A 72,089-nucleotide genomic window follows, 5' to 3' on the forward strand; every position below is an offset into this window, starting at 1 on the left:
CTCTAATGTGATTTCTTTAGGATGTGCTTGGTAAACTGGATAGAAAATGAAAAAGAAGAATATATGGATGCGAAAGAGGAAGAAATGTTTTTTAATTTCATCTGGTGTTTAGGTAGAGAAGGTGGAGAATGGGGTGTTAGAAATAATTTTGTTGGACCTTATTTTTCTGTTTCCATCTCATTTAATATTGATAGATTTTTGAAGATGGAAAGAAACATGTGGTTATTTGCATATAACTTGCTGTTTTAGCAACCCAGTTGACACATTATTGAAACTGGAATCTTGGAGTTCTGCCAAATTAGCAATTATTTAGCATATCTATTTACTTTAGCACTGTAAAGTAGAATTTTGTTCTTGATATAAGTTTCATGAAAGCATGCCCGAAGTTGTTTATTTTTGAATCTATTTTTAAACTAATTTGTTTATTTCAGTGCTATGTAGCACAGTGGAATAATATCTGAATTCGCAATAATATTTTCTTGTTCAGAATTCCTATTTCTATCAAAGTCGAGCAGTTTTGAACAAAGCACGGGATCTGGCTGCAAAGAAAGATATCAATGCTCTTGATGAAGTTTCACAGACAGAGGTTTGTCCTCATAATATTGGTTCATACTAACTATTCAATATTTAGTGATGCATTGCACACTTTTTTCCTGCTTTTTTCACTGATGGTTATGATATTGAATCTTACATTTCCCCCCTGATTCCAGGTTGAGAAATTTATGGCACTCTGGAACAGTGACAAAGCATTCAGGAATGATTATGAAAAAAGAATTTTGGCCTCATTGGATATGCGTCAGTTAAGTCGGGATGGACGGATGAGGAACCCGGATGAAAAGCCCTTACTGGAAGAACCAAAACTTGCTGAAGCTGAAGCAATAGCAAAAACTGTTCCAAAACAGCCAAAGGAGGAGCCTAAGCCTTCTCCACAAGAAACTTTGCCTGCTCAGAAAGAATCCAAAAGCAAAGGGAAAGATTTGAAATCCAAACCAGACATTAAGGATTCAGCAGTAACTGATGAATATGAATTTGAAAATCCCAAAAAGGTGACCCCTGCCAAGGAGCCTGAAATTGATCCTGCAAAGCTGAAAGAGATGAAGCGTGAGGAGGAAATTTTGAAAGCAAAGCAGGCCCTGGAAAGAAAGAAGAAGTTAGCTGACAAAGCTGCAGCCAAAGCAGCAATCAGAGCACAAAAGGAAGCTGAGAAGAAGCTTAAGGTGATTTGATTCTTCATTTCTATTTGACATTCTGTAGTTATACCTTGTCGAAAACCTGAAACCAGTTTTTATAGGACCGTGAGAAGAAAGCAAAGAAGAAGGCTTCAGGTGCTGCTGGAGTTGTTGCTAACCCTGAGGATGAACCAAAAGATGAAGTTGCTGAGACTACTGAAGCAGAAAAGGTTGACGATGACATTCAAGCCCCTGCTCCTGTGAAGGAGAAGGTCCAAAAGGAGATTGGTATCAGGTCCAGGAACCGAGCAAGAGGCCCAGATTCTGTTCCAAAAGTCATTCTTAAGCGTAAGAAGTCTAACAATTACTGGGTGTGGGGTGCAGCTGCAGTTGCTGCTTTGTTAGTCCTCCTTTTGGCAGTGCTTGGATACATCTATCTTTTCTGAGATGTTTAGATGTAGAAGGCGGGGTGGCTAGGTTTGTGAAGTAGCATAAGTTATATTCATGTTCTATACACCCTCTTGAGAGAAATAGATCAAACACTTTGTTGTGCTTAGCTCCTGCGTTGGGGAGAAGTTGCATGAATACTACTTTTTAGCTTGACTTTGTACTTTTCAAATTTTGTTCAGTTTTCATGAGATGTTACCGGAAGCTTTAATTTGTTTTTATAGTTAATTGTTCACAAGAACGTAGTGTGATATACTGAACTTTATGATCAAAGATTTTACATATTGGTTGAACATGACTTGACATGTGATGGTACAATGAGCATGAATGTCTTTATTAAGGTACAAAAGGTACCAATATGAAATAATCATTGGCTTAAGAACACCCAAGTAGAAGTTCAAAAGTGTAGGCACAAATAGCAAAGTGTTAAAGGCTAAAAGTTTTAGGTAAATTACACTTTGTCCACTGGTGCGTTTCTTGAAATTGCATAAATTTGTCAGCAAAGTGCATGTTTGAAATTGCATAACTTTGTCAGCAAAGTGCATGTTTAGATAAGAGTTGAAATATACTTAGTGCTAAAAGTACTTTAGGGTAAAAATAATCTTTGTATCTTTTAGTAGGGAAGTACTTTTGAAAATGAGATTAGTCGATGTCCAAACATGCTCAAAGTAGTCTTTTTCAACCTTTAGTCAGGGTTGGAGGTTTTTCTCAAATTAAAGTTAGTTTTCTCCAATCATAGTCAATTATTGAACACTTGGGAATTTCTTTGGACATCTCTAGAAGAATCATTATAGATACGTTTGCACAAATTTATCTCAAACTTTAGTTTTTATACAAATTTTATGGTAAAAACTTAACATATAATTTCTTTAATTTTTTTATTTTATTTGTCAATATAATTTTTCTATTTTTTTTATCTCAATATATACATAAACGAAGTTATAAATAAATTTCTTCATAGCATCTATGCTTAACATGAACTTCTAATTACTCAGAAGTTATAAATAAATTTAATTTGATTAGTTATTTTCTTTTACAGAAACTTTTAAACTTAAAAGAAATAGGTTTTGAATTAAGAAAATAAGTTCAACATATGAATGTAGGAGTTTTTTCACTGCCATTTGATAAATTTGTATTTCTTTGATTATTTCACCTTAGAGATACAAACAAGTTTTCAAGTATATTCCAATTTCATTTTCATGTTTCTGTCTCTTTGTCTATTGTGTCTACAAAAGACATTATGATATGATATTTAAGTTAGTGTTATAGTTTAAATAGTAATAATTATTCTAATAATAAAACATTCTTATGTAATGTGTTATTTGTATTGTATTAATGAACTTTTATATGAATGGATTTAATTCATATGATTAGTTATCTTAATTTATTTGTGCAATATTTTGTTAATGTGTTTTATCAGTAATTTTAATTTAATTGAGTGTTTCTCCCTCCACCACCACTAAAGGCTTTCTACACTACCACATACCTAATTTGTCCTTCCAATAAAACGAATGTCAATATAAATAGATGTTGATATCTGTCAATAAATATGACCACATCCGTAAAGTAAAAAGAAAGAAAATCTTAACAAATATTGTCATATCCGTTAATGGATGTAACACATCCATTTAACTATTAATATATAATATATTATAATAATTAATTAAATAATAACATATAAATTAATTTAATAATAATTATTTTATTAAATAAAATAATTTATATATAATTATATAAATAAATTTTAAAAAATTAAATAATGTTTATATACTAATTTAAATTATAATATATTAATAAACTTAAAAAAAAAACTTAACGGATGTGATGTGACACATCCGTTTAACTATTAATATATAATATATTATAATAATTAATTAAATAATAATATATAAATTAATTTAATAATAATTATTTTATTAAATAAAATAAATTTAATTTATATATAATTATATAATAAATTTAAAATAAAATTAAATATTCTTATAAATTAATTTAAATTATACTATATTAATAAACTTAAAAACAAAAAACTTAACGGATGTCGCCACATCCGTTAAGACGTGGCACATCCGTTTAACTATTAATATATAATATATTATAATAATTAATTAAATAATAATATATAAATTAATTTAATAATAATTATTTTATCAAATAAAATAAAAATTAATTTATATATAATTATGTAATAAATTTAAAATAATTAAATAATATTTATATATTAATTTTTATAATATATTAATAAACTAAAAACTAAAATGAAAAGAAAAACTATAACGGATGTGGTACATCAGTTTAACTAATTATATTAAATTAATAAACTAAAAATGGCTTAAACGGATGCAATCACATCCGTTAACGGATGTGACATATCTGTTGAAGTATGTTTTCTTCAACGGATGTTGATGTTCGTTGAAGAAAAAATGTGGACGTGTATGATATTTTAAAATATAAAAGATAATTTTGAAATTTAAAAAAAATATGGTGGTGTAGGAAACAATGTGGGGTGGTGTAGAGAGTAACCCTCTAATTTTGATACTGTTATGTTTTAAGCACATGGTATCGTGTTATTCGAACATATGTAGGTTAAGATCTCTTAGGTCGGTTGATTGAGATGATGTTTGGTTTAGGGTTTATATAATATATACTCTATAATATAAATTAAAATATTAAGAATTGTATAAAGTTAAGTTCGATAAATTTATTGGAAAGATAAAAAAAAATGTATATAATTGTAAGATTAAATTTTGTATAATTAAAATTTTTACAATTAAATTTTGTACGAAATTCATTTTGTATAATCACATAATTATTTCTATAACTTGTGAAACCCTTAGTAATCATAAAATTATAGAAGGTTTAATAAAATGATATATGTATATTTTATTAATAAAATGCTAAACTATAAATAGGTTTTATTACAACGAGTTCATATAAAATTCTTTGTTATTTTTTTCTAAAAACTTTTATCGCAATCTCCTTTACTTCTCTTTAAACTTTTTCACTCATCTCTTGTCTATTTTTTAATTTGAGACCACCATGATGGAGAATTTTATTCATCCACCTGATTTGGATACTTTTTATGGTAAGTTCTCTCTTTATCCTTTTTTAGAAATGTGATTTGTTCTGTCCATGATTTAAGCTAGGCAAGCCGTGTAACATCCCAAAAATTTACCCTTTAAAATTCAAAAATTGAATATTGTAATAATACAATTACGGTAACACCCCGTAACCTCATACTTAAATCTATACATAAATTTTAAGCTGAGAGTTAACTGTAAAGATAACATTGAATCCTTCTAATTTGTTCTTCCATCTCTTCCTTCCTTTGCACAGAATCACCCGACAATCCTTCATCTGCTCCCGTATAACAATTACGTTATACGATTATCGCAAAAATTAAGATTTTCCGGCACAAACAAACAAGTAAGGGTGAGCTAACATGCAACACAACAATTATAAAACATGCAAAAATGCTTTGATATAAACATCATATAAAATTTATGTCAGACATCTTCATATACCATCATACCACAATTCTTACTAGACACTCATCCGGATGATACGTTGATGAGCGGTCACGGGAGGTTATGCACTTGTGATGACTTCTACTTTTTCTTACAAATACACTTCCAAAATAATTCATACCACTCACAAGGTTAGTCCCCTCACTATGTCCAAAACCGGCACATACACCAGGACCTCCTGCTCCTCTCACCAGATAATTCATTCTTCTCTACATGAGACTGGATGATTATTAGAGTATTAGGATAACCTCCAACTACGGGACCCTTAACATCAACATACACACTAATACCATAATTTTATAGAATCTCTCCATGAGATTCATATCATACTCATATTCCTCAACTCACATTACACCTCTACAAAAATCTCCCCGTAATAATCATTTCGTGATCAAATGCACAATTTCATATCAACATAATAAAATACATTTATCACAGTAATTTTATCGCATCTCATGCATTCACATATTTTTGTTTCACATGAATTTACCTCAGAGTATATATATATATATATATATATATATATATATATATACAAAACACATTGTACACTTAAAATAAGAGCAAAAATAACCATGGAACCGAACCCTGTTTACCGAGCACTATTTGGACGAACACTATTTGGACGAACACTATTTGAACGAACACCATCTGACCGAACGCTAACTGACCGAACGCTATTTGGTTGAATACTATACGAACGCTACTGGACGAACGCTACTGGATACCGCTATTCACCAATATAAGACCGACACCTCTTGGACGAACGCTATGAGATCTAACCCAATCTGGCCGAACGTTCTATACTGATCACTATTTGAACGAACGCCATCTGATCGGACGCTATCTGTCGAACGCTACTATGCTAATTGGACGGAAGCTATGAGATTCAATAGGCCGAACGCTAAAACCGAGTACCCACAATTCGGCCGAACGCTACAACCGAACGTCTCACTTGATCAAACACTATTCAACCGAACGCTATAATCGAGTACTTAGACCGAACGCTAAACCATCGAACACCATATTACATTGCACACTGTTTGGACGAGCGCTCAAAGATCAAACAACATCAAGACCGAACGCTGCCTAAGGCGTGTACTACAACCCATCGAGAATGACTGTTCCATATGAACGATCACCAGAAAACATCACCAAGATTGGACGTTCACTAAGGACGATCACTAATTGCAAAACACTAACACGACCGAACTTTCACTAACACATAATATGACTGAACACATTAAATTGAAGCCTGAGACTATCAGATTAAGACCGAATGCTTAAAATCACTGATCACATAATACTGTCGAACACTCAAGATCCAAACTTAAGACTTGTCAAATTAAGACCGAACGCTCAACAATGTTACCCGAGGATACTAAGTTAAACGAACGCTCAACAATGCTACCCGAGGATACTAAGTTAAGAACGAACGCTCACACTCACTAATATCCAAGAACGAACGCTTATGATCCAAACTTAAGAATCCAAAACTTAAGAATAAGCAACTTATGACCGAACGCTATTTAATCCACCAAAACCGAACGCTCAATTGGCCGACCACTAATTGGTCAAGCCAGAATTTGGACGAACGCTTATTAAACCATCAACTGACCGAACACTACTAAACCAGCGAATGAACGAACGCTACTAACCAACACCTGAGCGATCGCTACTAAACCACAACTTGAGCGATCGTTATTTAGACCAATGACTGGACGCTATTAATATCATCCCCTAAAATCGAACGCTCTCCAGACAAGGACGAACGCTGTGTAGACGAGTAAACATCATCAAGAACGACTGTCCCATGTGAACGATCATTAACCAGAAAACATTACCCAGATCGAACGCTTACTATTGATGATCACTAACTGGAACTTTATCAAGACCGAACGTTCACTAACACATCGAACGCTTTAGATTGAAGCCTGAGACTAACTGGTCAATATCTACACCAAAATCAAACGCTTACAATCTAAACTTCAGAATACCTGATCCAGGTCGAACGCTATAAATCAATAATATGACCGAACACTCAAGATTCCAAACGAACGCTTATACTCACTAATACACGATAGCCGAACGTTAATGTAGAACAATTACCGGACGCTAAAGATCACTCTCTTAGAATACCAATTAAAAGGCGAACGCCTACGGTCACTATTTCACAAGATCAAACGTTCAAGATTGAAACCTAAGTATATCGATTTAACAACGAACGCTCAAAATCAATAATACACCCAGACGATCGCTCTAGATGGACATTAGAAACTACCGAATTAAAACGAACGCTACAGATTTATTCATGAGTATATCAAAATTAAGGACGAACGTCTATTATATTACTAACTTTTTATCCAAGGACGAACGCGAACGCTCGTTACAAAATCGAACGCTCGTTACAAAATCGAACGCTCTTATATTTGGGCCGACCAGCAAATTGGACGAATGTCCAATTTTGACTCACCAAAATTGGACGTACGCGCGTTCTGCAGAAATCTGCAGAATCGCAGAAAACCCAGAAAACCCCATTCTTTCACCCCTTTTTCCCAGATTTGCAACAGGATAGTTCTACAATTACCCATACAGATTTATAGCAAAGAAGGATACTCTAAACATAAAATTATTCATAAAAAAATCAAATAATCATAATATGATATCAAACCTATTATTCCTACGATTCATTTACCCAATTCTAGCTCCCCCTTACCTGGTTTTCTCCAAGCACCGCCATCCTACAGTCAAGATCTCTATCCCGATCGGAAAGACGAAAACGTTCGGTTGAAGTGAAGCCCTCTACTCCGCGAAGGCCATGGTAGCATCAGAATAAAATTCCTACGGTTCAAGGTGTAGGAATCTTAGAGAGAAGCGAGAGAATATTGGAATGAAGTTTTAGAGAGAGAAAGAATGTGTTTGGAAAATGAATGTCGGCCCTCCCTTTGCTAAGCTTCCAGTAAGTAATAATGCACCTCCAATAATGCACTCCAATAATGCAAGGAGTGGGTCCCCATCATTGCTCCTAAACATACGGTCCTCACATTCTCCCCAACAACAAAAATTTTCGTCCTCGAAAATTAAGCCTACCGGAACAAGCCTAGGTAGGTTTCTCCCATATCATCCTTTAACTTCGAGATAGAGTTGCCTTTTATACCATCTTAGATGACCTTGACTCGTTTGACAGTTCGTCCTCAATTCTTAGTGGTTGCACTTGAATTGACAAATCCTTTCTGGCTTGCACACTCTCAATCTCAAGCACTGACCTTAGGTGATCTTCATGCTCACGTGAAGGAGGTAAACCAGAAACTTCTTCAGGAAAACATCTAAGAAGTCACTCACAACCGCGAGGTTTACACTCCTATTCTCCTGCGCTGCAAGATTCGAAACATGAGTCACTTCCATAGGTGATAACACTAAGAAACAACTATCATCTTCCAGGAGGTCTTGCCTCAAGACACGGATCGATAGAGACATACCTTTGTCTTCCTCATTCGAAACCTTTCATCTTAGCCTATGCTCAAACCTTTCTTCTGCGTGAACTACTAATCTTGATACATTCAACTAAACTTGACTCTGAATCATCCTCTTGCTGATAAAACTTGATCATCTCCTTCAAATTTTTCACTTAATCTAAGATCCTAACAATACTTCATTCTTCTTCAAAGACCTCATGTTCTGTCTTATCTGACTGCCTCTCGAAATCTTTTCATTCTACTTCCTTTCTTGATACTTATTCCCTTAATTCACTATAAAATTTCCTATTCCTTTCTTAACTTAAACTTTAGGCCATCGACCACTTTCTCATTCAGATTCCAACCATCACTGATACCTAGATTCATGTTACCAAACTCTCACAGCGTCATTCCGTTTCTCACCAACACTTCCCTTTCTTCTGACTGCTGACGTTACTAATATACTAAACCCAACACATTTCTCAAACCTTGTTACAACCATGCTTATCCAAAGCTTCCGTTAATCTAACCTCTGAACTTCTTGCGTACGATATAAGATCTTCTGACTTTGTTTTTTTTTTTTTTTTGAAGATTTCTTCACCCAAAACATTACTCCTAAACTCCAATATCTTCACTCGCCCTCCGAAACTTAACTTTTAGTCTTCTAACTCCTATCTTCGAGGCAAGAACTTGTCTTAAAGGCTTAAACCAATTCCAGTAAAGGTATACAACTCAAGTTGTCCTTGAATATGCATTCCCCTACTACTATAGAGCATATTACACCACCACAAAAGCCAGAACAAAATAGGAATTACTACAAAAAACTACACTGAAACTCTAACTCTTTCTTACCTTAAACCTTCAGAATTAAGAAAGGAAAATCATCTATGGTAAAAGTCATGAGTGTGCACCCTCATTACTTTTATCAAGACATTTTCTGTTCTCAAAACTTCTAGTTAGATACACACCTTACTATATAGACTCGGAGGAATTGGTAAATCATACCATTTACACTCAATTCTTCACAGAGAAGACATGGCAAACCCACAACACAAAGGTCATCCTAAGGATGAACTGCTCTGATACCATTAATGTAACATCCCAAAAATTCACCCTTTAAAATTCAAAAATTGAATATTGTAATAATACAATTACGGTAACACCCCGTAACCTCATACTTAAATCTATACATAAATTTTAAGCTGAGAGTTAACTGCAAAGATAACATTGAATCCTTCTAATTTGTTCTTCCATCTCTTCCTTCCTTTACACAGAATCACGCGACAATCCTTCATCTGCTCCCGTATAACAATTACGTTATACGATCACCGCAAAAATTAAGATTTTCCGGCACAAACAAACAAGTAAGGGTGAGCTAACATGCAACACAACAATTATAAAACATGCAAAAATGCTTTGATATAAACATCATATAAAATTTGTGTCAGACATCTTCATATACCATCATACCACAATTCTTACTAGACACTCATCCGGATGATACGTTGATGAGCGGTCACGGGAGGTTATGCATTTGTGATGACTTCTACTTTTTCTTACAAATACACTTCCAAAATAATTCATACCACTCACAAGGTTAGTCCCCTCACTATGTCCAAAACCGGCACATACACCAGGACCTCCTACTCCTCTCACCACATAATTCATTCTTCTCTACATGAGACTGGATGATTATTAGAGTATTAGGATAACCTCCAACTACGGGACCCTCAACATCAACATACACACTAATACCATAATTTTATAGAATCTCTCCATGAGATTCATATCATACTCATATTCCTCAACTCACATTACACCTCTACAAAAATCTCCCCGTAATAATCATTTCGTGATCAAATGCACAATTTCATATCAACATAATAAAATACATTTATCACAGTAATTTTATCGCATCTCATGCATTCACATATTTTTGTTTCACATGAATTTACCTCAGAGTATATATATATATATATATATATATATATATATATATATATATATATATATATATATATATATATATATATACAAAACACATTGTACACTTAAAATAAGAGCAAAAATAACCATGGAACCGAACCCTGTTTACCGAGCACTATTTGGACGAACACTATTTGGACGAACACTATTTGGACGAACACTATTTGAACGAACACCATCTGACCGAACGCTAACTGACCGAACGCTATTTGGTTGAATACTATACGAACGCTACTGGACGAACGCTACTGGATACCGCTATTCACCAATATAAGACCGACACCTCTTGGACGAACGCTATGAGATCTAACCCAATCTGGCCGAACGTTCTATACTGATCACTATTTGAACGAACGCTTTAGATTGAACGCTTACAATCTAAACTGGTCAATATCTACACCAAAATCGAACGCTTACAATCTAAACTTCAGAATACCTGATCCAGGTCGAACGCTATAAATCAATAATATGACCGAACACTCAAGATTCCAAACGAACGCTTATACTCACTAATACACGATAGCCGAACGTTAATGTAGAACCAATACCGGACGCTAAAGATCACTCTCTTAGAATACCAATTAAAAGCGGAACGCCTACGGTCACTATTTCACAAGATCAAACGTTCAAGATTGAAACCTAAGTATATCGATTTAACAACGAACGCTCAAAATCAATAATACACCCAGACGATCGCTCTAGATGGACATTAGAAACTACCGAATTAAAACGAACGCTACAGATTTATTCATGAGTATATCAAAATTAAGGACGAACGTCTATTATATTACTAACTTTTTATCCAAAGACGAACGCGAACGCTCGTTACAAAATCGAACGCTCGTTACAAAACCAAACGCTCTTATATTTGGGCCGACCAGCAAATTGGACGAACGTCCAATTTTGACTCACCAAAATTGGACGTACGCGCGTTCTGCAGAAATCTGCAGAATCGCAGAAAACCCAGAAAACCCCATTCTTTCACCCCTTTTTCCCAGATTTGCAACAAGATAGAATTATAGTCTTCCGTCTTCCAAATTAGCAATAGTTTTTCAAATTATAAACCACATATTTTAATATGTGGTTTATAATTTGAAAAACTATTGCTAATTTGGAAGACGGAAGACTATAATTCTATCTGATATTTTAATACTAAAGTAATGAACCAAAGTTTAAGTTATATATATATATATATATATATATATATAAGAAAATGAATGGTTACATTCAGCTTAATAAAAAAAATTGAAAAAAACCTATAAGTTGGATTACATCTTATTATTTATTGTTTTTCTTAACTCAATCTAACAATTAAATTTAGTTAATCAATTATAACTACTAATTTTGAAAAAAAAATGTCGTTAAATTTTTTAATTTTTTAAATTGTTTCTGTAAAATATTCTAAAACACTTTTTTAGAAATAATAAATATAATGGGTATAAGTAAAGTTAAAAAGTTACAAATATTAAAACTAAAACAAATCTAAAATAAAAAAAAAATGTAATTATAGGTTGGATTTCAAGTTAAACCTACATAATCCAAATCATAAATAAATCTCATATATTTATATTGAATTATATCTAATACGCAAAAATATATATATATATATATATATATATATATATATATATATATATATATATATATATATAATTTGATATTTAGGAAAACTTTAAAAGTGGACTAATGATAATAGTATAATGGTAAAACAAAGAATAAAAGTCATGATGAAAATATAATTACAAGTTATTTTCAATCTTAATCACAAAATGGAAAAATAAAAAGAAAAATAAGAGACAACATAACTCTTCGGTGGTGTTGGTGAGTTCGAGGTAATCCCAACAAAGGTGGAACCACCATGGCTGCAGCCACAAGCTTTGGAACTGCATGTATTCTAAGAAGAGCAGCTCAGGCATTTGCAGTATCACATTCTCATATCATCAACAGCAATGCCACCTTCTCTTTTCAAAGGAAACTTTCCTCTCATATTCTATCCGTTTCTACTAGTTCAGGTTTATACTTACTTCTTCCAGTTTGAATTTTCCTTTATTTATTGATGCTACCTGTATGTAATCTGATCCTTTTTTACCTTCGCTTGCGCATTATGTTTACCCTCTTAAAAGCTGCAATCTTTATGATATAAGAAATTGTGGGTGTGTGGTTTGACAGAGTGGAGAATTCTAATAATACCCCTTCATGAAGATAAAGATAAAAGAAAGGGGTTTATCGATTGCAGCCACAACAAAGTTAATAACTGTCGTGTTCTGAAAATTTGAAATACCAAATTCTAACAATAAGAAACAATAACTTTTTATTCAATCATTCAAGACACATACTAACTGCCATCTTATTGTGTCTGAAATTGGTAAACCTCGTAATCTTATCTTAATCTTCATTACCTGTTGTTTTAATTTTGTGGTACATTATGTTTATAACTCACGTGTATATGAATTTATATTGCTTAATGGACAAAGGGGTTTCATGAATTTTGTATGCATGCCGTTTGTAATTTGGCAAGGGTGTTCCTCTTGTTTCACTGATTATATTGAACTTGATATACTGTACGCCTGCTATAGTGGAGGGGCTTTGGTATTGTGTTATAATAGTAGCCAGGGAGCGTTTTAGAGGGGGGAGTTTTTTTGGCTAGAGACAAGGGGAACCTCTTTGGTGTTTCTAGAGGAGCCTAGCTCTGAGTTGTAGGATTTGTTATCCTTCTGTTTTTCCTTTAACTTGCAAATCATACAGAATGTCAGTGTTTACTTATATTTTCTGCTTTCTTCTTAATTTTGAGGTGTGGATCTGTAACAGGAACTAAGAGAAACATTATCAATGTTGTTGAGGACTGATGTGTTATAAATGAAACTCATAGAATAATATTGATTAAAGTGCTTGACAGGTCAGTTAACCAAATCAACTAGAGCTGTGATCGGCATTTTGAAGAAGTGACCTAAAATGTTTTAGCTGTGATGTTTTTGGCTATCTGGGGGAATATGTACTTGGATGAAAGTTGACGGTTTTGATCGGGCTCAACCTAGTGACGAGTGATAAAAGATTTCAGGAAATGAGTGCTAACGTACATGACTTTGTTGGCTTTTAAAAGTAGGTTTTTTCTTGGTGATGAGAAAACAGTGTAGTGTAGGTTGGTTTGGTGAAGACTGAAGAATGCCAAAATGTGGGTAGGCATGTTGATCTTAGAAAAATACGCTTTCTGTGCTCATGAAAATATTAACTATTGATTACCAGGGAAAGGCTTCGGGACAAGGAGTGTTAAGTACTTGCGTTTAGTTTAAGGGGAAATTGTTGAGAATTAAATTGTCACAGGAATGTGGGTTTGAGTGGACTAGTGAAGTAGTTCTTGTGTGGATAATAATGAACCAGGTAAGGAGTGTATAATCTGGAAGGACTTTTGAACATAATGCCTAAAACTTTTGAATTGAGACAAAGTGATGGTCCATGGCAGTGTTTTCAATGTTATGTCCACTGAAATATATATCCCACTTGTTTTCGATTCCAACTTCTGGCTCAACATTGTAGCAATCTCCATATGTTGCTACCGATGATCTGATTCTTTTCTTGAGAAACTGGGGCAATTTGGTATAAGGTTGTTCTAACTAATGTCATCTAGAGTACTTATTGGTGTCAGTGGTAATGTACATGTCAGATATTCTAGTAATGGTTTTGACTAGATAACTTTCATTATTAAATCCTGTAAATGCCCCTACTCTTAAGTACTAACCAATTTTAAGGTATGATTATTGATTGATTAGTGCTTAGAAAATAGGTGTACCGGGTGAGAACAAAGAAATATTCATGACTTTTGTTGGAAGTCCCACGTCGACTAGAGATAAGGTCAATTTAGAATATATAAGTGGGTGCAAACCTTACCTTACAAGCCGGTTTTGTGGGGTTGAGTTAAGCTTAAAGTCCACTTCTTAACATGGTATCAGAGCTAGGTTAGAACCTATCCTAGCGATATTTTGTTGTTTGTTGGGCATATTGTTCCGCCTGTTATCGGGCCATTATCAGACCATCAATGTCTAGTCTCACGCTCGAGATGTATATACCTCGCGTGAGAGGGTGTGTTGGAAGTTCCACATCGACTAGAGATAAGACCAATTTAAAATATATAAGTTGATGCAAACCTCATTTTACAACTTCTTTTGCTACTTTTGAGCTGCTGGTTTAGTAAAGTATGCATTATGTGGGCTCTCAATCTTGATCCAGTTTCCATTTTTAATGTTTTTTGAATTGCAGCTTCAGGTGTAAGTCAAGCAGTTCAAGCTTTAAAGGGAGAAGTTGACGTGCTAATCAAGGGAGTAGGAGAAAGAAATGTAGCAAAAGAAGTAAAACATATTCTTGAGATGGTACTTTCTTGTTTTTTCCTGGTCTCTAGTCCATAAGCATCATTACGTCACACAATGACTTTGGTACTCCTTTTTACCAGCATGGAAGGTTGATGCTGATTGTCTGTAAAAAATACATGCCCTTGGACTATGGCATGTCTAAAAATCCTACCCTATATATCATTATTTAACCCCTGACTTGGTTGTTATGCATTTGTTGTAGGCTAGACGAGCATCATCGAAGCGGGAAACTCTCCATACAGATTTTCTAACACCTCCAGTGCTAAAGGAATCTATGCAAATTTTGGAAAAATTAGCAGACGTGAAAGCAATTGCTCAAGGAGGTTATCCTCAGGTAAATATTCAGATAAATGCTTTCCAGTCCCTCCATACTAAAGTTATTTGAATTTGTGTGTAGATGTAACACTTGTATTCTCTATAGGCTGAACGCTGTCGGATATCAGTTGGACATCCAGAAGAACTGACTAGTGATCCAGATGTTATTTCAGCATTAAGGTAAATCTTCTAATTTCATTACTAAAAATTTTCAAGCTCATTAGATCCAATAATGTTTCTAGAAGTGTGCTAATAGTTACATAAAATTACTTCAGCATTAAAGGGAACTTCCAGTTTGAACCTTGCTCACATGGTGACTTCCTTGGCTCAATTCTTGGTACAGGAATTGTCAGGGAGAAACTTGGGGATATTATATTGCAGGTATTTCTTCAATTAAATTTATTTCAGGAAGGTTCTGTTTAAAACCTTGCTATGTTCACATGAGTGCTAAGGTTGTTGAGTAGACATTTTTAGCTTCTAATGGACTTGCTGTTCATAGTACGTCATAATCTGGAATTTGTTACGTTACTTTTTCATCTTATGGGTTTTTATACTTGCTGATTTTGTTCTAATTTCCCTGTCTTCTCTTGTCCTGTACATACTAAAAGATTTTTTGTCTAATCTGCTCTTATCTCTAAGTTGATGACTTCTCTTTGTTGTTTGATGAGTCAATATTTTTATTATCTTTCTACTTGTATCAATAGAGTGCATTTAATAGGAAGATTATTCTTACGATGGATCCAAACTGAATCAAATCAGTGTCAAAAAAGAAAAGAGTCAAATCTGTCAAGAAAACAATATTAAGAAGTGTGACATTTGTAGCTCTTGTTTGCTTTCATTTTGAGTTTTATTTTACCATTTTGTTCTGTTTGACTTTACAGTGTGCATGTACAGCAGCCTACACATATTTTAGGAAACTTAGACTTTGTTATCTTTGTTATCCAGGGAGAACAGGGTGCGCAAATTATTGTTGTGCCAGAACTGGTTGAATTTCTTATGTCAACCTTGGTTAAGGTAGCTTTTTACAGTTTACTTTTCTAGTTAAAAATCTAATTCTCAGAAGGAATAGTTGTGATTGTAATAGTTAATATTTGATTGCCATTGATGTGGATATGAACGTTGTTTCCAAAAATCTATGATAGTAGTATGGCAGAATGTTAAAAAATGAAATATTACAGAATTATTTATATTCATATAGATAATATTTCTTAAGTTCATTTATAAGAATAATATATATCCATTCCAAAAATATCTAGGCTAACAAGTTGAAATATTTTGGTGTGTTTCAGGGCCAATTTTTATGTTTGTTTTTGTTTTAGGTTCTAATCCAATACAACTTAGAAATAATAACTAAAAAGATATTAGAGAAATCTTAAATAGCATTCTGACTGCTTTCTTGTTATTCAGGTTCGTAATGTTCCTGTAACTTGCACCAAGATACCATTAATTTCTCTTGATTATGAACCACCAAGGTGCAGTATTAAACTGAGCTCAACTTCACTTGACATTTGTGTCAGTTAGACTTTTACTGAATTTGTTTATTGTGCAGAACAAAATCATTCAAAACTATAGAAGCATCGCTAAGAGTTGATGCACTTGCTAGTGCCGGATTTAAGATTTCACGCTCAAAGCTAGTTGAGATGATAAGGTTGGTAATCTCGGACTTAACTTAAGTAATATCTCATCTGTCAATTATCTGTAATTTGTTGGTTGCCTACAATACACTTATGAACATTGCAAAGATTTATGCATGGCTTCCTCTTCCCCTTTCTTTCAATGTTGCCATTATCCACAAATGTACTCATGTTCTTGCAACTAAAACTGCTTGAACTTTAGCAGCTATTTTGGCATATAATCTGATGAGAAAACAATAAAGACCATTCTGATATTTTTTTTTTGGGAAAGGATATTGACATCACACTAAGAAAGAGAGAATATGAGTGATAAGTCATGAAATTAATCATTACAGGTTACCCTCATAAGATTAAATTTGACTTCTTATAACTTAGAATTCCAAAAAGCTTATCATAAAGAGAAATCTCATTTTCTGTCAAAAAGGATAGTATCAGAACCTATGTGTATAGTCTATATAGTTTAGCACTCCACTTGAAACAAATCATATTAATCAAATATGGACATTTTGAGAAATGAACATTTAGCATGGCTTGCTCTTGATGACAAGACCTTGGTTAGATACAATAACTGTGTTCTACATATGCTTGTAGCAATGGTGATGTGCGTGTCAACTGGATCCCTGTTACTACCAAAGGAAACACACTGAAGAGTGGAGATATTGTATCAGTCAGTGGAAAGGGAAGATTAAAGGTAACTTGCCAAAACTTAAAATAATTATTGGATTATCTGAATGATTTTGGCTACATTAGTTGGTAATGTTTCACTTCATCTGGGACCAGATAGGAGAAATAAACTCTACAAAGAAAGGAAAATTTGCAGTGGAGCTCATTCGGTATTTGTAGAAGTTCTGAAGACATTTCTGTAGGAAGCTTTAGCCTCATGTAAGTAAAACTGGAGAGAGGCAAAAGTTGTACAGAGTAATATTATTATTCCCTCCATTTCAAGATTATTGATGTTCATCTTAAACCAAGAGCTGTGATTTGTATCTGATAGTGATCTTATTCAGTAATATCAGCCCAAACGATTTCTTGTTCTGAATTGAGACCATTTAGCATAGAGAGATATGCCATTTGCTGATAAACTACAATATTTTATAGAGAAATTAAAATCATTTATGACAAAATATTTTATTTGGATAAGTTTTAAGTCAAATATAAATTTTAGAATTTTATACTAGTAATTGTATTATTTAATATTAATATTTGGACAACAATCTTTGACTGAAAAAATAACATAACAAAGATAATTAATATTAATTTTTTTAATTATTGTAACATCCCAAAAATACAGTAATAAAACCATATAATAGAATTGATTACAGTTAATAATAAATCAGTTCAGTCTTAAACTAAGCAACGAACGGTTATGGCCGAACGGCTTTACACAAGTTACAAACTTAATTTGTTCCAGATAAAAGGAAACATGACCGAACGGTTTACAAAAACTAAACACCGAACGGTCACATAGAACAAAAGAGAGGAGGTGACCGAGCGATCACCTCACTACAAAAATTACTATAAACTAGCCGAACGCTCCAATGGCTCGGTCTTCACCTCCACTTCTATCAAATTTTCCTCTTCCAGCGCATCCTCCAACAGCGCGTCTCCATCTGCTCACATCCACACGGATGATCATTGCATTGACAAGACGGACGTACAAGGACGAGACAACACAATAAAACATAGGGTAAGCTTATTTAATTTAATTCAAGTAATCACATACATTTCTCATATTCAAACACATCAAATACATTCCAATATACGATTCAATCAGGGCCTACTACTAGACTGACTGTCCGGACTGTATGAATTCTGTGTAGCTACGACGTTCGTGCACCTGGGTGATGTAGTAACTGGAATTCTCTCATCAGCTGCCACCCGAGGTTAGTCCGTTCCGTCCAAAGTACCCCTAAGGACTAGGACCTCCTGCCATTCCCACACATGACCTACCCTCCTCTACGTGAGGACGAGTACTCACGGAACATCAGGATGAATCGCCAGCCAAGCATTACCACATTCATACTTTACCAATTTCAATATCATCCAAGAGTCGTTCCTCCCCGGAACGCTCGTTCCAAATTCACAACCTTTAATTTATCTCATATACTCTTCATCCTTTATAATCTTTCACTTTAATGTCATTTTCATCATCATTTCTAAGAACATAAAATACCGAACGTTCAGCCCTCTTCATAACGAGGACGAACGATAAAAACGAGACCGATAAAATCTCTCGTTCCAGAATAGAATAAGACCAAGAGAATTACTTTTAGATTTAAGAATATCTTGAGTACAATAATATACCATATATGACGAACGTTATTTACATCGTGAATCAGTTAAATGAACTGACTCTCGGGAGTTCAAACCAACACTCAAATTATAAATCAAGCATGGAGGCTCTAGGTCGGATCCAACGAATGCAGACACATCACAACGTTAAAGAAACATATTTGGAATAATTCAAATACAGAAATCTAATGCCAATCAATGACCGAACACGATAAAAGAGATTCTACTGAAATTGGACGAACGCTGTTTCATCAAGATTGATAAGTTAAAACGAGTACGAGCGTTCGGTATAAGACCGAGCGCCACTCATTACAAGAGCTTGGGTTGAGACCTATCACTAATTTTTAAACTTATAATAGAAACATTTAAGGATAATAAATATGATAAGACCCGTTGGAAACCAGGTTGAAGAATAACTGACTATATCACTACATATTTACAAGATTTTCAGTTTCTCACATAACACTCAGGTACATCTACGTTTGAACGAACGCTCAAACATAGCACTAGTATAAAAAGACGCTCGCCTCAACTAGAATTCTTCCCAAATGAAATAATTCCATTTCAAACAAATTTAACAGAACCACCGAACGGTCAAGGACCGTTCAATGACGAACGTACACTATCATGGGGAATACATATTCAGATTTCATTTATTTTCAATTCATTTCTCAGTACATAGTTTCATAACTTTATAAAATTCTAATCATAATCAATTTGATTACTTTATACAATCCATATCATACCAAGAAATCACATTCCACATCAACCACCATATCAGTATTCATACTTAATACATACATTCAACCATTCATCAACAAGCATTCATTATCAACGAACATACAACAACATACAATTAAATTAGATAAGCTTCCCTTACCTGGATACGTGATTGGACGTCCTAAGAGTAGGTTTTTGGTTCGTCCGACTACAATCTTCTACCCTCAACGATCACTTAACTCTTCCAACTAAACCAAACAACATGAAAATCAAACATCACTTAGACCACACCCCTGCATGCAACCAGAACTAGGTTTTGCATGTAACAAAAGACGAACGACCAAGGACAGATACACTTACCCGCTCAAACTTGAAACTTGTTCGGTTCAAGAGGAAGCTTGGGACGCCGGGAATGCTCCTACGGTGCCTGATCGGTGATCGGAGCAGAGAAAAGGTGAGTTACTGTAGAGAGAAGGGAGAGTTTTCTAGAGAGAAGAAGGAGAAATGAAAGATCAGATTTTTGAGAGAAAGGGTGCATGCAGAGTGAGTGAAACGGGGTTTTCAAAAATTCCAGTTTTGCTTCCTACGTTAAAACGAACGTCCGCTCACTCGCTGACACCTGCCTTCCACTATCTGATTTTCGAATCTACGCTGCTTGACACCTGGCGTCCGCGCAGAGGGTTTTGGGTGTGTTTTAAATGACTGACAGGAGGGTTTGGGTGCGTTTTTTCGAGGTCTGACAATTATTAACAATAGTTTAATACTTAAATATTTTTACACGTACCTGGAATACTTTGTTTAAATAAGGAAATTAAAATTCAATAAATTTGAATTATTTCACCAAACTAAATATTTTAAAAATAAATAATTCCAAATAAAATATTTAAAAAATCCAACGATATGAAAAACTGAAAACAGTGTAAGGTTGAAAATGTAAACCTTTTGTCAGAACCATTAAAACGCACCCACAAACCTCTCAGTGTCAGAACCATTAAAATGCACCAAAAAACCCCTCTGAGCGGACGCTAGGTGTCAAGCAACGAGGATTCGAAAATCACATAGTGGAATGCAGGTGTCAGCAGATGAGCGGACGTCCGTTTTAGGCAAAACTGAGTCTTGGAAAATCACGTCACACTCTATCTGCATGCACCTTCTTCTCCAAAAATATGACCTTTCATTTCTCCTTCTTCTCTCTAAAAAGCTCTCCCTTCTCTCTATCGAAACTCACCATTTTTCTACTCCAATCTTTGTTCAGGCACCGTAGAAGCCCCCCCGGCGTCCTAAGCTTCAGTTTGATCCGATCAGTTTCGAGTTCTGATCTGGTAAGTCTTCTTCTCCGTTAGTCGTTCGTTCCCTGGCACATGCAAACCAACTTCTGGTTGCATGGATTCATAGCCTTCTTCTGAACTAGTTGGTTTGTTGTTTGTTTTGATTTGAAGAGTGGATTGAACGTTGAGGGTAGAAGGATTTTAGTCAGACAAACCGCGTTCTATTTCTAATACGCTCGTTCACGCTAGAGGTAAGGGAAGCTTATTTAATTTAATTTGTATGCTGTTGAAATGTTTGAACGTTCGTTATTTGATTGAATGAATTGAATGTATGATGGTTGATATGATTGTAGTACATGAACGTTAGTTTATTTAATGAGTGAAAATGAAATGTGACTAAGTTATGTATAATGTATGAAATCTCTATGTTTGGGTGGTATGAAATATGAATGTATAAAGTTGTGAAACTATATGATTATAATGAGTTGGAATAGGAATAATCCTGATATGATTTCCCTAAGAAAGTGTACGTTCGTTACTGAACGGTCTTCGACCGCTCGGTAATTCTAGGAAACCTGGTTAGAAGTGGATTCTTTCATTTGGGAATAATCCTAATGTAGGACGAGCGTCTGCATTTCGAATTACTATGCTTGAGCGTTCGGCCAAGTATAGCTGTGTCTTGGTGTTCCGTTATAAATCTAAGTATCTTAATATATATATATATATATATATATATATATATATATATATATATATATATATATATATATATATATATATGTATTTGTATATTTTCGTTTATTGTTAAAAACACTACTCCAATAGTATCTTATTATATTTATTAAGCTTTCTAATATAAGTTTAGTAGTGCTCGGTCTTACACCAAGCGCTCGTACTGAGTAGTGCTCGGTCTTACACCAAGCGCTCATTCTCTTTCCTATAATTTATATGATGAAAATAGCGTTCGTCCAAATTCAATAGAGTTTTCTCTCTACCATGCTCGGTCATTGACTGCCATTCGGTTTTCTTGATGCTAATTTCAAATAAGCTAAGTATTTACAAGTGTTCGGTTTCTTCACGTGAATCATTATAAGCATTAATTTCGAAGGTCTTGAAATATACTTATTCATTGGTTTCATTTTGGAGTCTTCGTTCTTGATTTGGTCTTTTTGATGTTCAATTGAAATTCTCAAGAGTCAGTTCATCTAATTGGCTCAATGTTGTAATTGCCGTTCGTTCCATTTGTTTATGGCGATTTATGATTGTACTCGTTATTTTTCCTCAATCCGATATCAACCCTTAAATCTTAAATCCATTATGGAATTGGAGACCTCTCGGTCTCGTCCTATTATTCGGTCTCATTCTGAGTTCAGGTTGAACGTCCGTTATTTGGAATACTTATAAATCTTTGTACGCGTTGGTTCAAGGAGATGTTTATTAATGAAAGATGAAGAAAATGGGTTATGGTTAATGTTGTGAATTATGGACGAGCGTTCCGGAGAGGAACGACTCATGCGTGAATATTAGAATTTGTAAAGTATGATTGTGGGTAAGCTAAGTTGGCTGTTCATCCTGATGTTCCGTGAGTACTCGTCTTCACGTAGAGGAGGGTAGGTCATGTGTGGGAACGGCAGGAGGTCCTAGTCCTTAGGGTCACTTTGGACAGATAGGGCTAACCTCGGGTGGCAGCTGTTGAAGGCATCCCAGTTACTACATCACCCGGGTGCACGAACGCTTGTAACTACATAGATTTCATACAGTCTGGACAGTCAGTCTATTAATAGGTTTTGTATGATACGTATGTTGAATTTATATTGTGTGTGGATGGTTTGAAAATGTATGTTATACGTGAATTAAATTATATAAGCTTACCCTGTGTTTTCTGTCATGTCTCGTTATGTACGTCCGTCTTGTCGTTGCAATGATCATCCGTGTGGATGTGAGCAGAAGGGGACGCACTGTTGGAAGAGGCGCAAGAAGAAGAAAATTTGGTTGAAGTTGAAGTTAAGACCAAACAGTAGGGCGTTCGGTCAGTAGTTTAAGTTTTTGTATCGTTTGATCACTTTAACTTTTGGTTATGTTCGACGATCGGTTTATATTTTTGTAAAACCGTTCGGATAGTTGCACCGATGTACAGTTTAACTTTGTCATTTTTTTCTTTCTGTAATGCTGTTCGGCCAGTAGCATTCGTTTCTTAGTGTAAGACTGAACTAAAATATTATTAAATATAATTATTCTATCATATAGTTTATTGCTATATTTATGGGATGTTACACCTTTCCTTGCATGTCTAGTAGCTTAAATGATGGCACTCAAATCATGTCCCCTCTTCAGAGTCATTTTCTATTACTTCTTCATTATCATCAACACGTTCATAAGAAAACCAATTATAAAAGTAGAGAAGAAAAAAAATTAGTAAATTCAGTAGAAAACAAATTGTTGTAAATTAAAAATTAAACCATTAAAAAACTTCGTTGATCTTTGTATTTGTTGAAAAAGTCTTAACTTTTCCCATATTTTGATTAGTCTCAATTAAATTTATATTTTTTAAAATGTGTAATAATTAAATCATTTTCATTAATATTATATTAACAGTCAAAAATATGTGTCACTTCATAAGTTTTTTTTTTAATTTTACTTTGTTTTAATCTTTTTAATTATTATTATTACGTTATTTTAAAAAAATTATTTTATCACAAATCAATATTAAGTCACGTGTCAAGTCAATCAAAATAGTTTATATATTTATTATTTTAATTTTATTCATAATGGTTTATATATTTGTTATTTTGATTTTATTCATTCTCATTTTTTTTTAATTTTCAATTTCATCTCTTTTCAAATTAAGTAAAATTGGACTTTTATGTAAATGTTATAAAGATAATTTTATTAAATATTTTTAATAATATTAAATTTATTTAAATTTATATTTCACATTAAATTTTATTTAAAATTTGTTAAAAAATTTAAATATATTTATTTCAAATTGTTATAAAATTATTTTAAAATTTTACATTTAAATTTATAAAATTATTACTTTTAAACTATTTATAACATTTGTATAGAAATTATTAATATGTAATATTATACAAATATTTAAAATATAAATTTAAATAAACTTAATTTTATTTAAAATATTTAATAAAAATATCTTCATAATATTTATACAAAAGTTAAATTTGATCTTTTAAAGGTAAAATTGTTCAACATAAAACCATAAATGAAATTGAATTGAATCAAAATAATAATTATAATACTAATTTGAAATGTGAAAAAAAAATGAAGTAAATTAAAAATTAAAAATTAAAAAGAAAAGAAAAGAATCACAACTGACACATAACCCATATTTAATAGCACCTACATTTACCATTGATAGTATAATACTAGCAGAAAAACTTAATTATTACATATTTTCAAAAATAGAAATTCAATTAAGACAATAAAAATATAAAGACTTAAAAATTTTCAAAACAACTATAACTAACAGACTATTTAACCCAAGAAAATCTTAAACGTGAGATAATTTCATAATTCTCCAAATTCTAACTAGGCCCATGATATAAATTTTATACAATAGATTGTACAAAGTGCATTCTATGATCACCTATAAACTCTGGGCTCTTAGGTACATTCAATCTTTTCATCGAATGTATTGATCATGGAGCTAGGAGAAAATGGGTAGGGAATTTACCTACCATCAAGTAGACTACATTTAAATCTAGAAAAACGGAAAAGGAAACGATTCAATTAGAATAAATGGTATGATACATTAATTCCAAAACTCCACACTTATTTGTAGCATTGCCGTAAAAGAGAGGTAAAAAGGTTCCTCAAAAATCTCATTTTACCATCTATACTCAGAAAACATGAAAACCAGCTCTTTTTAATCAGTAACGATAAATGGATCCACATCCCCTAGCTCCGCAACCAATGGTTTCAAATTATCAGTATCTTCGTCTTCTGGGCCAAAGTAAGTTGGGAAAGGAAGCAGAGATATGTCAGGTTTTTTGTATACAGCATCTTTTATAAAAACAAAGTTCCCTGTAGCTCCTGGGACCTGTTGTGCACATCATACAAAGAGAAATAAGTCATCGCTAATGAAGCCAAAATCCAATTTTTTTAGTGACTTAATAGACAACTGTGAACCATAAAGCTGCAAATCACCACAAAATTTGCGCAAGTAATATGCATAAACATCAAATTAAAATTTCTGTATCAGTATTGCTATGTGAATTGATTCTATTTGAATTTTCAGGAAAACATTTATAGCATCAACGCCATGTCTGATGTTCAGATATTTTTTACCCTTAGGCTCTAATATGAATGTCATAAATATAGAAAAAAGAATTTACCTGGCCTTTCACCCACATCAAATTCCTTGCTGGATCAACTTTATAGACCCATACACTTTTAACAGTTCTTTGTTCTCCACCCATTCGCCCAGCCATCTTTTTACCTTTAAAAACCTGAAGGGTAATATAAAGCGTGTTTAAATCAATCATCGAGCAAAAATTATTGTAACCGAATTACTAACTTACTTAAGATTAAAAACAAAGAAATATATTTTCAAGGGCTTTAAGAGATTCCTCTCATAATCTTCTATTTATAATGAAAAACTGATTCAATAGTACATGAAAGATTAAGGGACTGTAATAGACACTTAGGTACAGAACTAGGTACGGCTATTATAAGTACAATTAAAAACTAGGTTTAAAAACCTGAAGGGTAATATAAAGCATGTTTAAATCAATCTTCGAGCAAAAATTATTGTAACCGAATTACTAACTCAAGATTAAAAACAGAGAAATATATTTTCAAGGATTTTAAGAGATTCCTCTCATAATCTTCTGTTTATAATGAAAAACTGATCAATAGTACATAGAAGATTAAGGAACTGTACTAGACACTTAAGTGTAGAATTAGGTACGACTATAAGTACAATTAATAGATTGTCTAACACACTACACCCTACTTAGGCTTAATGATGATAATTATTCTAACAAATTTATTCAAGGAACTAAACAAACATATCGATCTAAAAGAGCACAACTTACCCTTCCCGGACCAGTTATATGACCAACAGAACCAGCGCTTCGATGGGACAATGAAGCACCATGGGATGCTGGACCTCCCTTAAATCCATGCCGCTTCATCACACCCTGGAAACAAAAATGATATTTAAAATTGACACTTACGATTTGAAGAGATCCACAAAACTGGAGGACCATTTTAGTGCCTTTTTTACTCACATTGAAGGATTCTCCGCAAGTACAAAGAAAATATAAATAAAAGGAAAACAGCATGATAATATACAGAAACACAGCGCAGATACATCTATAAACTTCCATACATGCACAAAGTAATATACTTCTAAAGAAAAAAAGATACAAACAATATTTAACATGAAGGAAAGGGAAAAACACCTGAAAACCTTTTCCTTTGGTTATTCCGGTGACATCAACATACTGGCCGGGAACAAAATGGCGAACATTAAGTGATGTTCCAACAGGAAGAAGTGCATCCTCTGTCACTGGAAACTCCTTAAGCTTTCTCTTCATTGGAACTCCTTGCGCCCTAAAATGACCAACTTCAGGCTTAGTCAAATGTTTTTCCTTCTTATGTCCACAACCAATCTAACTAGAAACAAAACAGCAAAAAAAGTCTATAATTAGATACATTCAAACGCTTAAAAACATCACTGTAAAAACCATGGCATAGCTAAATGGACCACACCACAAAATATTCAAACTGTTTAAACAGTTTAATAACCCAAACCCGTTTTCTTAAACCAGTTCATTATATTGAGCCAGCTTTCAATCCAATTTGTTTATTTGGTTCTAAGCTGCAAACAGACCCTAAACAATCTAACGATCTTTAATGAACAGTAGCACAACTGTCAGTAATGACTGCACCAACTTGAATATTGGCTTATTTTAATTATCATTTCTGTCCTTCCTAGTGCATTAAACTGCAGTTGTTCATGTATATTGAGCCAGCTTTCAATCCAATTTGTTTATTTGGTTCTAAGCTGCAAACAGACCCAAAACAATCTAACGATCTTTAATGAACAGTAGCACAACTGTCAGCAATGACTGCACCAACTTGAATATTGGCTTATTTTAATTATCATTTCTGTCCTTCCTAGTGCATTAAACTGCAGTTGTTCATGTACATCTATTCATAGAACTCCACCAATAATGTACACTATCTAAAAAATTGAGACTTAGACTGGCTATTAATTTTCCTATCATTTCTTTGAGATTATAAGGCACCACAAGTCCATAAAGTTGTTGCTTATGTAAATCCGGGGAAAAGTGAACCACAGACATATGGTTGTTACCATTCTGTACAAACTTAATGTTACGCAGGTGAACCTTAAATTCCAGATACAGACAACAAATACACTAGAAGAAAAAAACAGGTTTTAGAATGAATAACTAGAAGGGAAGAGAGGTGTACCTGGAGAGAACAAAAACCTTCTTTCTCTGGGGTCTTAACCTGAGACACAATGTTATCATCCACCCAAAGCACAGTGATTGGGATTCTAGCACCCCATTTATCCCAAAGCGCACTCATTCCACATTTCACCGCTATAAGCCCAGTTCGCTTGGAATCAGGGGTCATCAAACCAGGTTTTGGATCAATAATCCGAGTCTGAATCTCTGCATCAGAACTAAGAAATCGGAGCGGTGAGGGTGAATTGACGGCAAAGCGCTGCAAACGGGAAACAAAGCCTCTCGAAAATGCAAGCATGGCAGAGCTACAGAAACAGAAAGAGAAACAGATCTGCGTAAAACAAAGTGAATCAAGATGCTAAGAACACATGTTATTAATCTTGTCACCACCACTTGTTGATGTATAGAAATTACAAGTACATTCAATCATCGCAAACATATCCATGGATAGAAATTACACTGAGGAAAACAGAAGTAAAAGGAGATAATTTACTCTCTTTACCCCTGCACTGTTTAACATAACTGTATCACTTCTGCGTGTAGTAAAGAAAATATTTGGTCAAGGAAACTGTATATGACATTATACAACTCAAAATGTATCCAGGGGGTGTAGGAAATGACTCTGATCAGATACACCAAAAACTGAAGTCTAAACAGGACACTACTTCCCTTTCAAAGTTACCAAACCACTCCCAACTTACAACATAGTGTTATCTTACATATTCGATGAACAAACTTTGTCAAGTAGAAGGTCAGGTGTTCACTTATGCACATATAAACCCCAAAGCAAGATGCATCAATTCTCAGCTTAATGGAAACTTCATAACGTGGGACTGTATTGGGTGGTTTATTGTCCAAGTCCTAGAATAGCCCGACCCTATTTAACTTCTCGTTTGAATTCAATTTCTGATTTTTACCCCATTTTGATCAAAATTATAATATCTCAAGCCATCGTATATAGCCCGCACTGATGAACGAAGCTCCCAGAAGAGGACCGAACGAAACAATGCGAACGCGAATAAGGCTCCTTGAAGCTTCCTCGACGAGTAAGAACGCAGCAGAAAGAACTAAAACTTGAAATTGAGAGAGAAATCGAAGACGAAGAAGAAACAGACCGCGGACCTTATGAGAATCCCTAAGTTCAAAGGAAGTGCGAAATCGAGAATGAAAGCACCAAAACAGAGACCGGACTCTCAGAAATCCTAGGAAAGGGGAGAAACTCAAAATGAACTGATTAATCAGTTCAAACGCAAGATTAAACGATGGAAAAAGGTTTAATCGGTGCAAATGAGGCTTTCATCAGTCATATTTGAAGAACAAAGGATGGAAAGGTGTTTAAACAGAAGAAATCGAAGATTGAACAATGTAAATGGTGGAAGAAAATACCTAAAGGATGAAGGAACCCTAGAATGAAGATTTCGGTGGAAAATCTTGAATGAAGAGGAATGAGGTGCAGTTTGCAGAGATGCTAGGGTTTGGAGATGTGGATGACTCGTGAAGCAGAGGAAATGAGATATGTGGCTTGCATTGAAGATGGGTATTTATAGTGACCCCTACTTCATCCAAGCTAAAATAAACGTACACAATAAAGCATAAAAATACAACTAGAGGACATTGAGCATGCATCTTCGTAAGTTGCATTACATGTATCAATCTGATTACATTTTCTGCACTTTCATTTCTTAATCCTCCATTGCCATTTCGATTCAACCTTCTGCTCCGGAATTGCATGCATGCAACATAGATAAACACAACAACAACTTACAATGGATCAATCACCATGCACGACTTCGAGAGGATCTAGCATTGGGGACGCTTCAGAGCTTGAGGCCAATCTCACACTCAGTGATAGGCTCAAGGTTTTCAAAAGCTCCTCCTTTGATCCCAATAGCCATGTCGCCTCCAAATCCCACACCATGAACGAAAAGGAGAAAAGACACTTGTGCTCTTATCTTATTGACCTGAAGAAGGCTTCAGCGGAAGAAATGCGTAAAAGTGTTCTTGCTAACAACTTAGCCTTCATACGTACGTCCAAAGGGATATCTGATCTTGAGGGAGAGTTGGTTTCCATGAGAAATCTTCTATCCACCCAGGCTGCTTTGGTTCATGGTTTAGCAGATGGGTGCGAACTTAGTCCCATGATTAGTGGAAATGAAGATTTAGACATGGATGATATACTAGATGAAAAAACCGAACTATCCAACACAGAAAAATGGCTAATAGGATATTTAGAAACCCTTGAGGTTCTATTAGCGGAGAAAAGGGTGGATGAAGCAATGACTGCTTTGGAAGAAGGAGAAAAAATGGTACAAGAAATTACTGAAGTGGGAACTTTAAGTCCAAATTTATTTGAGGCATTGCAAGATGCTATTGCTGAATACAGAAAAAAACTAGCAGATCAACTAGCAGAGACTATCTGCCAGCCATCAACTAGCAGTGCAGAGACTCGATCAACAGCGTTGTCATTGAAAAAACTTGGGGATGGTTCTCGTGCTCACACATTACTACTAAGTTCTCGCCAAGGAACATTACAACGTTCCATGAAAATCCTTCAATCCAGCAATTATGGTGGGGTTGGGCCATTTACTGCTGCCCTTTCACAGCTTGTTTGTTCCACCATTTCACAAGTAGCATCAGATTCTCTGTCAGTGTTTTCTGAAGAACCTGGCTCTGCTCGGACAGTATTCCATCAAGCACGTATCTTCTACTGAGAAGGAGTGCTAAGAAATCCTGAACATTTTGAAAGGGTTCTCTGTTCTTTTATAAATAAAATAGCTTTTAAAAGTAACCATCGAGTCCAATGATGTTTCATTGAACATGAAAGAGTAATGGAGCACCCAACCGGTCAAAGCGGGAGAAGTAGAATTAGGTTGGGGAGGGAAGGGGTTAAAAAGAGAGAGAGCAGCGAAGGTGACGGTGCAGTGAGGAAGTGTATGGTTGGGGCATTTCGTCGAACAGTTACTTGGCGAAATAGGAGGGCCTTTAAGAACAGTCCTCCTAATTCTCCTAATAAAACACATTCAACACAATAATATTGGCTTAAAACAAACAACACAACACCTTAGAAAATACGAACAAACCTCACGACACCTACCAAAAAGAAAAAGAAAACAAGTGATTTCATACAACCATAACAACAATTCATACAAAAGTTAACTCCTCTTACCTTACAACCAAGCAAAAGAATCCTTGTTTTACTCTGCCTTCACCCACAAACCTTAGCTTTGGCAAACCTTGAATCTCTTCCTCTCAAACCACTCTTCACAGCAGCGAACCTATTGTTTATACCCTTAGAAGAGGCTAAAACCCCTCTGCATCACGAAAATAAAAATTGCATTCACTCACCATTTTGGGCTTTTAATAAAATTAGAAAAAAGAGAAAGAAAGAAAAAAAAAACTTATTTTTTATGGTTTTGGACCACTGCCTCACCAGACTACCCAAACTGGGTCACAACTAGCCCATCCCAAGTCACGAACAACATAAGGCCCAATAACGTTAATTAAGGGTGTTTCACCCTGCACCTTCTTTCACCATTGGGCCAGGACGCCTAAATTAACGGTGTTTCACCCTGCACCTCCTCACACCTTCAAAAATTCTATTTTTAAATTTTATTAATATTTCTTTAATTTTTTTTATTAAAGTTACTCTATACATTTTAATAGATTTTGAAATATGTACAAATTTTAAACTTCCATTCATAATTTTTTTTAATTTCATTTTTAAACTTAAAATTTAATAATAATCAAATTCAATTTAATTTTTTTTAATTTATTTAATATACATTTATATCTTAATAATTATTAAAATATAATTTCTACTACTATAATAGTTATATTAAAAAAATTAAAATAAAAATAATTAAAATAAAAATAACAATAATAAAAATAAAAAAAGAATTGTTTAAAAATATTATAAATAATATTAGAATTTTAAATTAAATTAAATAATTATTACATTTTAAATAAAAAACAAAATTTAAAAAAAAATTGTCACCTCTCCTTTACTGTTTTGTCCTTCAATAAAATTTTATTTTTAGGATTATTATTTTTGAATTTTTACCCACTTCCAACTCATTCTACTAATGACCTATTACTAGTCCCAATAAGAAACTTTTCTTTCATTTTAACGTTGGACTTCTCCCTCTCTTTCTTTCGCTATGAGAATATACGTTTGTTCCGTGGTATACTTAGTGAGAAGTTGCAAAGGTTGGTGGTGGTGGAAAGAAATGACCAAGCGGTGTCGTCTCTTAGTGGTGCAGTGGTGCTTCCTCTAGGTGCGTAATCGAATAAACCCTAAAATAAAAAAAAGGTAAACTTTAAAGGGAGGTGAGCATCCTTCAGCGGATGTCAAGATCCGTTTAGGTGAAATGGATGGATGTTCACATCTGTTTAAAGTTTATATTTTTTTTATTTTAGGTTTTGTTTTATTAGTTTATTCTTTTATATTAATTTTGGAGATATTTTAATAATTTAATTTAAATATTTTGATTTATTATTTTTGAATATATTTTTGATGTATTTTAATAATGTATATTTATATTAGTTTATATTTATATTTTTGTATTTTAGACGTTATATATAATTAGTTTTTAAATGTAATGATTTTTTAAAATATATATTTTTTATATATGATTTTTGTATCTTTAATTCTTTAACAATTTTATAATTATATAATAAATTACTTATTACTTTATTTATATGAAATATATAATTTAATTATATTAATATTTTTATATTTGTTTGATTAATTATTAATTATGTTAATAAGGCTCATTATAATTTTATAGGTGATTATTATTTAAAATGGATGAATATCTTCATATGGATTCTCAAATTGGTTGTAGTTTGAAATCCGATTTCTCTTCATCAATTATCAAAGTTGTAGAGGGAGATTTAACAAATAAATTTATCACAAATGAAATATTTGGTTCACGGGAGCACTTAATTCAATAGGTAAGAGGGATGGCTTATGCTTTAGGATTTGTTGTGGTAATAGTAAGATCTGACATAGCTACTGGTGTACGGGGAAGAAAAACGTTCGTCATACTTGGATGTGAAAGAGGGGGAAAATATCAGAAATACAAAGCCGATGCGGTGGCTAGTGTATACGACACTCGTAAATGTGAGTGTTCGTTTAGATTAAAGGGTAAACCATGTTCAGATGGGGCCGGATAGGTGTTGAAGGTGATGTGTGGACATCACAACCATGAGTTGGCTGAAACTTTAGTTGGTTACCCTTATACTGGCAAGTTAAATACGAGTGAGCAGTCATTACTGGTTGATATGACAAAGAGTAAAGTTACACCTGCAAATATTTTATTAACACTCAAACAAAATAATGATCGAAATGTCACAACGATTAAACAAATCTACAACGCAAGGCAAGCGTATAAACGATCATTAAGAGGGTCCATAACTGAACTACAACAGCTTATGATGTTGTTGGATCGGGATAAGTACATTCACTGGAGTAGGTATGCTGATGATTCAGAGGATGTTACTGACCTATTTTGGACACATCCTGATGCGGTTAAATTGTTAAACTCATTTAATGTTGTATTTTTTTATGGATTCCACATATAAAACAAATAGATATAGACTTCCGTTGCTTAAGATTGTGGGTATGACGTCTATAGGGTTAACCTTCTCAGCATCATTTTCTTTCTTGTATACTGAAAGGCAGAGTAATTTCACATGGGCTTTGAAAAAGCTGAAAGGTTTATTTTTAACATCTGAGGGTGGTCCTAAAGTCATTGTCACTGACCAAGACTTGGCTTTGATGAATGTCATTGCAAATGTATTCCCTAAGTCATATCAGATGTTATGTCGGTTCCACATCCTTAAAATTTTTAAAGCTAAATGCAAAATGTTAGTTCATTCTACTGAGGTTTGGGATGTGTTGATCAATGCATGGGAAAATGTGATGGATTGTGCTGATGAAAGCTTGTTTGTTGAGTATGTGAATGGTCTTCAATACGCAAGCAGCTCATGGCCTTTGTTCTTTGAATATGTGAATCAGACTTGGATTATTCTGTACAGTACATACTTTGTAAAGTTATGGACGAATAGAGTAATGCATTTAGGGAACATAACCACAAATAGGTATGTTGTAATGTTATTTTATTTATTTGTTTTGTAGATAAATATTTATTTGCACTTGTTGATGGTTCTTTTTTGTTTCAGGGCTGAATCTGCTCATTGGGGCTTGAAGAAAGTTCTGGGCAATAGTATGGGTGATTTGTGTTCTTGTTGGAATAATATTCATAACGTCATTATCATACAACACAACAAGATTAAGGCGTCATTTGAAAGTAGTATGTTGCTCACGAGTGACCATTTTAAAGGCTACAAATATAGAGAACTTATTGGGCATGTCTCTCGATATGCATTGGATCTCATTGCTAAGGAATTGGAAATAGTGCAACAGATAGGATTGAACTCCTCAAAGTGTGGATGCGTATTGAGACGTACATTTGGTGTTCCCTGTGCATGTGAATTAGCACGGTATGATCCCTGTGGGTTAATTTCATATCATATGGCGAAGATTGCATTTCTCAAATGTTGAATTAAATGAAACTGAGCCCCAATTATCCATTAAAGATGAGTTGGAACAAGTATAAGAACGATTCAATGAGGTTGACATTGGCGGTAAAGTCACCATCAAGCAGAAGTTACTTGACATTGTTTGTCCTACAATGACATCAATGGTCCCTCCATTACATAAAGTCAAGACAAAGGGTGAACAAAAAAGTAAAGTTCAACGAAGAGAAAGGTCTACTACGCGGGATCCATCATATTTTGAGCATGTCGACGCCTTTCATTCAACCATAGAATCTTCATCTATGAGAAGTAAATTACAATCAAAGCCAAAAGCAGTGAAGAAAAGCAGAGTTCCAATGATAGACCAGTTTCATTCTACTACTCACCCCTTCATTGTGGACGTTGTTGATGTTGTGGTTGATAATCACTGTGGGTATAGATGCATTGTTGCGTTGTTGGGACTCGGAGAAGATTCATGGCCTGTTATCAGGAATGAGTTGTACAAAGAACTCAGTGAATGGCGTGATGAATACGCAAGCCTAGTAGGAGACTATGATAGACTAGAAGAACTGAGGAACTCTTTGTTGGTGCAATCATTGTCGGTAGTAAGTGTTTCCTGTTTTATGTATTTTATTTATTACATTTTGTTTTTTCTAACAACATGTTTTATTCATAACAGGCTAACAGGAACAAGTGGATGACATTACCAGACATTGGTTATGCAATTGCTAACCGATATAACGTTATCTTAATGTGTATGTCTGATGACAAATTTATGAACATCGAAATACGGCGCCAAAAACTTGTTTAACCCTCGGCAAGTGTGACCGAATCGTATCAAGTAATAAACTTGGTAAGACCAAGTATCATTCTCCCAAAGGACTCACGACCTAGTTAGTTATATGATTTGTTGATTATTTAAGACTTGTGAACAAATTCTTGTGGTTTCAAATGCAAAAGACAATAATTAAATATGTATGCATGAGTTTGATCAATGGAAAAGAGGAAAACAAACACAGAATGAATTATATTGATGAGTATGTTGTTGGGGTAATCAATTTCATCTTATCCACTCTCATATATTTTAGGAATTCATCATTCTTCTCATCAATGTTAATGCCACTCTCTAAATCACCTTGCAAGAAAGCCTATCCTTAATTACGAGTTCATACAATTCCTAGCATCCCTAATAATTAATTCTGAAGCACAGAAGCTTAAAGGCAACCAATCTCATATCCCTATGTCTAGGCGATATTACTTTTGGGAGAAATTCCCCGGATCTAGATTTTGCCATATGTGTCCATATCACTAAAATCAATAATCATGACATTGAATGAGTTAAACAATGCATGCTTTGAGCAAAGAGGAAAAGCCCTAACTAATGATGAAAGAAAGCATGTATCTCAAATAAGATGTTTAAACACAAATTCCATATATGAGAGTTTCACAAGATTACATTGATTCCCCAACAACAAGAAGAGTTTAGTTCACCATATTCACGGTGAAACTAGATGAACAATAATGAAAGAATGAAAGATAGAACCCTAGAAAGATGAGTAGGTAGCCTTAGCATCCAAGATCTTCCTCCAAGGGGTGGAAAGGTGTGTGTTTGCTTCGTCTCCAGCTAAAGATACAAACCCTAGAAAGTCCTAAGGCTTATATACTATTCGTAATATTACAGAAAAGTGGGCCTAAGCCCAAAATACCACCGCTCAGCGGTAAACTGCCGCTCAGCGGTACTAGCGCAAAGTCAAATCTCCCCTCAGCTGCACTTTCACCCCTCAGCGGAGCCAACGTGTGTTTCTGAGTGCCGTAAACTGGCGCTGAGCGGTACTTACGACTTCTCTTCTTTTGCACTTTTTGAGTTCTTTTCTGATTCCATCTCTATCCTTCTCCACTTCTTTCATCAAATTCACCTTAAAACCTGCATAAAACACTGAAATCAAGCATAAACCTGTCCAACTCTCTTATTTCTAAAAATATGAACAAAAGCATGATTCTAAGCTAGTTTCTAAGTGTTAAAGGTTGCTTTTAGTATCAATTTTAAGCATAAAAATAACATTTTTTCAACTGTTATCACAACCCCAAACTTAGAACTTTGCTTGTCCTCAAGCAAACAAGATGTAACTCAATCTTCTACCAATCAATACAATGGTTCACTCCATTGAAAAATCCTCTTTTCAAGGTAAGTAAGTACTCAATTAAGCTTATGACAAAAACTTCAATCAAGACATGCACATGCTCTAGTGTTCACACGATCACCCAATATCCCACAAATGCTACTTTTCATGAATGATCAATCAACTAAGCATGGATGTTCATTTGCTCATGGAATATTTCCTCACTAGATAAAGTGTTTCACTCAAACACACAAGTGTATAAGAGGTAATCACTCATTCACTCAACTATCACAATGTCACAAGAATTTACTTTGCCTTTCATTTAACCATAATCAAATACATTCACAAGCATGCATCATCATAAGGACTTTTCAATGGCTTATAATGTGGTTGGGCTAACAAGAAAATTGGTTTTTCTAGATCACAAAACCCTTGAGTTAAGAGAACCATATAAACACAATCATTCTTACTTATTCCCAACTTTTCTTTGCATTGAGCTTTGCTTTTTATTCTCTTTTCTTTCTCTTTTTCTTTTTCTTTTCACATAATTAGTTTTTAGCTCTTAGCTCAATGCTTTCAATTTCCCTTTCATAACTTCCCAACAACCCCAAACTTGAACATTTGTCACTACCATCAGATATTTTCTACTTAACTCAAGGTAAAGCTTTTCACAAGGGGTTTTCAAATCATGTTCAAGGCTAAGGGTTCAAAGGATAGAACACATAGTGCTCTCTTTTAGTGGGATAAATTCATGCATTTGGCTACAAAAGGGTTACCAACAAATGGCCTTGATCATATGATGCAAACAAGCAATTGATTCAATCATAGAAAACCTGGGCAAAATCATTCATGCTTTCAAAGTAATAGCTTTCAATCACAAAAACTATGGAGCTCAAAACCTCACATATAAGCTCATTCACATTCCACATGTACACATCCTGCTTAGCATCATAATCACAATCACAACATCATGCATTTGTTCACAAAACTTGTGAATCACCTGTATAAGCATATAATGTGCACATCTCAACATCCATCATCATCAAAGTATCATCAAGCATTACTTATCAAACAACAATCATACGCAAACCATCATAACAGACCAAGTTCAAATTGAGTACATCAAACCCTATTCTAAAAACAAAAACAAATAAGTTCAGAACATAAAACCAATAAATGCATAAATCCCACTCCAGTGCTGATAGCATTCATCAGTAAATGCTATCTCAGCTCCTCATCAGTCTATGTTGTCATCTGTATCCTTCTCTTCTTCCTCATCTTCAGCATCCTCAAATGCGTCATCCTCATCATCATCAGCATCATCTTCATCCATCTCCATAGCTGAAGCTTCAGCTGCTCCAGCTCTGCCGCCTTGGGCCTGCTCCTCTGGCCAAGCTACTACATTATGGAACTCCTCCATAGTCCACCTGTGTGGAGGAGGTGTATCATACATTCCAACAATCATCTCAGCAATGGCCACCTGCCCTCTATGGATAGACTGCAATTGTGCACCTATAAAAGACATATACATGTCCCTCATTTGGAAAGGCTCTGCTTCATATGCCTCTGTAGATGCCTGACTCTGTGCTTGTCCTCTTTCTCTTTGAGTACGACGTGGTGGAACTGGCTGAGCTGCTTCCTCACCTCCACAGTATTGTCTGTAATAGGCCTCATCAATTGCTTTCCTTGGCCTCTCAAATGGTGGAGCAGAAGTATCCACTCCAGGTATTTTGCATAAGTGTGTGATCAAAGAAGGATGTCCTAATGATGCTTTGCTGTTTGTTGTGTTAGCACACATACTTATCTCATTAGCTATTACCTGCCCAATATTGACATTCAAATTCCTGATCGCACAGTAAAGGAGGAGTGCTCTGCTAAGAGTGATGTCTGAAACATGAGAACATGGCTGAATGTTGGCATGAGAAAATGCCATCCAATACTTTGCAAGAGGATTCAAGTCAGTCCTCCTAATGTTTACCACAGAACCAGTTCTGTTTCTCTGAAAATGTCCTCCAGGTATGCATAGAACACTCTCCACATCATCAAAATCACTGCCTTCTTCCATACATAGAGCAAATTGGCACTGCTCACCAGTCCATACCGTACCCAAGAAGCTCTTGATAGAGTCAGGATCATACCTAATAGCGTGGCCTCTGACATAGCCTAGGTAATCCTCAATTGGATAATCACCAATCTTCCTTGCATTGGTGTAAAATTCTTTCACCACAGCTATATTGGTTGGTGCTGGGTATGTGGCTAGCTTTCCCCAATTCCTTCCCAACAGTTGCTCTCCAAACTGAGGAGAAAAGTTAGGTATCATTCCAACTTTCCTCTCCATAAGAAGCCTCCTATCTTGTACCACCTTGTCAGCACCTAATTTCGTCCGGATTGATTTTAATAGATTTATTTTATTTTTACTTTATTTTATGTTATTTTCTTTCATTTTTATTTTTAATTTATATTTTAATTTTACCTTCTTATTTATTTATTTATTTATTTTATTATTATTATTATATATATATATATGTGTGTGTATATATATATTAGTTATTTAATTTTATTTGAAAACGAAAAAAGAAGAAAAAGAAAAAGAAAAAAAAGAAAAAAACAAGGTCAACCCCTTCCGTTATCATAAAACAACAGTATGCATTCAGAAAAAGCAAAGAAGCAGCGTTTGACAAAAAGCAATGCTTAAAATGGACATTCACAATGGCAATAGCAAAAGGCAGACCCCTCTTCCTATAATTCTCTATTGAGGACTAGAAATATACATAAAAAAGAGAAGGTTTTTTTTCTGAAAGCGAGCTTCTGCCAGATACAGTGAACATGAAGAAAAGAAAAAAACAAAAGGGAAATCCCACGCCAGAAGATATTCCAGAGCGCGCAGGATGCAGAGCGGGAGGAGTATTGGGTTTTTTTAAAAAAAAAAATTTTTTTTTCATCACAGTAAAAAGGGGGGAGATAAAAAAAAAGAGGAGAACGCATTGAGCCTTGGTAGGGAGCTGAAAAACCTTCATTTCTTTCAACTCTATCCTGATATCCTGGTGGCCATCCGGTAACCCTGGTTCACGTTCACGATAATTGTTTGGCACCTGCAACAACATTGGGAACGAAGGGGAAATTGAATCCGGTAAAGAAAAGGAGACGAAAACAAAAAGGAAGGTTTTATCTTCTCTTGAAGCTGCGAAGGTAAGTCTTCATACATCCAAACTCTTTGGTCGTGCTCGTTTACATGCTCTATATATGTTTGCCGTTTGCCTTATGTCTGCTGAAAGTTGAATGAAATTGTGTTCGATCAATGCATACGGCTGTGTTTGCTTTCCTCTGTTAATCAAAATTGCTGTTAATCAAAACTGCACCCAATATGTATGTTCAACAAAATTTATCAAATACAAATGACAATAGAAGATGAGTATACACCCCCCAACGTCTGAGACTTTAATCTCCTCTACTTGCACCCAGAAAACATGTAATAAAAAAAAGAAGCAAACGGAGGTAGCACCGTTAGCAAACAGAATAAACAGCCCGAGTCACAGCTTCATGCCAATACACTCAAAGCATTCACCTCCTCAGAATTTCCTTACATCACAGAAACCTACCATCCCCAACCTTCATCCTCATTCACTCATTTTCCTAACCTCTGCCTCCACCACGTTTTCTAACACAATCATCATTCACACTCCCTCAGGCTACCATTCTTCTTCTAATCTGATCAGGATTCTGAATCCTCTCCGAGCAACTCAACAATAATATTACAAACCTAACCCCTTCCTTGAACTTCTCCTCAACGTCATCTTCTACTACAATAACAACAACATCTCCAGCACCCGTGATAACCTCCGACACCCATCATCATCAGCCCCAAATCAATACACAGAGCCTAAAATATCAGACAATCCTAAACCAATCAATAATAAATAATAAAAAAAAAGAAAAGAAGATTGGAACGAGGAGAAAGTGAAGACAGTGGCGCCGCGGTCGGCAGTGCGTCTGGTGGCGCGAGTTGTCGCCGGCGAGGCCAAGGCGCGTTCTGGTTGAGACGACGGTGGCCGGCGCTGGCATAGGCGACGGTGAGCCTGTAGAGAGAGTAAGAGACCTTGGGTCTCTGGAGAGAGGGTGAGCTGAGGGAGTGAGGAATGGAAGGGAAGATGCCGAACCCCTAGGGGGTTCTAGGTTAGAAACCGCGGGGTTGGGCCAAGCCCAGAAATAAACGCACGTTATTAAGCCCTCTTTGAACGTTCGTCATCTGCCTCCTCTCCAAACGTCCGTCCTGCCACTTCTTGGACGGACCGTTTGGTGATCATAATCTCCCCAACGAGCGCTCGTCATTCAGCCCTTTCCCAGCGTCCGTTCGTTATCTCCCCCAACGAACGCTCGTCATCCAGGCTCCTTTTCTCAACGTACGTTCGTCAATTCTCCCCAACGAGCGCTCGTGATTCTGAATCCTTTCCCAACGTACGTTCGACCACGAGCACGGACCGCACGGGTGCCTGCGACAGAACGTTCGGCGCCCTTTTTCTCGGACCCCTCATTATTTGCTTTGTTTTTATTTACTTATTTGTTTTTTTATTTTGTTTTTCCTATTTTATTTAGTTTATTTTTATTTTTATTTTTATTTTTTTATTTATTTAGTTTATTGTCTTATTTTATTTTATTTTGTTTTATCTATTTATTCTAGATATCTACTTATCCTAAAATATATATTTAATAATGCAATATTTATGATTTAAATAAAGAATTTACAAAAAATACGTTTAAAGGTTTAAGCACACGTGTGACCGCTCGCGTCGTCCTTGTGCTGAAAACCTTTTCTTCTTCCTTATAAAAAATTACAAAAATACGTTTAAAGGTTTAAGCACACGTGTGACCGCTCGCGTCGTCCTTGTGCTAAAAAACCTTTCCTTCTTTCTTATAAAAAATTACAAAAAAATACGTTTAAAGGTTTAAGCACACGTGTGACCGCTTGCGTCGTCCTTATGCTGAAAACCTTTTCTTCTTCCTTATAAAAAATTACAAAAATACGTTTAAAGGTTAAGCACACGTGTGACCGCTCGCGTCGTCCTTGTGCTAACAACCTTTTCTTCTTTCTTAAATAAAATTACAAAAAATACGTTTTGAAGTTTAAGCACACGTGTGACCGCTCGCGTCGTCCTTGTGCTAAAAACCTTTTCTTCTTTCTTAAATAAAATTACGAAAATATTTTAAAGGTTGAGCACACGTGTGATCGCGCGCATCGTCCTTGTGCTAAATACCTTTTTCGTTTTTTCCGTTTATTTTATAAAAATATCAAAAAAATATAAAATCTTCAAAAACTAAAAACATCAACAATTTCAAGGCAACAGACAATTTCTAAAAAGAACTACGTAACCCTGATTTCTCATTTTGAATGAGAATACGTAGGAGCAAGGTCAATCCTTGTCGGGCCCAAAAAACTAAAAAATATATTTTGTTTATTTAGAATTTTATTTTAGGGAATAATTAAACATTTTGAAAACCACATCATATTCGTGCATTTAGTTAAAGGTACTGCCTTAGGGCAGGCGTTGTAGGGTGCTAACACCTTTCCTATTTCGTGGACCGTGTCTTATTATTTTATGGTTTTTCCGTAGTTTTCCAGAATAAACTATGGTGGCGACTCCAAAATCTCTTTTCAAAACCCGTTTCTTTTTTGGATCGTCGTCCCGTCGCGATTCCGGTTGCGACACACCTTAAAATGTTTCTCATGTTTGCGAGATAGGAACCTACTAGAGTGTGGTTGTTTTGGTTCCTTTTCTTTCCTTTTGGATGCCATGGTCTTCACTCTTTTGCCTGAAGAGGATGCCATTCCTACATCAAACACAGATTACAAAACCACAAGACATGTTGTTAATCATTAGTAAACCATATACAACACCCTATTTCCAAGCTAAACCACCGTTGAGGGTCAAAATCACCCCTCAGCGCCACCAATGCATGAATCCATTACACAATGCAGCAAAGATTTCAAGTCTGTCAGAGTGCCGCTCAGCGGCAATTTACCTCTGAGTGGTAATTTTGCAGATTTTTGAAAAACCTCTTTTGACTTATCCTAACTCCACCCAAATACAATTTTCATGTTTCCAACTTAAAATCAAACAGTTCAATCGGTTCAAACATCAATTAATTCATCAAATCATGCATAGGAATCAAAACCCCTAAAAATTCATGCTTAAACAATCAAATTCATGCTCAAGAACCCTAGAATGAAAAATGCTTGACTTACTTGGGTGGAGATGCTAAATGAGTAGAGAATGCTTTCAACTTGTGAAGAAATATTGATGCTCTCTCTCAACCCCAAACATAGATGGAAAACTAGTGAGAAAGTGAGTGGAAAGGAGAATTTTTTAAGAGGATAGAAGGGAAAATTGTAGAGAACCTTTGGAAAAGTATGAAGGAGTGTGTGTGCAAAGAAGAATCTGAAAATAGAGGCCAAGGCGCGACTTAGGGTATAAAAATACCCTAATGGGCTCGGGTTCCGCTAAGGGGCAACCTAAGCCCATCAGCGACGCTACCGCTCAGCGGCACTTTCGTGAAGTGCTCTACTTCTTCCTAGCTTAACCTAGGTGCCTCCTACTTATGCCCCTCACTTGCTCCCTGCAATAAAACTCTCATATCACTCATGCATCCAAAGCCCTATCATGCAACTGAAGCAGAACAGACAAAAAATATAATCAATCAACTGAGTTGCCTCCCAGGTAGCGCTTGTTTAACGTCACGAGCCTGACCCAAACATCCACCAACACCCATCAGTAGGTGTCAAACCTAGTATCTTTCAGTAGATACTTCCATCTAGCATCCTTCAATAGATGCTATACCCAAAATTTTACAGAAGTAATGTCCAAATTTATAAAAATTTACAAAACCAAAATAAAAATAAAAGAAAAATTGTCCTCAAATCACTGGAATGCCTTCCAGCAAGCGCTCTTTTAACGTCACTAGCTTGACCCAATAAAGCTCATGTTCCATCCTCATGGTTGATGTTCATATCACACCAACTCATCAACTGCTTCCGGTCCACTTTTCTGACTCTTCTGGAATGTGGAGACTCTATCTCTATCATCTCATTTTCTTTGCAGTATTTCACAACCCACAACTTTTTTTTGAATTTCACAGGTTTACCAAGTTGGAGTCGTTCTTGCATCAAGTCATCATGGACCTTTCTTCCTTTCTCAATCTTTTCTTCTTCCTGTACCTGAAACAACAAACAATGTTTACCTTTTACCTTTGGCTTTTCATCATTTTGGCTAGTCATGAGTACATCTTGATATGTAGCTTTATGACTAGCTTCTTCCTCCTACATCTGCTCCTCTTCTTTAAAGACATCTACAACAACTTTTTCTTCTAGGTCTTGGAATACCACTATGCCTTCATCCACATCAATGATGACTTTGGCCGTTTTCATAAACGGTCTTCCGAGAATAAGGGGTATCCTTTCATCCTCCATTTCCATCACCACAAAGTCCACCAAGAACTGTAGTTTGCCTACACAAACTATAACATCCTCTGTTATACCATAGGGATTCTTTGAGGATCCATCTGCCATCAATAAATTCATCTTTATAGGCTTCACATCAAGATCACCAATATGCTCAAGTAAGGAATAAGGCATCAAATTAACACTTGATCCTAAATCAAGTAAAGCTTTCTTTATCCTTTTCTTCCCTATAACGCATGGAATGGAGAAACCTCCTGGATCTTTTGCTTTTGGAGGGAAAGACTTCTTTTTTACAGCTTTATACTTCTTTGTCTCATCATTCTACGTCTTTTCTTTGTAAAGACTTCTTCCTCAGGCTTTGTATAAACTGCAATATGCTGTAATATCTCCTTAAAAGGTACATCATCATCCAACATCTTAAAAATTTTTGTAAAATCAAACTCACGATCTGTTGGAAAAGGAAGAATATCTTCACTCATTATCTCTCTTGTTTCTTTTTTTTCTTTTCTCTCTTCTTTTTCTTTCTTTTCTCTCTCTTCTTTTTCATTCTCTCTTTCTAACTCAATTGTTTCAACATTTTCACTCACTAACACCTTACATTCTTCCCTGGGGTTAACCTCAGTATTAGCCCCAAAATTTTTTTCAGACCTTTCTTCCAACTGCTTAGTAATTTGGCCCATTTGCATCTCGAAGTTCTTAATAGCAGCATCATTTCTCTTTTAAGTTGATTCAGTTGTCTGTATGAATTGCTGAAGAGTTTCTTCCATCCTTATTGATCTTTCATTAAGTGTAGCAATTTGTTGCCATAAGGTTGGTTGTTGCTGTTGCTTGTTAAATTGTCCAGCTTGCCCACTTTGTCCTTGACCAATGCTTGGGTGTGCTTTCCACCCTTGATTGAAGTTCCCCTGATGGTATGGAAATTGATTGGTCATGAATTTAACATCCTCTAAAGCTTCTACTGGAAAGGCGCATTGACCATTAATATGGTCACCACCACATAATTCACACATCTGTGGTTGAAGCTGTGCAACAGTCTTTAACTCTTTTGGCAGTTGTGCAAGTATCTTTGGGAGATTCTCCAATTGTTGAGTTAGTATCTTGTTCTGAGCTAGCAAGGCATCATTGGATTGCAACTGTAGAACTCCTTTTTGTTGAATAGAAGCTCCTCTTTCACTGTTTAGCTCATTATCATTAGTAGCCATGTTTTCAATTATTTCTGTGGCTTCCTCTGGAGTCTTCCATTTCATATTGCCTCCAGCTGAGGCGTCTAGCATCAACTTGGTTTGTGAACCAAGTCCTCCAAGGAAGAATAGGACTACTTCCACTTCGTCAAATCCATGCGTGGGAGTTTTTCTTAGTAAGCTTTTGTATCTATCCCATGCATGACCTAGTAATTCCTCCATGCCTTGCTTAAAAGATGATATCTCTTGCTTTCCTTTATTTACCTTGGACTGTGGAAAGTATTTGTTTAAGAACTTTGTGACTACATATTCCCACTCTGTGAAGCTCCCTTCTGGAAAAGAATTCAACCAAAGTTTAGCGTTGCCTCCCAATGAGAATGGAAACAGGCTAAGTTTGATTGCTTCGTCAGGCACCCCATTTATCTTCACTGTATTCCAAATTTCATTAAATGTTGTGAGGTGCTCATATGGGCTTTCATGCGACAACCCATTGAATTGGTTACTCTTAACCAGTTGGATTAATGCTGGTTTCACCTCCATATTAGCTACATTGACCCTTGGTCTTGCTATGCTATTGAAATGCTGAGGTCCAACCACATTAGTGTAGTCTGCAAGAGTCCGTCTAACATTATTATTCTCCACCTCCTAAGTGCTATGGTAAGAACCTTGTGGCGAAGGTTGTAAAAGGATTTCCGGAGGAGGAAAAAGTTCTCTAGATGTACGGATTCTTCTCCTTCGTCTACTTTCGTCTAAACCTTCAAGAAGAGGTTCCGAGGTTTTCTTGCTTCTAGTTCGGATTGCCTCCTGCATACACAAGAAAACAAGTCCCTAGAAAAATTTGTTAGCACAAAAAGATATAGAAGAAATAATATAGGAGATAAGAAGATAGAGTAAAAACAGAAAATAAAAACAGAAAACAGAAAAATCAAAACAGAAAAATAAAATAAAAACATAAAATAAAATAAAATAAAATAAAAATAAAAACAGAAAAATAAAATAAAATAAAATAAAATAAAATAATAATTGAAAAATATAAACAGAAAATAAAAACAGAAATTCAAATTTCAAAATTCAAGTCAAAGATAATCAATAATCACACAAATGAACTAGTTAAACCACGAGTCCCCGGCAACGGCGCCAAAAACTTGATGACAAATTTATGAACACCGAAATACGGCACCAAAAACTTGTTTAACCCTCGGCAAGTGTGACCGAATCGTATCAAGTACTAAACTCGGTAAGACCAAGTATCGTTCTCCCAAAGGACTCACGGCCTAGTTAGTTATATGATTTGTTGATTATTTAAGACTTGAGAACAAATTCTTGTGGTTTCAAATGCAAAAGACAATAATTAAATATGTATGCATGAGTTTGATCAATGGAAAAGAGGAAAACAAACACGGAATGAATTATATTGATGAGTATGTTGTTAGGGTAATCAATTTCATCTTATCCACTCTCATATATTTTAGGAATTCATCATTCTTCTCATCAATGTTAATGTCACTCTCTAAATCACCTTGTAAGAAAGCCTATCCTTAATTACGAGTTCATACAATTCCTAGCATCCCTAATAATTAATTCTGAAGCACAGAAGCTTAAAGGCAACCAATCTCATATCCCTATGTCTAGGCGATATTACTTTTGGGAGAAATTCCCCGGATCTAGATTTTACCGTATGTGTCCATATCACTAAAATCAATAATCATCACATCGAATGAGTTAAACAATGCATGCTTTGAGCAAAGAGGAAAAACCCTAACTAATGATGAAAGAAAGCATGTATCTCAAATAAGATGTTTAAACACAAATTCCATATATGAGAGTTTCACAAGATTACATTGATTCCCCAACAACAAGAAGAGTTTAGTTCACCATATTCATGGTGAAACTAGATGAACAATAATGAAAGAATGAAAGATAGAACCCTAGAAAGATGAGTAGGTAGCCTTAGCATCCAAGATCTTCCTCCAGGGGGTGGAAAGGTGTGTGTTTGCTTCGTCTCCAGCTAAAGATACAAACCCTAGAAAGTCCTAAAGCTTATATACTATTCATAATATTACAGAAAAGTGGGCCTAAGCCCAAAATACCACCGCTCAGCGGTAAACTGCCGCTCAACGGTACTAGCGCAAAGTCAAATCTCCCCTCAGCTGCACTTTCACCCCTCAGCGGAGCCAACGTGTGTTCCTGAGTGCCGCTCAGCGGTAAACTGGCGCTGAGCGGTACTTACGGCTTCTCTTCTTTTGCACTTTTTGAGTTCTTTTCTGATTCCATCTCTATCCTTTTCCATTTCTTTCATCAAATTCACCTTAAAACCTTCATAAAACACTGAAATCAAGCATAAACCTATCCAACTCTCTTATTTCTAAAAATATGAACAAAAACATGATTCTAAGCTAGTTTCTAAGTGTTAAAGGTTGCGTTTAGTATTAATTTTAAGCATAAAAATAACAATTTTTCAACTGTTATCAATGTCATACTCTCAAAATTATACTATCTTCCCACTACGTTCCACACCACCTTCTGATATAACTCAACATCACTTAATTTGTATAGGACATGTTCATGGATGTCATTTTGTGGAGGTAAGAGTATTTTTTTATGATTTCATTTTAAAATTACTTATCACTCAATTAATTATTGTAATTTGTATAATGCAGGTTAAGCTACAAGAAGGTTGTCCATTGCCCATGGTGAATATCATGTCCTCAACCCACTGTTATCTTGAGGCACGAGTGTGGTCATCTATTTATACGAGTAGGATGCAAGCATTTGCACAGTTGATGGGCGTAACAACATCTTATGTTGACTTAGGTGATTAGTGATATTTATATTATGTATGAAGATATGTAAAAATACACTATTATATTTTGTTATTGATAACAGTTGAAAAACTGTTATTTTCATGCTTAAAATTGATACTAAAAGCAACCTTTAACACTTAGAAACTAGCTTGGAATCATGCTTTTGCTTATATTTTTGGAAATAAGAGAGTTGGACAGGTTTATGCTTGATTTCAGTGTTTTATGCAGATTTTGAGGTGAATTTGATGAAAGAAGTGAAGTAGGACAGGGTTGGAATCAGAAAAGGACACAAAAAGTGAAAAAGGTGAAGCCGCAAGTACCGCTCAACGCCATTTTACCACTGAGCGGCACTACTTAACACTCGTTGGCACCGCTGAGAGGTGAAAGTGCAGCTGAGGGGAAGAATTCAATACACGCACTTACCGCTGAGCGGTATTTTACCGCTGAGCGCCATTATTTTGGGCTTGGGCCTACTTTTCTGTAATTTTTAGAATAGTATATAAGCTTTAGGACGTCCTAGGGTTTGTATCTTTGGCAGAGTACGAAGCAAACACACACCTTTCCACCGCTTGGAGGAAGATCTTTGATGCTAAGGCTACCTACTCAACTTTCTAGGGTTCTATCTTTCACTCTTTCATTGTATTTCATCTAGTTTCACCATGAATATGGTGAACTAAACTCTTCTTGTTGTTGGGGAATCAATGTAATCTTTTGAAGCTCTCATATATGGAATTTTGTGTTTAAACATCATATTTATGATACATGCTTTCTTTCATCATTAGTTAGGGTTTTTCTTCTTTGCTCAAAGCACGCATTGTTTAACTCATTCGATGTCATGATTATTGGTTTTATTGATATGGACACATACGGTAAAATCTAGATCCGGGGAAACTCTCCCAACAGTAGTATAAACCTAGACATAGGAACATGATGGTTGGTTGTCGTTAAGCTTCCATTCACTATAATGCATGATTAATTGCTAGGGAGACAAGACATTGTAAACTAGTGATTATGATTAGGCTTTCTTCGCCGAGACATCGGGTTTAAGGTAAATTAGAGAGTGACATTAACATTGATGAAAAGAATGATGGATTCCTAAATATATGAGAGTTGATAAGATGAAATTGATTACCTCAACAACATACTCATCCATATAATTCGTTCCAAGTGTTTGTGTTCTTCTTTCCATTGATCTAAACTCATGCATACATGTTTACTTTTTGTCTTTTGCATTTGAAACCTCAAGAATTTGTTTATTTTCACAAGTCTTAAATAATCAAGAAGTCATATAACTAACTATGCCGTGAGTCCTTTGGGAGAACGATACTTGGTCTTACCAAGTTTATTACTTGATACGATTCGGTCACACTTGCCGAGGTTACAAGTTTTTGGCGCCGTTTTCGGTGTTCAGAAATTTGTCATCAAGTTTTTGGCGCCGCTGCCAGGGACTCGTGGTTTAACTAGTTTATTTGTGGGATTATTGATTATCTTTGACTTGTTTTTGAATTTTGAATTTTAAATTTCGAATTTTGAATTTCTGTTTTCTATTTTTATTTTTCTGTTTTTATTTTATCTTCTATCTTTCTATCTTTTATTTTCTTATCTCTTATTTTATATCTTCTCTATCTGTTTGTGCTAACAAATTTTTCTAGGGACTTATTTTCTTGTGTATGCAGGAAGCAATTCGAACTAGAAGCAAGAAAACCTCGGAACCTCTTCTTGAAGGCTTAGACGAGAGTAGACGGAGGAGAAGAATCCGTACATCTAGAGAACTTTTCCCTCCTCCGGAAGATCTTTTACAACCTTCACCACAAGGTTCTCACCATAGCACTGAGGAGATGGAGAATAATAATGTTAGACGGACTCTTGCAGATTACACCAATGTAGTTGGCCCTCAACATTTTAACAGCATAGCAAGACCGAGGGTCAATGCAGCCAACATGGAGGTGAAACCGGCGTTGATCCAACTGGTTAAGAGTAATCAATTTAATGGGTTGTCACATGAAAGCCCATATGAGCACCTCACAACCTTTAATGAAATTTGAAATACAGTGAAGATAAATTGGGTGCCTGACGAAGCAATCAAACTTAGCTTGTTTCCTTTCTCATTGGGAGGCAATGCTAAGCTTTGGTTGAACACTTTTCCAGAAGGGAGCTTTACAGAGTGGGAAGTTGTGGTGACAAAGTTTTTGAACAAATACTTCCCACAATCCAAGGTAAACAAAGGAAAGCAAGAGATCTCATCTTTTAGGCAAGGCATGGAGGAATCACTAGGTCACGCATGGGACAGGTACAAAAGCTTATTAAGAAAGACTCTCATGCATGGATTTGACGATGTAGAAGTAGTCCTAATCTTCCTTGGAGGTGTCGGTTCACAAACCAAGTTGATGCTAGACGCCTCAACTAGAGGCAATATTAAATGGAAGACTCCAGAGGAAGCAACTAAAATAATTGAAAACATGGCTACTAATGACAATGAGCTGAACAGTGAAAGAGGAGCTCATATTCAACAAAAAGGAGTTCTACAGTTGCAATCCAATAATGCCTTGTTAGCTCAGAACAAGATAATAACTCAACAATTGGAGAATCTCACAAAGGCACTTGTGCAACTGCCAAAAGAGTTAAAGACTGTTGCATAGGTTCAACAACAGATGTGTGAACTATGTGGTGGTGACCATATCAATGGTTGATGCGCCTTTCCAGTGGAAGCTTTAGAGGATGTTAACTTCATGGCCAATCAATTTCCATATCGTCAGGGGAATTTCAATCAAGGGTGGAAACCACACCCAAGTATTGGTCAAGGACAAAGTGGGAAAGCTGGACAATCAGGGCAATTTAACAAGCAACAACAACAACCAACCTTATGGAAACAAATGTCTACACTTAATGAAAGATCAATAAGGATGGAAGAAACTCTTCAACAATTCATACAGACAACTGCATCCACTCAAAAGAGCACTGAAGCGGCTATTAAGAACTTGGAGATGCAAGTAGGTCAAATTACTAAGCAATTGGAAGAAAGGCCTGACAAAAATTTTGGGGCTAATACTGAGGTTAACCCCAGGGAAGAATGTAAGGTGTTAGTGAGTGTAAATGTTGAAACAGTTGAGTTAGAAAGAGAGAAAGAAAAAGCAGAGAGAAAAAAGAGAGAGAAAGAAAAAGGAGAGAGAACAGAGAAAGAAGAGATAAGAGAGATAAAGAGTGAAGACATTCTTCCTTTTCCAATAGATCATGAGAAACAATTTGATTTTACAGAAATATTCAAGATGTTGGATAATGATGTACCTTTGAAGGAGATATTACAGAACATTGCAGTTTATACAAAGCCTGAGGAAGAAGTCTCTACAAAGAAAAGACGTAGAGAAGATGAGACAAAGGAGTATAAAGCTATTAAAAAGAAGTCACTCCCTCCAAAAGCAAAAGATCCAGGAGGTTTCTCCATTCCATGCGCTATAGGGAAGAAAAGGATAAAGAAGGCTTTACTTGATTTAGGATCAAGTGTTAACTTGATGCCTTATTCCTTACTTGAGCAGATTGGTGATCTTGATGTGAAGCTTATAAAGATGAATTTATTAATGGAAGATGGATCCTCAAAGAATCCCTATGGTATAGTAGAGGATGTTATAGTTTGTGTAGGCAAACTACAGTTCTTGGTGGACTTTGTGGTGATGGAGATGGAGGATGAGAGGGTACCCATTATTCTCGGAAGACTGTTTATGAAAACGGCCAAAGCCATCATTGATGCGGATGAAGGCATAATGGTGTTCCAAGACCGAGAAGAAAGAGTTGTTGTAGATGTCTTCAAAGAAGAGAGGCAGATGCAGGACGAAGAAGCTAGTCATAAAGCTACATATCAAGATGTACTCATGACTAGCCTTGAAGATGAAAGCCAAATGTCAAAGGTAAACATTTTTTTTGTTTCAGGCAAAGGAAGAAGAGAAAAATGGGAAAGGAAGAAAGGTCCATGATGACTGGATGCAAGAACAACTCCAACTTGGTAAACCCGTGAAATTCAAAAACAAGTTGTGGGTTGTGAAAGACTACAAAGAAAATGAGGTGATAGAGATAGAGTCTCCACATTCCAGAAGAGTCAGAAAAGTGGATCGGAAGCAGTTGATGAGTTGGTGTGATATGAACATCAACCATGAAGATGGAACATGAGCTTTATTGGGTCAAGCTAGTGACGTTAAAAGAGCGCTTGCTGGGAGGCAATCCAGTGATTTAAGAACTTTTAATTTTTGGTTTGGTGATGTAATTTTGAACTTTTGGGTATTTTTGTTATAAGTTTGTTACAGGGTTAACATCTACTGATGGATGTTAGGCGGAAGAGTATCTACTAAAGGATACTATGTTTGTATACACCTACTGATGGGTGTTGGCAAGAAAGATTTGCATCTACTGAAGGGTGCTGGAGGATTTTGGGTCAGGCTCGTGACGTTAAACAAGCGCTACTTAGGAGGCAACCCAGTTGATTGATTGTATCTTTGTTGTTTGTTCTGCTTTAGTTGCATGATAGGGATTGGATGCATGAGTAATTTGAGAACTTAATTGCAGGGAGCAAGTGAGGAGCATGAGTAGAAGGCACCTAGGTTAAGCTAGGAAGAAGAAAAGCACAACACGAAAGTGCCGCTCAGCGGTGGTATCGCAAAATGGGCTTAGGTTGCCCCTTAGCGGAACCCGAGCCCATTAGGGTATTTTTATACCCTAAGTTACGCTTTGGCCTCTATTTTCATATTCTTCTCTGCACACACACTCCTAAGCACTTTTCCAAAGGTTCTCTACATTTTTCCCTTCATTCCTCTTTAGAAAATCTCCCTTCCACTCACTTTCTAACTAGTTTTCCATCTATGTTTGGGGTTGGGAGAGAGCATCATTGTTCTTCATAGTTTGAAAGCATTCTCCACTCATCTAGCATCTCCACCCAAGTAATTCAAGCATTTTTCATTCTAGGGTTCTTGAGCATGAATATGAGTGTTGAAGCATGAATTTTTAGGGTTTTTGATTCCTATGCATGATTTGACGAATTAATTGATGTTTGAACTTGTTGAACTGATTGATTTTGATCTGAAAGTATGAAAATTGTATGTGGGTGGAGTTAAGAAAGGTCAAAAGAGTGTTTTTTTTCAAAAATCTGCAGAATCACCGCTCAGGGGTAAAATCCCGCTGAGCGGCACTCTGACAGACTTTAGTTTTTGTCTGAATTTTTGTGCTGGATTGATGCACTGGTGGTGCTGAGGTGTGATTTTGACCCTCAGCGGTGGTTTAGCATGGATTTAGGGTGTTGGTTTTGGTTTACTAATGATTAACAATATGTCTTGTGGTTTTGTAATCTGTGTTTGATGTAGGAATGACATCCTCTTCAGGCAAAAGAGTGAAGACCATGGCATCCAAAAGGAAAGATAAGGAACCAGAACAACTCCACTCTAGTAGGTTCCTATCTCGCAAACATGAGAAGCATTTTAAGGTGGTCCAAGATAGGAGGCTTCTTATGGAGAGGAAAGTTGGAATGATACCTAACTTTGCTCCTCAGTTTGGAGAGCAACTGCTGGGAAGGAATTGGGGGAAGCTAGCCACATACCCTACACCAGCCAATATAGCTGTGGTGAAGGAATTTTACACCAATGCAAGGAAGATTGGTGATTATCAAGTTGATGATTACCTTGGCTATGTCAAAGGCCACGCTATTAGGTATGATCCTGACTCTATCAACAACTTCTTGGGTACTGTATGGGTTGATGAGTAGTGACAGTTTGCTCTATGTATGGAAGAAGGCATTGATTTTGATGATGTGGAGAGTGTTTTATGTGTACCTGGAGGACATTTTCAGAGGAACAGAACTAGTTCTGTGGTGAACATTAGGAGGACTAACTTGAACCCTCTTGCAAAGTATTGGATGACATTTTCTCATGCCAACATTCAGCCATGTTCTCATGTTTCAGACATCACTCTTAGCAGGGCACTCCTCCTCTACTCTGTGATCAGGAATTTAAATGTCAACATTGGACAGGTAATAGCTAATGAGATACAGATGTGTCCTAACACAATAAACAACAAAGCACCCTTAGGACCTCCTTCTTTTATCACACACCTGTGCAAGATAGCTGGGGTGGATACTTCTGCTCCACCATTTGAGAGGCCAACGAAAGCAATTGATGAGGCCTATTACAGACAGTACTGTGGAGGTGAGGAGGCAGCTCAGCCAGATCCACCACGCCGTACTCACAGAGAAAGAGGACAAGCATAAAGTCAGGCAACTGCAAAGACACATGAAGCAGAGCCTTTCCACATGAGGGACATGTATATGTCTCTTATAGGTGCATAGTTGCAGTCTATCCACAGAGGGCAGGTGTCCACTGCTGAGATGATTGTTGGAATGTATGATACACCCCCAGCACACAGGTGGACTATGAATGAGTTCCATAATGTGGTAGCTTGGCCAGAGGAGCAGGCCCAAGGCGGTAGAGATGGAGCAGCTGAAGCTTCAGCCATGGAGAAGGATGAAGATGATGCTGATGATGACGCATTTGAGGATGCTGAAGATGAGGAAGAGGAGAAGGATACAGATGACAGCACAGACTGATGAGGAGCTGAGATAGCATTTACTGATGGATGCTATCAGCACTAGAGAAGGATTTATTTTATGCTTTTGTTTGGTTTTATATTATTGAACTTATTTGCTTATGTTTTTAGAATAGGGTTTGATGTACTCAATTGGAAACTTTGTCTGTTATGATGATTTGCTTATGATTGTTGTGTGATAAGTAGTGCTTGATAATGCTTTGATATTGAGTGATGCTGAGATTGTGCACTTTACATGCTTATACAGGTGGTTCACAAGCTTTGTGAACAAATGCATGATGTTATGATTGTGATTATGATGCTAAGCAGGATGTGTATGTGGAATGTGAATGAGCTTATATGTGAGGTTTTGAGCTCCAGAGTTTTTGTGATTGAATGCTATTACTTTGAAAGCATGAATGACTTTGCCCAGGTTTTCTATGATTGAATCAATTGCTTGTTTGCATCATATGATCAAGGCCATTTGTTGGTAACCCTTTTGTTAGCCAAATGCATGATTTTAGCCCACAAAAGAGAGCATTATGTGTTCTATCCTTTGAACCCTTAGCCTTGAACATGATTTGAAAACCCTTTGTGAAAAGCTTTACCTTGAGTTAAGTAGAAAATATTTTGTGGTATTGATAAATGTTCAAGTTTGGGGTTATTGAGAAATTTAGAAAAAGGGAAAATAAAAAGCATTGAGCTAAGAACTAAGTATGTGAAAAGAAAAAGAAAAAGAGAAGAAAAAGCAAAGCTCAATGCAAAGGAAAGTTGTGAATAAGTAAGAATGATTGTGTTTATATGATTCTCTTAACTCAAGGGTTTTGTGATCTAGAAAAACCAATTTTCTTGTTAGCCCAGCCACATTATAAGCCATTGAAAAGTCCTTGTGATGATGCCTACGTGTGAATGTATTTGATTGTCGTTAAATGAAAGGAAAAGTCAATTCATGTGACATTGCGATAGTAGAGTGAATGAGTGAATACCTCTTATACACTTGCGTGTTTGAGTGAAACACTTTATCTAGTGAGGAAAGATTCCATGAGCACATGAACATCCATGCTTAGTTGACTGATCATTCATGAAAAGTAGCATTTGTTGGATATTAGGTGATTGTGTGAACACTAAAGAATGTGCATGTCTTGATTAAAGTATTTGTCATGAGCTTAATTGAGTACTTACTTATCTTGAAAAGAGGATTTTGAATGCGGTAAATCATTGTAGTGATTGGTGGAAGATTGAGTTACATCTTGTTTGCTTGAGGACAAGCAAAGTTCTAAGTTTGGGGTTGTGATAACAGTTGAAAAACTGTTATTTTCATGCTTAAAATTGATACTAAAAGCAACCTTTAACACTTAGAAACTAGCTTGGAATCATGCTTTTGCTTATATTTTTGGAAATAAGAGAGTTGGACAGGTTTATGCTTGATTTCAGTGTTTTATGCAGATTTTGAGGTGAATTTGATGAAAGAAGTGAAGTAGGACAGGGTTGGAATCAGAAAAGGACACAAAAAGTGCAAAAGGTGAAGCCGCAAGTACCACTCAGCGCCATTTTACCGCTGAGTGACACTACTTAACACTCGTTGGCACCGTTGAGGGGTGAAAGTGCAGCTGAGGAGAAGAATTCAACACACGCACTTACCACTGAGCGATATTTTACCGCTGAGCGCCATTATTTTAGGCTTGGGCCTACTTTTCTGTAATTTTTAGAATAGTATATAAGCTTTAGGACGTCCTAGGGTTTGTATCTTTGGCAGAGTACGAAGCAAACACACACCTTTCCACCCCTTGAAGGAAGATCTTGGATGCTAAGGCTACCTACTCAACTTTCTAGGGTTCTATCTTTCACTCTTTCATTGTATTTCATCTAGTTTCACCATGAATATGGTGAACTAAACTCTTCTTGTTGTTGGGGAATCAATGTAATCTTTTGAAGCTCTCATATATGGAATTTTGTGTTCAAACATCATATTTATGATACATGCTTTCTTTCATCATTAGTTAGGGTTTTTCTTCTTTGCTCAAAGCATGCATTGTTTAACTCATTCGATGTCATGATTATTGGTTTTATTGATATGGACACATACGGTAAAATCTAGATTCGGGGAAACTCTCCCAACAGTAGTATAAACCTAGACATAGGAATATGATGGTTGGTTGTCGTTAAGCTTCCGTTCACTATAGTGCATGATTAATTGCTAGGGAGACAAGACATTGTAAACTAGTGATTATGATTAGGCTTTCTTCGTCAAGACATCGGGTTTAAGGTAAATTAGAGAGTGACATTAACATTGATGAAAAGAATGATGAATTCCTAAATATATGAGAGTTGATAAGATGAAATTGATTACCTCTACAACATACTCATCCATATAATTCGTTCCAAGTGTTTGTGTTCTTCTTTCCATTGATCAAAACTCATGCATACATGCTTACTTTTTGTCTTTTGCATTTGAAACCTCAAGAATTTGTTTATTTTCACAAGTCTTAAATAATCAAGAAGTCATATAACTAACTAGGCCGTGAGTCCTTTGGGAGAACGATATTTGGTCTTACCAAGTTTATTACTTGATACGATTCGGTCACACTTGCCGAGGTTACAAGTTTTTGGCGCCGTTTTCGGTGTTCAGAAATTTGTCATCAGTTATTTAAGTACTTACTCTCAGTATTCGTGATATTTATATTATTATTATTCGTGATATTTATGTATTATTTATTTATGAATGATGATATTTATATTTTCAATATTCGTGATATTTATATTAGTTGTTAATTAAGTACTTATTTTTTTTCCACTTAAACATATAAATATTTGATCATCTATATAACCAATATAAAAGAACATGTAACTCAAAATGAAAACATTAAAATTATAAGAAATTATAAATGTCTAATACAAATACAAACGAAATATAACGTCAAATAATACATAATGAGAAAAAGGAAATATAAAGTCTTGTAATACATAATGAAAAAATGAAATACAAAGTCCTATCAATTAGACGTCGAACATCTACCACGCACATGCCTCTGCCCTCTCCTAGTCGGGGAATATTCGTTGATGCCCTCATTAGCAATCTAAAGCAGGTCCACTAACACCTACTGTGCAACAATACCCTCGGTCACATGACGACACAATATCAAGGACTGTAACATTCTTGCAAGTCGCCTAAATCTAGCCTGCATTATAATTATATCAAACAATTAAATAAACAAGGTGAAGAAAATTTAATAATATAAGCAATGAAGTCACCAACCGCCTCCTTCCCATGCCAGGGAAATGTTCATATATTCAACTCTAAAAAAACAATTATTCAATTAAATTTCATCCATCTTCGAACATGGAAATAAATACATGAAATAAATGTCAAAGTTATAACTGTACCTGAAATAGAGTCAAATATCCTGTCATCTGCTTCGTGGAGGCGAGACTCACATCCCCGAGCTACTCGTACAAATGGGCGAGTACAACAACGCCCCAAGCATATCTGCCACATGCGTGTACGTCTCTAAATAAAATAAGTAAGACACACGTATAAAACTGACACTCTTATTTGCAAAAATTGTGCATCCTACTAGATGCAACAAATATGCTCTGGCAGCATAGTCCCAATGCTGCGACTCACACCTCTGAACATATATCTCTCTAAACCAGCTGAGTCTGACTTTCGGACCACATTCGTCCTCCATCTCAACACCAGTTGTGCCACCATCAACGCTGAGCAGCTGCACAAGGGTTGTACGAGCCTCCTCAAACTCCAACTCCTCCAAATCACACATTTGTCCCATCACGGGCAGGTGAAGTAATGTCGAGACGTCATCAAGAGTAATCGATATCTCCCCTATAGGGAGATGGAAACTACTGGTCTCGAAATGCCACCTCTCTATGAATCTGAGGAGTAAGCCCTTATCAACGTAATCATAACAAATCTTTGTGAGAGACATCAAACTGGAATTCAACACATTGTGTTGAATTCCCTCATGGCATGGTCCTAACTTATTTACTTTTTTTTTTCGTGGGAGATCAACTTCAGTTTGTCCCCTCGATCCTACACATCAATATTTAATAAAATTTCTATTAAAAATAATAATAAAATAAATTTTATTTGGGCACTCACCCGGCCTTGTGAAATAGCATAAGCTACATGTTGAACATAGTGCGTCAGTAATGAACCATCACGTGGACCTCCACGAAATCCATCGACATCCTCTTGTATGTCATGAACATCTGCATTCTCCTCCTCATCGTCATCGTCGTCAGGGGCCTCAAATGCATCCTCCTAACTATGAGTCTCATACGCCTCATATGTATGCTCCTCAAAGGCTCACTCCTCAACTATAGGGTCATCCTAGATAGGAGCTGCACGACTTCTACGAGCAGAAACGGTAAGTCTTCTCCGAGCTTCGCCCTGCGCCGAACTCTCTCCTCGAGAACTCTTTCCTCGATAACTCTCACCTCGAGAACTAAAAGATGCACCACGTGTTCTTGCCATTTCTAACAAAAAATTATTTGTTTCATTTCAAAAGTTAAAAAAATTATTGTTTTAAATATCATTAATAAACTATAAAAAAATAAAATTCAAAATAAATTAAACTAATAATAATTAATTTATTAACTACAACAAAAATTAATTAAAATAAACAATTAGCTAATTAATTCAAAAAAAATATTTAAATACACTTCCATTTAATTATTATTAAATTAATTATTATTACAAATACAAATTTACTATAAATAAATTAAATACAAATACAAATTTACTAACATTAAATAGAATTAAATTAATAATATTTATTCCAACAAATAAAAATAATTTAAATATATAAAAAATTACGTATCTAATTCAAACTTAATCAATTCATTTAAAAACTACAAATAGAAAAATGTATAAAATATTAAAATAATAATCTAAAACGTCAAAGAAAATCTTAAACTCTAAAAGTGTATCAAATAAATAAATATATATATATATATATATATATATATATCAAATATTACTGTTTAAAAAGAATTAAGAAAAAATATATCAAATATATATTTTCCAATTATAAATTCTAAAAAAAATTAAAATATTAAAGAAAAAAAAATACAGCACCCCGAGAGCCAAAACAGATGATGGATATCTGATTGGCCTTCAAGGGATATCCCACATTCGTCGACGAAATTCGGACATCCGTGGAAGGCCAAACGGATATCCCACATCCGTTCTGGCCTTTCGCGAGCACTGTTCAGGCGAACAATCAAGCGGCATAGCGGCACAACAATCAAGCACATATTCAAAATAAACCCTAAATTAAACTACAAAAATGGTGAGCGGAGAACCAACCTGGACAACTGCAGATCCACGCTCCTCCACGCTAGATGAACGACCTCCTCCACACCACAGATGAACGAGCTCCTCCACACCAGTGATGAACGACAATGGAAACTTTAAAACCCAAAAGGAAAATGAAGAAGAAAGGAATGGAGGAGGAGAAGTGAAACGGAGAAGACAACTGGGTTGTAGAGTAAAACGGAAATGGGAGAGATAGAAAGATTGGGTGCACAGAAAGTAAAGTAGGAAAACTAGGTTTCAAATAAATTAAAATAGTAAAATAGTAAAAGTAAAAAATTTTAATCTAAGGATATAGTCGGAATTAAAGAAAAATGGGGAGGTGGAGGGAGAAGGGAGTGGTGGTGGAGGGAGCAACACTTTTTAGTTTTTTATTTAAAATTTAGTAATTATTTAATTTATTTTAATATTTTAATATAATTTAATATATTTAAATATATTAAATCAAATTTTATATAATTATTTTTTATTTTAATTATTACTACTATTATTTATTTATTTTATTTTAATTTTTTAATATAATTATTATTATAATATATGTAACATCCCATATTATATAGAAGCATATAATATAGTAAGTCCACATTTTAATATAAGAGAACAGTTGTAAGAACCTAAAAAGTTGGGATTTAAAAGAGGGAATTAGTATAATACACTAATAGAACCATATTTTTATTTCAGTATAAAATATATTTTTGGACAAACGTGATTCATTAGCCTACTTCTACTCTCTCTCTAAGAACTCAAGTTCTTCCAAGTTCTCCTCCTTCTCTCTACCAAATCTCTTCTTTGAACCATTCGATTTTCGATTAAGTGGTGCCCAAGCATCCACAGCGTAGAAACCTTCGAAACCAACCGATCAGTTTCGGGTCTTAGTCGGGTAAGTGACTCTATCCAGTTCTTCTTTGTTCTTGAACTGGAACATGCAACCTTTGCTGGTTGCATGCGTCTTGTGTTTTCCCTTTTTTGTTCTCTGCTAAATTTTGAGCTCTAAGAGTTGTTTCCATCACCATTTCAGTGGTTGTAGGGCACTGTTTAGGTTCTTCACCGAGTAGGGTACTGTGGAAGCGGTGTTGTGAGCTGGGCTGTTCAACTCCAAGGTAAGGGGAGCTAGAAATACTCTTTATAATTAGTTGCATGTATGTGTATATACTGAGTTATGTATAATTTCTGTTGCTTGGTTTGCATGTTAAGTTTTGAGTAGATGTAATGATATGTATTGCATGTGCTGAAGTGTTGAATATGTGAATCTGTGCGGTGATGTTAATAAACTGTATTGGATGCGTTTGACTACTGGAATGGTTCATGTTAGAAGTATTTCGAGTAGAAGGTTGTTGTAACCTGGTTTTGGCAGAAGCATAGTGAAATATTAGTGTTTTGAAACTGTTGAAAGGAAGTGAGATAGTGATTTTGAGCTTTGGATGTCCAGAGTGTATTTGGGCTATTGGGGCAGTTTTAGCAAGCGTATTATGACTTGTTTGAGTCACTAAAGTGGTCCAAATAGGTGCAAAGAGTTAGAATTGGGTTTGGGATCTTCAAGTTGTGGAAATTAATGTTGAGGGGTAAAAGTTGAGTAGTAATCCCTTTAGAAATGTAGTAGGAACGTTTAGGATCAATTAGACAATTTTAATTAAGTATAAAACACGAATTAGGGGTGTTAGAAGTTGGGGAAAATGACTAGAAATGGTAAAGAGTGTGTGAGTTGCATAATTCTGCAAAATTTGCGTTCTGCAGATTATGCAGACTCGTTGAGCGAATTGTTTCGCACGGTGAGTCACTCTGGTGAGATGCTCTCTGTTAGGGCATTCGCAGAGCGAGTTGGTGCGCTGTGCGAATGGCTAGAGAGGGTTTCTCTCTGTTTGGTGATTCACATAGCGAATATGGGCGCTGTGCGACTGGTGGTTGCCTGGAAAATGCTAGTTTAATTCGAATAGCGAATTTGGGGCGCTATGCGAGGGTTTAGGGTCTGATAATGTGTATCAGAATTTTCAGTTTAGCATAGCGCACTGACTTGGTGCAATTTGCGAATGGAGTTTAGCATAGCGCACAGGCTTGGTGCGTTGAGCAAATGTGAGTGAGTAAAACCCACTGTTTTTTTTATTCGCACAACGAGTTTGGTGCGCTGAGCGACTTGCCCATAACCTGTTTTTATTCTTTTTATTCCTGTTTTATGATAACCTTGAACTATGTTTTGATTATTAGAATGGTGTAAAAGTATCTATGATATTGTATGATCAGTGAGATTATATGTTTGGATTAAATGTGATAATATTATGGTATTTGGTTGTTCATGTCTTGAGTTAAGTTTCAAAGTGACAGTATGGTTGTTGGACGTAATTGCATGGATCTCAAAGGGAGGTCACATGGTGGTGTCCTATGTTATGGACGTAATTCCATGGATCTCAAAGGGAGGTTACATGGTGGTGCCCTATGTTATGGACGTAATTCCATGAACCTCACAGGGAGGTTACATGGTGGTGCCTTATGTTGTGATCCACAGTGAATTCTCTTGTTGAGATTCAAGTATGTTTAGAATGATTTGCATGGAAGCTCAGTCTTGGGGGTTATCCTGAAACTACAATGGTCAATCATTCTCAAGTAGAGAGGATTGAACCATGTCGTGAGTAGTAGCAGGAGGTCCTAGTCTTGGGTGCTTCCAGTATGGCCCAATGTGAGTGATAACGGACTAACCTCGTGAGTGTGGTAGGGTGAAACCCATTGGCAATGGCTTTGCAAAGCAGTAGAGGCCACCACGAGTGCATAACCCGCCATAGCTCGGCAATCATTCTAAGTCCGGAGTTTAAAGTGTAACAAGTTGTCTGGCAAGGCCCACAAAGCCTGGCATCTTGGCCCAGCATGTCTGGCCGCGAAAGTCGGTGAAGAGAGGGGCGAGTGACTCCAGTCCGACATGATCTGGTCTGGGCAGATCCGCGTCGTATCTCGTCGGGACTGTTGCGAGATCCGCCTTGAAGATTCGAACTCCGGTGACCTCTTCGCTGCGTCACATTCTTGGAGTTGACCATTGCAAGGACCAACCCCGCCATTGGAGTCACAGTCTCGAAGTCTTCGAGTTCAATTATGTTCCCTTCGTTTAGAGTCTACGTGGCAGGTGGCAGATTGTAGGGTCAACGCTGGTGGAATTCGCGGTGAGACTAACGGTGTGGACACCCAATGAGAATGTGCGCATTGGAGAAGCTCTATATTGGGTAACCTCGGCCAGAGCGTACAGTGTTGTGGGATATGATGTTGGGAGAAATGGGTGGAGGGAATTTGGTGTGCCCATGGATGAAAAGGGTTGGCTGGAAGTGGTTGCTTGGTTCTGGCATGGTGGCTTGTATAAGGGTTTGCTGGAAATGGGTATTGGGGAGAGAAAAAGAGAGAGAGAAAAAGAGAAAAAGAGAAAAAGAGAGAGAAAAAGATAAAGCAACAGCAGAGGAAAGAGAAAAAAAGTGCAGCCAGGTCAGCACGGAGTTAACTCCGTTTATGCTAATTTAACGAAGGGGACTTCATTTATACAATTCTTAGATTTTTGGGACTCAATACATTCACTTTTAAAACCGGGTATTAAACAAAAATTCACCTCTTAACATGGGGACGAAGTAATCATTTAGCCTAAATTTTAAATAAAAAACAAATTTAAAAAAATAATTGTTTATCAATCTATTAACATATTTTAACGATAAACAAAGTTTTTTGAAATTTAGTTTTTTATTTAAAAAATAATAATTATTTAATTTAATTTAATATTTTAATATAATTTAATATATTTAAATATAGTAAATCAAATTTTATATTATTATTATTATTATTTTATTTTTTGGATATCCGATTAACAAATTTTTAATTTTTTATTTAAAATTTAATAATTATTTAATTTAATAATTAATATAATTTAATATATTTAGATATATTAAATCAGATTTTATATTATTATTTTTATTATTATTACTACTTTTATTTTAATTATTTTTTATTTTATTTTTAATATAACTATCATAATAATTGAAATTTTATGTTAATAATTATTAAGGTATAAAATTATATTAAATAATATTAAAATTTTAAATTAAATTATATTATTGTTAAATTTTAAATCTGAAAATGAAATTTAAAAATTTATGAATCGGATATCAAAATCTATATATATTTCGAAATTCGATAAAAGGGTGGAGACTGATTTTAATAAGAAAGAAAAAATAAAACATATTTATTGAGGTTTAAATTGAATTTTTCTAAAAAGTTAGAGATGCAGCGTGAGATGTTGGAGGTGCAGGGTGAAACATCCTATTAATATATGACACAAAAATAACTATATAAACCTTATTTAAACACTTTGATAGCCAAAACAAAAATACAAAGAAAACATACACATACATGGATAATTATATGTCTTGTCTCCCACAACCCAACTATAATAAAATATTCCCCATTTTCTTTATCCTCACACATGCAAAATATAATATAATAAGAAAAATATTTCCCAATTTCCCTAGTTCTTAAAAACTTGGCTGAGGAAGCTCTTTGGGAGAGTGGTGGGAAGTGACACTTATTTACTTTTCTGTAAGGCTCGAGGAGGAGCATGAGAAATATGTTATGTTTGGAGACTTGTGAGGTAGGAATGAAAAGTGGTTTTAGTTAAGGAGGTGAGTTGGTTTTGGATGATAAGCTATGTGTGAGAGTTTTGTTGACAATTAATTAAACCTTTTGGACTGAGTTTGCACATGAATTCATTATTGTCAGATAATATAATAATAATTGTTATTTGATTATGTGCTATTATATGAATTAACAAAAGATTGAATGAGGCGTGTATGACGTGTTATTATTATATATTTTTAAGTTTAATTATTATGTTTTCTTTTAAGTTAGCTCACTCTTTCGTATTCGTAGTGTTGGTTTCCACCTGTAATGATGATATGAAGTGTTATATGTGGGTAGACAATGTTATAGATGGTGGTTCAAATGCACAACAATAATGAGTTGAGGATTGTTTTATGAATGCATTTGCTTTTATTTTGGAAGTATTTTTGACAAATTTAAATTAATGAATATTTTAAAATGTTTTCTTATTATTTGAAATAAATGTTATTGAGTGGAACATTTATCTGATGAAATAATTAATGTTTTAATTCTATTTTATGATGCAAAATAAATATGTTTAGAATATGCACAAAAGATTTCTAAGTTTTTAGTAACATCCTTTCAGGATGTTACACCTTGCATTATCATAGAATCAGTTCAGCATCAATGAGAATCAATTCCCTTCTCTTTGGAATCGATTACTCCTTCGTTCAATTTCGATCACAACCTCCATCCTTCTCCACCATGGAACCTCACCATAGTCGTAGCCTCCATCCTTCACCGTCATGGAATCTCAACTTAGTTGTAGCATCAACAAAGCATGCATGTGAAGAAAACATGTGTTTACATCAAGGGTATAATTGTATTTACACATGTATCACCCTTAAATTACCTCATTAGAAGAGAGAGTCAAAAATCTCACAATCCCATTAATCATTTCCTTCTCTCGATTTCAAATTTGCGAATGCGAACATGAGTGTTACCTACAAATCATTCTTTCGATATCTCTCACCATAGTAAATCATTCATAAACGAACAAAACATACATATTGTAACATGATTATAATAGTACATTGTGCTTTTAGAATATATTTTTTGAAAAAAAAAACATCCATAAATATTATTATTATTATTAGTCTGTATTTAGTAATGATGATGTTACCGTGATGAATTATTGTGTGAATCAATCCATAATAATGTAATTAATTTAAATAACCAATATTAAAAACATATAATTAAGGGCCATTTGCTAAAGTCCCTGTTACAAGTCTATTGTTTTGAAAAGTTTGAAGAATCAACACTCAACACAGTTAATAAAGGCAATGCAACAACCAAGAAGATGAAAGTAAAGTCAAAGTCAATCCTTTTTTTGGTCTAGTTTCCCACATATTCAACCTTTTAAACGGTTCTGATTCGTTTGGAGAAAGTTCAACTATGGTGTTGATGTTGACAATTGTATAAGCCGCAATTGCCTTCACGCACTTCTCGCCGGAAAAAAGGATCCTCTGCACATGCACCTACCATACATCTCATTGTCAACCATAGTAGGTAGAGATCACAGATGGGTAGGTGTTATAGAACCCTTTTTAAAATAAATTAACTACTTATATTAACTTCCATAGAATTACTCATCATATCATTAACGAGTGATCATTCAAATACGTGAGTTTACTGGGATATCACTTTTTTAAATTTTTATTTTAGCTTACATTTATTAGTCATCAAAATTTAAAATCTACTATATATAAATATATACAATAAAAAACTTATCAATTTTTAACAAAAAAAAGCATTTTTTTTTCATTTTTAGGATATAACACGTCGCATGTATGAAAAAGAAAACCATTTATTTCCTCCATTCAAAGACCAATAAAACATATTTATCAAAATAAATAATAACATATAAAAGTAAAAAAATATATTATTCTATTTTTATCATTATTTATAATAATAAGTTTTCAATTTAGAATCAAAATAGTAAAACTAAATTAAAATCTTACTATTAAACTACTCAAATATGTCATAAAAGATGTTTAAATATAATATTAATAGTATAACCCTAGAGTCATAAATTTGGCTGATGATAATTTATAAATATATATCTAGTTTACATTAATGGATAGATAGTTTTACTAGTATGGATTCCCCTTCTTCATCCCTAATAGTAGGTATAATTATTCCATTGTCTAATATTTTTTTCTTCATGTTTATTTAAATTTTAATAATTACTAGTAGTATCTCTACTATTAGGTTTGTTTCAAACCTCTTATTCAAAATAAAGAAGATGATTCTTTTCTCATGAGAAGGTTTAATTTTTCTTTATAATTATATATTAACCATTGTGTTTTTGGATAAAATATACTCTCATAAAAAGGGATGGAAATCTAAAATTCAAATAAAATTTGAAAAAGTCTTAAGCCATAACGTTCCAAATAACCTTTTTATCAGATTAAACATGTTTATCATGTTTCTAAAAGTTATAACTCCTATGGAATATGATTCTTGAAAAATATATTATTCCCAGATTAAAATTGAAAAAAAAAAAAAGATTATCACGTGCTGCTGTATATATAAAAATATTAAAAAAGTTCATAAAAAAATAAGCTGAAATATATATTGATCTGAAAAACCCTAATAATGTTTATTTCTATATCTTGCGTTTAAAAGTGATTAAATCTGATATTCCTAACTTTGCATAATCTTCACTTTTTTGTCCTTAATAACTTTTGAAGCTTTCTTGAAACAAGAGCAAAAACAGGTTAACTTGTTCCATTATTCACATTAATTAAACAACACGATCATGCTTGCAAATCACTTATCCTCAAACCGAGAATTTAGATGAATCTAATTCTCTCATTCAACATTGCAATTAATTAAAAGAACCAAGTTTTCCCCTAAGATCATGGAGTATTTCACGACAAACCACACTTTAAATTGCTAACATATTCCCATAATCATCATCAAAAGCTCTATTTACAGCAACTATCAACCTAAATTCACATTCATTATTCACCATGGCCAACACAATCCTAAAGCTCACAACATTTCTCCTTCTGCTAATTTTTGCAACCCTGCACGATTCTCAGTTTGCTTCTGCAAGCGGTGTAGATGATAAAAATGATCACGAGAGAAACGAAGAGGAGGAAGAAGACTATGTTCTTGACAGGCCAATAAGCCATCTGGGACCAAGAAGCAGATTCTTGGCGACCGTAATAAAGAAAGGAAGACAGTGTAATGTTGAGACTAATAACATCTGCAATGGGGTTCGAGCAAACAAGGGGAGGGACCTACTTTACTGCTGCAAGAAACATTGTCGCAATGTTCTTAGTGACAAGAACAACTGCAAGGTGTGTGGCAACAAGTGCAAGCAGGGAGAAAGATGCTGCGATGGAGTTTGTACCAATGTTTTGTCCAATGCTAGTCACTGTGGCAAGTGCAAGAAGAAGTGTTCGTCTGGTGATTCATGTGGGAGTGGAGTTTGTGGGTATGCTTGAAACCAAGTTATTCAAAAATGTTATGGATCTTTTGATCCATCGTATACTATACAGCAGATTCATATATAAAAAGATGACAAGTGCCAACAACACTTTGTTATTGGTTAAAACCATGAAGAACTCACCAAAATTTGTGACTTTTAATTAGTTTCAATCAATGGGAGTGTCTTTCTAGCATTTGAAATCCCATTGTGGTTTTGTTTTTTTTTTAATCACATTTTTAGATAAAACATTGCATTGAATGTTCTAATAATATTGTTTCAAATTACATGTACACATTTTAATTTTGGTTTTATTTGTTTAGTTTATTGTTATTATGGTTGTTCTCTATTTAAATGTATAACACATGTTTGTCTTTTATAGTTGCATGTATGTTCACGAAGAATAAATTTGCATGTCAATTAAGTGTAATTAATATCATCAAAATGAAACTATGTCTATTATAAATTATCAAATTAATTTTTCTTTTTAAAATAAGGAATGATTGTAAGTATAATTTAACGCATTTTAAAGAAGAACATTTAGAATCGTTATGATCCGATGATAGGAAGAAAAAATGTATAATGAATAATTAGCTTTACATTCTCTTAATAATAATTTATCAACACATTAACTTGTTCATTTTATATTTTTTATTCTCTATTATCGTTTTTGTTGTCAATATGAAATTTTATTGCTGTCAAACTTATTTTGATTGAGCTCTTTATGAGTATTTACAGCATAGAAGTTTTAAGAAGGATCTTAAATTTAAGAATAATAAGGTCCATTAAAAAAAATTCATTTTTTAGTAGACCACTATCTCTTGGAAGAAAAAAAACTAGTTCTTATGTGTAATTGGTTTCTATTACAACTTATTAGAAACTATTTTTCAAATATTTTCTTCATCCTCGTATTTATAAAAAATGTTAAAAGTTTTTATATTTTTTTAAAACTGAGTCCCTATTTTTTAAAATACATAAAAGAATTAGGTTATCTTTATTAATATAATTAACAAGGTTAAATATGTATTACCGGTTTGTTTGTGATTTTTTTATTTGTTTATTTTATTAAAATTTTATTTATCATGTGTAAATCATGGTCTAAATCTTAATTTGGTCACTGCATTTATATTTTGATTTGCTCAATTCCAATATATTTTTTAAGAAATTAAGCAATTATGTCTTTATTCAAATTGAGACTAAATTTAACTTTTATATAAATTTGTACATATTTAACCTAAGTGTACTAATTGGTACGACCCAACAAAGGCCTATTACTAAATCTCAGTAGTTTTATTATATCTTTTAATAACCATTAATATATTTTAATACCATATATCAACAAATGATATTGTCTATTTAAATCATGTAAAGACACAGGGTCTAGAAACCCTAAACAGACATGTCATTTCCTCATGAAAGACATTATGAGATTTATACTTCCTATCCTATTCATAAAAGATCTAAACTCTCTTAGTGACTTAAGCTTTCAGAAATCTTTTGTAGGTAGATCTAGAATGTATAGGAGTAGTTAAACTCCATTTCATTGGGATGTACCTAATTTGTAACTTTTTCTATGCAATAAAATATCTTTTTGTATTCATGTGTTCTATCTCTTGTTTTCACTTGCATGATGGGATATATATGCTATTTTTTTGGTATCCAATAATTGAAAAATGTTTTAGAACCTAGACTGGGATAGAACAACCAAGAGGCTTGGTTCTAGTCATAGACTAAGGCTCTTGGTCTTTCTTGACATCATTTCTTAATGCAAATCTTGTGTTTGAGTATCTAAGGGATTAATATTTTCATATTAAGATTTAAAACTTGTTTCTAAGGGATTAGAGTTTGTTTACTTATGATGTGAATGTGTGAAGATCTTAGAGATATATTGCATGGTTCAGTGATTAGAGTTTTGGTCATGAAATTCAACCCCGACGAGTCTTTACACATATAGCTTTATAATCGTTATGTTCAGTAATTTTAACATGTTGTAATACATTTGATGAATCATCGTTTATAAACATTGCTTAAATTAGTGAGTAATCATAATTACCTAAACAAACACAAATCCTTTGGGAGATGATATTTGAACTTACAATCTATATTACTTGCATGATTCGGTGCACTTACCAAAGAGTTAACAACATCTTCCACTAACCGTTCACCTTTTTTACCATGACCATGTTTGTCAGTCACGTATGTGACCTCTCAAATGTAGTCCGTTTCTTGGAGCTTTTCACCTTGACCTTCGTGACCTTTCTTTTCTCCTCTCCCAGCCTCCTCTTCTTTGAACAAGTCCAGTTTGTAGAACATCACATTGAAGTAAATGTCCAGCATATTCGTCATTGTCCAAGTGAACATGTCACTATTGTTATTATGATTGGTTTTATTTGTTTAGTTTATTGTTATTATGGTTGTTCCTCTATTTAAATGTATAACAAATGTTTGTCTTTTATAGTTGTATATATGTTCACGAAGAATAAATTTGCATGTCAAATGTCAATTAAGTGTAATTAATATCATGTAAAGGAAACTTATGTCTATTATAATAATTTTTTTTAAATAAAAAATGACTGTAAGTAGAATTTAACTTAATTTAAAGAAGAACATTTAGAATCGTTATGATCGGATGATACGAAGAAAAATGTATAATGAATAATTAGCTTTACATTCTCGTAATAATAATGTATGAACACATTAACTTGTTCATTTTATATTTTTTATTCTCTATTATCATTTTTGTTGTCGATATGAAATTTTATTGTTGCCAATCTTATTTTGATTGAGAATGAGTATTTACAGCATAGAAGTTTTAAGAAGATCTTAAATTTAAGAATAATAAGGTACAATAAGAAAATTTCATTTTTTGAGTAGACCACTATCACTTCTTGGAAGAAAAAAACTAGTTCTTATGTGTAATTGATTTTCATCATATAAAATACAATATTAATTGGTTTCTATTACAACTTATTTAGAAACTACTTTTAAAATATTATCTTGATCCTCGTATTTATAAAAAATGTCAAAAGCTTTTATATTTTTTTAACTGAGTCTCTATTTTTTAAAATACATAAAAATTAGGTTATCTTATTAGTATAATTAACAATGTTAAATATGTGTTACTGGTTTATTTGTCATTTCTTTTATTTGTTTTTTTTAAAATTTTATTTGCCATTTGTAAATCATGGTCTAAATCATAATTTAATTTATTCAATCCCAATTTATTTTTAAAAAAATAAGCAATTTCGCCTTTATTCAAATTGAGACTAAATTTAACTTTTATATAAATATATACGTACCTAAACTAAATATACTAAGTGGTACATCCCAACAAAGGTCACTTACTAAATCTAAATCATTTTATTATATTTTTTTAATAACTATTAATATATTTTAATACCATATATCAATCTATGATATTGTCTATTTAAATAAAGTATTGAAAGAGGAGTGAATGTATGTTTTAATTTGGTTGTGGTTAGTGATGTAGGAGTGCAGAGTTTACTTGATAATTGTCATATTGTGATGTATATTTATTTAATGTTTATTATATTAGTTCATTTTTGTTTGTGTTTGTGCGATTGGTATAACTCCTTGTTATATAAGGGACGAGTATATCAAAGTGTTGGAGAAATTTTTGGTTTTATTGAACATTTTTAATTTATTAATAATGTAAAATTATATTATTTTGTAACAATTATTTGAACATATTAGAATTCAGATTTTTGTTTAGTTTTTATATATTTATTAACGATTTTAAGATTTAAAAATAGACACGTCATTATTTAAAAATAGCTCAATTTTTAAAATTTCCACAAGTTGAAAGGTTTTATACTATCTTAGTGATATCCTAAATTACGATGTTACAAAGTTCACCTTCAGTAGTAAAGCTATGTCGAGTTCACCACTCTCAAATCGAGTCAGACACAGATAATGTCTACCCACTACCTGATCCACAAAAAAAAAATTCAAATGTTACCCGCATGAATATGCGTTTAAAAAATACTTCTGAATATTTTAAAACCCGTGGATACCCGCGAATATTTAAAAATATATATTTTATAAATTTTTAAAATAAAATTTAAATAAAATTACAAAAAAAAAATATATATATATATAATATAATATAAATTAAAATTTAATTTTAATTAAATTTAATCTAATAAAATATAAATTAATTTTAATTTTAATTAAATTTAACTTAATAAAGTATAAATTAATTTTTTTTTATTTTTTGTGCTTAGCAGATACTCATGGGTATGAGTAGTATAATATCTGCAATCGATTTGTTTATAAGTGAATATAAAATACCCGCTACTCGTGGATAACAACTATCCGTTGCGGATTTTATCCACGGATACCTGCAAGAACGAGTATTTTTGTCATCCTTAACCACGGTTGGAGTCATTAGGG

General features: G+C 34.5%; 6 protein-coding genes across 9 annotated transcripts in view; 5 read left to right on the forward strand and 1 right to left on the reverse strand.

The window, feature by feature from the left end:
* Nucleotides 1–1,820, forward strand: part of LOC108318714 (proton pump-interactor 1) — a 4,467-nt gene extending 2,647 nt beyond the window's left edge. For both annotated transcript variants that reach the window (XM_017556370.2, XM_017556369.2), the window contains exons 6-8: nt 488–586; nt 711–1,217; nt 1,292–1,820. In XM_017556370.2, coding sequence (XP_017411859.1) covers nt 488–586; nt 711–1,217; nt 1,292–1,615 — 930 coding nt within the window. In that variant the 3' untranslated portion in view covers nt 1,616–1,820. The remainder of the gene's footprint in view (nt 1–487; nt 587–710; nt 1,218–1,291) is intronic.
* A 10,564-nt stretch (nt 1,821–12,384) lies between these two features.
* On the forward strand, nt 12,385–17,936 carry LOC108333528 (uncharacterized). Its single transcript, XM_017568993.2, has 10 exons — nt 12,385–12,596; nt 14,839–14,948; nt 15,151–15,282; nt 15,370–15,443; nt 15,539–15,644; nt 16,209–16,277; nt 16,671–16,735; nt 16,813–16,911; nt 17,489–17,588; nt 17,678–17,936. Exons 1-10 carry the CDS (start codon nt 12,443–12,445, stop codon nt 17,738–17,740), a joined length of 972 nt encoding a protein of 323 aa, XP_017424482.1. The 5' UTR covers nt 12,385–12,442; the 3' UTR covers nt 17,741–17,936.
* Nucleotides 17,937–24,924: 6,988 nt separating this feature from the next.
* On the reverse strand, nt 24,925–30,955 carry LOC108332428 (50S ribosomal protein L3-2, mitochondrial). 3 transcript variants are annotated; one of them, XM_017567689.2, is made up of 6 exons: nt 30,799–30,955; nt 27,637–27,937; nt 26,601–26,810; nt 26,232–26,336; nt 25,530–25,643; nt 24,925–25,234 (listed from the first exon to the last, which is right to left on the reverse strand). In XM_017567689.2, exons 2-6 carry the CDS (start codon nt 27,928–27,930, stop codon nt 25,061–25,063), a joined length of 897 nt encoding a protein of 298 aa, XP_017423178.1. In that variant the 5' UTR covers nt 27,931–27,937; nt 30,799–30,955; the 3' UTR covers nt 24,925–25,060. The 3 variants fall into 3 exon arrangements, with proteins under 3 accessions (XP_017423178.1, XP_017423179.1, XP_017423180.1); XM_017567690.2 differs by having other exon boundaries at nt 27,637–27,963; XM_017567691.2 differs by lacking the exon at nt 30,799–30,955 and adding an exon at nt 29,019–29,146.
* On the forward strand, nt 29,399–30,343 carry LOC108332774 (exocyst complex component EXO84A-like). Its single transcript, XM_017568080.1, has one exon. The coding sequence runs from the start codon at nt 29,399–29,401 to the stop codon at nt 30,341–30,343; it is 945 nt and encodes a 314-aa protein (XP_017423569.1).
* Nucleotides 30,956–32,594: 1,639 nt separating the features above from the next.
* Nucleotides 32,595–34,197, forward strand: LOC128194646 (uncharacterized). Its single transcript, XM_052870199.1, has 4 exons — nt 32,595–32,754; nt 32,860–33,161; nt 33,316–33,734; nt 33,816–34,197. The coding sequence occupies exons 1-4, from the start codon at nt 32,595–32,597 to the stop codon at nt 34,195–34,197; spliced, it is 1,263 nt and encodes a 420-aa protein (XP_052726159.1).
* Nucleotides 34,198–67,170: 32,973 nt separating this feature from the next.
* On the forward strand, nt 67,171–67,955 carry LOC108333830 (protein GRIM REAPER). The gene has a single exon (XM_017569293.2). It carries the CDS (start codon nt 67,216–67,218, stop codon nt 67,693–67,695), a length of 480 nt encoding a protein of 159 aa, XP_017424782.1. The 5' UTR covers nt 67,171–67,215; the 3' UTR covers nt 67,696–67,955.
* The last annotated feature ends 4,134 nt before the right edge of the window (nt 67,956–72,089 follow it).

The sequence above is a fragment of the Vigna angularis genome, chromosome 11, assembly GCF_016808095.1.
Source record: "Vigna angularis cultivar LongXiaoDou No.4 chromosome 11, ASM1680809v1, whole genome shotgun sequence".
In the NCBI taxonomy this organism is placed as follows: domain Eukaryota; kingdom Viridiplantae; phylum Streptophyta; class Magnoliopsida; order Fabales; family Fabaceae; genus Vigna; species Vigna angularis.

What these genes read in the sequence shown, in the direction of transcription:
- LOC108333528 (XM_017568993.2), top strand. Translation starts at nt 12,443, where the DNA reads ATGGCTGCAGCCACAAGCTTTGGAACTGCATGTATTCTAAGAAGAGCA. An exon ending in TAAAACATATTCTTGAGATG is followed by an intron (nt 14,949 to 15,150) that starts GTACTTTCTTGT and finishes CATTTGTTGTAG; the next exon opens with GCTAGACGAGCATCATCGAA. An exon ending in GTGGAAAGGGAAGATTAAAG is followed by an intron (nt 17,589 to 17,677) that starts GTAACTTGCCAA and finishes ATCTGGGACCAG; the next exon opens with ATAGGAGAAATAAACTCTAC.
- LOC108332428 (XM_017567689.2), bottom strand. Translation starts at nt 27,930, where the DNA reads ATGCTTGCATTTTCGAGAGGCTTTGTTTCCCGTTTGCAGCGCTTTGCC. An exon ending in AAGGTTTTTGTTCTCTCCAG is followed by an intron (nt 26,811 to 27,636) that starts GTACACCTCTCT and finishes GTTTCTAGTTAG; the next exon opens with ATTGGTTGTGGACATAAGAA. An exon ending in TGATGTGGGTGAAAGGCCAG is followed by an intron (nt 25,235 to 25,529) that starts GTAAATTCTTTT and finishes TGTGCACAACAG; the next exon opens with GTCCCAGGAGCTACAGGGAA.
- LOC108332774 (XM_017568080.1), top strand. Translation starts at nt 29,399, where the DNA reads ATGGATCAATCACCATGCACGACTTCGAGAGGATCTAGCATTGGGGAC.
- LOC128194646 (XM_052870199.1), top strand. Translation starts at nt 32,595, where the DNA reads ATGGCTTATGCTTTAGGATTTGTTGTGGTAATAGTAAGATCTGACATA. An exon ending in TGTATACGACACTCGTAAAT is followed by an intron (nt 32,755 to 32,859) that starts GTGAGTGTTCGT and finishes CTGAAACTTTAG; the next exon opens with TTGGTTACCCTTATACTGGC. An exon ending in TTTGGACACATCCTGATGCG is followed by an intron (nt 33,162 to 33,315) that starts GTTAAATTGTTA and finishes ACTGAAAGGCAG; the next exon opens with AGTAATTTCACATGGGCTTT.
- LOC108333830 (XM_017569293.2), top strand. Translation starts at nt 67,216, where the DNA reads ATGGCCAACACAATCCTAAAGCTCACAACATTTCTCCTTCTGCTAATT.